This window comes from Amphiprion ocellaris, chromosome 8 (assembly GCF_022539595.1).
Source record: "Amphiprion ocellaris isolate individual 3 ecotype Okinawa chromosome 8, ASM2253959v1, whole genome shotgun sequence".
In the NCBI taxonomy this organism is placed as follows: Eukaryota; Metazoa; Chordata; class Actinopteri; family Pomacentridae; genus Amphiprion; species Amphiprion ocellaris.
In genome coordinates this window covers 12,021,044-12,093,132 of record NC_072773.1, presented here as the reverse complement: position 1 = coordinate 12,093,132, position 72,089 = coordinate 12,021,044, and the positions used below count along the sequence as shown (strand labels likewise).

The 72,089-nt window shown below is 39.8% G+C and overlaps 1 protein-coding gene across 1 annotated transcript; it reads left to right on the top strand.

Annotated features, from left to right (window-relative positions):
* Positions 1-14,064: 14,064 nt before the first annotated feature.
* tafa5l (TAFA chemokine like family member 5, like) lies at positions 14,065-62,519 on the top strand. Its single transcript, XM_023268431.3, has 5 exons — positions 14,065-15,283; positions 29,571-29,720; positions 43,392-43,519; positions 58,313-58,352; positions 61,186-62,519. The coding sequence occupies exons 1-4, from the start codon at positions 15,187-15,189 to the stop codon at positions 58,334-58,336; spliced, it is 399 nt and encodes a 132-aa protein (XP_023124199.1). The 5' UTR covers positions 14,065-15,186; the 3' UTR covers positions 58,337-58,352; positions 61,186-62,519.
* Positions 62,520-72,089: the final 9,570 nt, after the last annotated feature.

The following is a 72,089-nucleotide window of genomic DNA, read 5'->3' as shown; positions in this document are numbered from 1 at the left end:
ATTTTATTTACAAAAACAAAGCAGCACAGAATGAGAACTACGATTAGAGTTTAAGGACTACAACAGGAAGTGCCCTGAGGGACACAGAACAGGAAGCCAACAAAACCAACTCCAAACGCAAAACCCTCTAGAGGGCAGGTGGAATTACAGCTATCAGAGTCTATGCACAAAATATACAAAGAGTAAAAACTAACCTGCGTAAGGCGAAGCCCAGGCAGAGCGGTGAACTACTGAAACCAGAATCCTAAAACGTAGCCTGTACAAGAATACTGCAAGGCTAAACTTAACAATAAACAAACAGGTAAACAATACTAAGACTGGCTCAGAGATTAAATGAGGAACTTAACTGACACTGAAAGCAGAGAGGGGGGGTACAGGAGGCAGTGGCAGGAGTGGTGGCTGTGGCATGTGGCTGGGCATGGAGGGCAGGGGCTGCAGCTGTAGGCTCAATCCAGCGTCGGGGATGATTCCGACAGACGAAGGAGGTGAGTGCAGGTGGATCTGGAGTCCAGACTGAAAGGCAAGGCATACAGGATTAACACAGAGCTGAAAGCAGAGGAGCTAGACAGAACAGAGAATCGAGACTGACTGTGACCGTTCGACGGTCCAGTATCGAATAGTCAGTCAAGTCTATCTTTACGGGAGAAGAGGTAGTTGGCTTGATTACTCCTACCTGCTCGCTCGCCAATTTCTGCTAATGGGACTGGCCGTACCTGCCTGCCAGCTCCACGCACATACGCCAACCTGAGGATGGAGAGGAAGGGAGGGGGAAGGGAGAAACCTGTCACTATCTGGAGCCAGAAGTGGAGGGCGTGACACAGTTTAAAGGCATGCAAACATTTTCAGATATTTAGATTTGCTTCAAAATACTCATTCAGTGCTCTTTCAATACTCAGTCCATGCAAATGTTCCACCAAAACAGTTCCACTGTCACTATTTTGAGTTACCAACATTGGTTCATCCTGGTCTTCGCTTTACCCAAGATGATTGTAATTGATTAAAAGAAATAGAAACACAACAGAGCTTATGTTTTCACTACAGCATACAGATGACGAGGTACAACCCGGACCACTCTATACGGTATTGTGGTGATATATACGGTAAAGCTTAATTAACAGAATTAAACAAAATCTACTGAATGTGAGTAAATATCGAGCCTCTGACGCCTCCAGGATACACAATGCAAGCACTGCAATGCACTGACAATGTAAAAGGAGTGCACCTTGCTTGCTAAAAGGAGGCAGGCTGGACTTCCGTTACAGTTTGGGTGTATGGGCAATCATCAAACACACTGTAACTCCATCTGATGAAACTGTAGGAAAGTTAAACCTGTAATCACATACTCCACTGAGTCTACCAGAGTTGGTTTTTGGTATATACCCACTAGTGTCACCAGCTGCCAAGAGAAAAGAGGAATATTTTGTAACTGCTGTTGTCTGATCTATTCTCTAAGGTCTGTCAGTGATGTCCAATGCATCCCTTACACTGTTTAGAAAACACTGCTCACGCAGCACGAAACTTACTAAGAGGAAACGACAGACTGCTGTGAAATGCTCTGATTCATGAATGGCACAAATTCGTTTGGAGAGCTGTTACCTTCAGAACCATCCAATATATATGAAAAATGCTGCTTAGCATGTATGAAGCTGTGGCATCATTATATGACTGTGACAACACTGGACTGACACACTTCTGTGTTACTGAGGCATTGAGGCATTGCAACAGTGAGACAACACTGCTAACATGCAGTCTAACTGGAAAATGCAACACTGCCCTGCAACATTTTACAAACCGTACACATATATACACTCTTTAGATAAGAACATTTGATAAACATCATTTAAAAAAAAAATTTTTTTACAGTTAGACACAGAACAAAAAAAAGCAATAGTTTAACTGAAAAAAAAAGCATCACACAGGGTTGAAGGTTGAGTCAGCTGTAATCTCCACTAATAATTGAGATGAAGTAGCAGACTGTGGCCGACTGTTTTTACTGAGTCTGACAATCAGGAATTAAAATGACAGATATTAGCAACGTCATTTTGACAAGTCGAATTACACTGTGAAAAGTCACAACTTTTTTTCAAGATACACTACCGTTCAAAAGTTCGGGGTCACCCAGAGAATTTCATGTTTTCCATGAAAACTCACACTTTTATTCATGTGCTCTGCTTCATAACTGCACAAGGGTTCTCTAATCATCAATTAGCCTTTCAACACTATTAGCGAACACAATGTAGCATTAGAACACAATGTAGCATTAGAACACATCTTTCTTCCTGCTTGAGCCATGATTCTGAGATTCCAGATTAGCAGCGTGTACCCAAGATTTTACCAGATCGAGTTTAGGTAACAAACTACGGATATTGACATGTTAAAAGCCCAAGGATTTGCGTTTACAGAAATCAGTAAATGCCAAATTAGAAGCAATAGGACGAGCATCACCATTAGCAGGTCCTGGGTTTGGATGAACATTGCGAGATATAAACAACATGAGGATTATTAACATTCGTCGGAAAACAGTGCCAAAATATTGTAGATGTTTATCATTCACAGAGGGCTTTATCAAAGTTAAAGAGAAAGAATCAGTGAACTGCTGCAGTAGCATGTAAGACAACGATGGAATAAGACATAATTCACAAGTGGGGAGGCCAATAGTCATTGTAATCCAGAAAGATAAGACGTCCCTGGGTGGTAAACTGAAGCTTAATGTACTGCCATAGCAAATACAAGGCATGAGTGTTGTATCATGTGAGGGTGAATGTCTTGAGATTGTACTCAGGATTCAAGGCAGATAAAAAGAAAAACAAGGTAATGAGAAGAAGCACCATCTTTACCAGAGGTCCAGTTTGTAGCAGGTGGGAGTCTAGGCCAGGCCAGGCCAGGCCAGGCCAGGCCAGGCCAGGTTGAAGCTAGCCGAGGACCAGACTGCAGCAGGTGGAGGGCCAGTGCCCCCAAACTTTTGAACAGTAGTGCATCTATAACCATTCTGTCTGGTTAGCACTGTTGCTTCACAGAAGTCTCAGCGCTCCAATCTGCTGCTATGCATGTTCTTCCTGTACCTGCATTGATATTCTTAAATTGTTCCGGCTTCCTCTCACAGTAGAAAGACATGTATGGCAGATTATTTGGTGAGTCTAATTTTGATTCTAAATTGGACGTGCATGGCTGTTTGTCTCCCTGTGTTAGTGATGAACTGACGATGTGTCCAGGGGGAACCCTGCCACTCATCCAATGCCAGCTGGGACAGGCTCCAGAACCATGTGACGCTCAGCTGGTATATCTGATGCATGGTTCTGAAGAGCTCTGAAACGTCATTATTTATTGCCTGATTTGTTGTGCATGACACTGCCTATGTGAGCTTCCCATTGGATAGCAAAGTGCTGAACAGTGTTAGCAAAAGCAAATGTTCTGAAATACAAAGAGCTTATCAGCAAGAAGGTGACAGCAGAAGGCTGCTGTGACATGGTAGGAAAACAGCAGTCATATGCAGTTACAGTGGCTGTGCCATAAGATGTTTGAAAAGCATGCTGACGCCATCTCCACATATCTATATATCTATAGTATCCATAGATATCTGGAATGTCAATTGACTGAGTAAGAACTTTAACTAAAGATACCTGTTAAAACATTTTGACTAGTCATAATTCCAGTTCAAGATTTTTACAATGTCATTCTGACAAGGTCAGACTTAATTTAAGAAAGACAATGTAGATATTTTGAATTGAGGAAAACTAAAGATAGTGTGAGTTACAATTATGACTAGCCAGTATTAAACTTTAAATATTTAAAAGGGGAATTAGTACTAGTTATAATTCGGTAGCATATATCCAGTGCATATTGTAGATATCTGTAAGGACAAACCTCGAACACATGAATGGTAAAAGTGACATTATTTGTGTTGGAAGAATGACATTGTAGATATCTGAAATGTTCTTTTTGATTGAGAAGATGTGAATAACAGATAGTTTTAAAGCATATCCATTCTAGCTATTGAGTGTTAGAACAGCTAGTTATCTGTGGTGAAAAGGTAGTCAGTAACTAAACTCCCCTCCAAATGTATTGGAATAGTGTGGCAAATTCCTGCAGACTGAAAACATTTAGGTTTGACATCTAACAATGAATATGAGACAAGAGATCAACATTTCATCTTTCATTTAGAACATTTATATAGAACACAAATTTCTGTTCAAATTACATACTGTATTAACTTGGTGTAATTATGTCAGTGCAACTTATCAAAACAATATTTGGAACTTTAAATATTTATCTGAAAAGTAAGTCAGATTTTTTTTATCTTGCATTTATTTAAGTGGTGGCAAGTCCCCTGAATCACTGTTCAGAGTGCAGAGCATTTAGTTATTACTAGTTTGTTCAGTATGCAATGACTAACCTTATGACTATCCTGTCATTAAAATGACTCCATGGACTAATGGCACTTTCACACCTATAGTGTGAACCTTGGTTGGAAAGCATCAAATGTAAAAAGAAAAAGCAAAAACAAAACAGAAAAACAAACAAAAAGTGTATTGTCTCCTTTTAAGTCTGTATCAGTTTCTGATCCCATTAACTTGAAACATGAAGCCCTGTGAACTGACAGGTTTGGTGAATGTCAGGCTACATCATCAACTCTACTTTAGGCTTTACTGCACCTAGGAATTTCATATTTCTAACCTTTTTTTTGCAGTGATATGTTACATTAATGACTAGCATCACACAGAAATCTAAACAAAAAAACTCATAAATATATAGAAATAATAGCATAATATGGAAACAGCACGGCCATGGCTAGAAGTAGACAGAACTCAGAAATGTCTTATGTGCAGCAACAACAAGCACAGGACTGAGAGTTGAACTGGTTGGCACAACATGCCCAGCGGCTTCAGAGACAGAAAATACATCTGGACAACAAGGCTAATTGTCTCCTTTCCCAGGAAGAGTGGATGTGGGAGAACAAAGAAATAAGGCAGTTTTACTGTTAATAAGAAGTGATATTAGCTCTTGTCACGTACACAGTTTGGATGATGTACTTTTGTTGCTCTTTTCTCAAATAATACACGTTAAAGTGTATCTTGCAGAATATTACACAACATAATTACACATTTGGAATGGGAAGGAAAAGCTATGCTTTTGGGGGTATCACATTACATGAAGAGGTTGAACGATTTAAAACACACTGACTGTCATCAAAGCACAATCTATCTATCTATCTATCTATCTATCTATCTATCTATCTATCTATCTATCTATCTATCTATCTATCTATCTATCTATCTATCTATCTATCTATCTATCTATCTATCTATCTATCTATCTATCTACAGTGGTGGAAAAAAGTTTCTGGACACCCTTAAAATTTTACACAATTTCAAATATTATGAAATATCTGTGGAAAAATCTTTTTTGTGTTTCAAAAGGTGTAGCTACTTTAGACAGACACAAATACAAATGATTTTTTTTGTTTATTGTTTACAAGAAAAACTAACAAAACTAAATTCTTAACAGTTTCAGTATGTCAGTTCTAAACACCGTCGATATCAAAATCAACAGATAACAGATCATGTGTTCAAAACTCAACAAAAAATAAATAAACCATGACATCATCAAATTAATATTTAGTAGTCCTGTCATTAGCACACAGTGGAGCTCTAATCCTGGCTGGCATGTTCCCCATGAGCCTTTCACACTGTTGAGGGATAATCTTGTTCCTTTCTTCTTTAATTGCTGCTTTTAATTCTTTTAAATTCTTTGGTTTACGCTTTGAAACAGACCTTTTGATAATCCACCACAGATTTTCTGTGGTGCCATCACAGACAGTGAGATGACCAACATCAGCAGCACTCATGCATCCCCAAACCATGATACTGCCTCCACTATGCTTGACAGTAGGTGCTGTACATGTAGGAGGTAATGCTTTGCCTGGTCTTCTGCGTACCCTCACATTAGCAGGAGCAAGATGAAGCTGGAAATTGGACTCATCTGACCACAGAATCTTCTTCCAATTCCTGGCTGTCCAGTTCTTGTGTGTTTGGGCCCAACAATGCCAGGCTAACCTCTGTCTCTCACTGATAAGGGGCTTCTTGACAGCCTTGTAGGACCTTAAGTCATAATCTAAAAGTCTGCCATGTACAGTGTGGGTGGAACACTGGACACCAGTTTGGTTTGACCACTGCTGCTGAAGCTCCTGTGTCACTTGGCGAGTTTCCCTGCACATGTGGATCAGGATGCGATCATTTCTTGCTGAAGAAACCCTTGGATGCCCAGATGTTGGTTTGTCTTCCAAGCTGTTGGTTCGTCTGTACTAAGAGGCACACATAAACCAGATGAACAGGATCTGCAGATGGAAAGGCAAAGAAGGAGCAGAAAAACACAGATCTTTTAAAAAGAGCATGCACAGAAAAATTGAGATGAAGACTTACCTTTTACTTGGAGAAGGAGAGCATGGAAAAAGAAAGGAAGGCTTTTAGAAGTAAAGCGAATGCATTTAACATAAAAAAAGAGGGTTGATAACCATTATTAAAAATAAACAGAACTCTTCAAGAAGTCATGGCATAGGAAATAAAGAGGAAGGCCTGTCATGGTGAAACTGATGCCAACAATCCTCCAATATTGGAAACAAAGAGTTGGCAGAAGATGAGAGAAGCTTTCTAGTTGGAGAAGCAGAACACAGAAAATGAAAGAAAAGCCTTTGCCAAAGAACTTAAGGCTGATTGTAAGAGGAGGACTGCCTTCAACACCAAGAAAGATGCTATATGAGAGAAAAGGAAGGCGATTAAGGCAGAAAAGGAAGAGATGAAAGATGGAAGCTGATGTTCAAGAGGAAACCCAGATCTCTGTCTCCTTTTCTAAACAAAGAGGCAAACATGATGACGAATGAATGAATCAAGACAGATCAAATAATACCACTGGTAACTAGGAGAACTACCAAAATGACTGCACTGTGAATGCAAACAACATTTTATGTCAGTCAGGAAGGAAGGAGAAACTGGAAAATGTTGCCAGAAGAGGGATGTCTACAATGACCTGCTTCACCTGCTGCCAGCATGACTGACCCTGGACAGACACATGAAAACTGATGGATGAGAAAAACACATCTTGATCGAAATCTGACAAAAGATCACGGAAACTACATGTCAGTAAGTGGAAGCGGTGACATGTTTGTGTGAGCAAAGACTAAGAAGTCAGTGAGTTTGGTTCACCTTCATTGTATCAGTGTGGTGTGAAATGGGGCAGTTCAACTAAAAACCTCCACTGTAGCCCACCTATGTGCTGGTCAACAAAGCAGCGATGTTGCTGGTCATTTTAGTCAGTACAGTGCAATTTTTATTGTGTTTTCTGACTTTGTTAATTCAAAATGGGTCACTAGTGGAAATTTCAGGCATCTACAGATTTCCTGTCTCTCATTTAACATTTTACATAACAGCAAGATTAGGTAACAGCGAAAGAACAAGGTTTTGTTTGAGTCAGCAGTGAAATTGAAACTGCTGTGAATCTAAGCAGAAAACAGCAGCCGTACTCCACAAATGAGCAAGCTGCAAACTTTCAGAGCCTCTTTTCCAGCCTACTGCTGGTGAAAGCTTGCAACTCAAAAGGTATATTTTCTGTGGAACATTACTTTAAGTTCCTGGTGCAAAAACAAAGACAAAAATTTTAAAATGTCAAGTTTTGAATTCTCCTGATGACTACACAGTATGTACAGCTGAGGAAAGGTCCATTTGAACAGATGCTTTGAGGCACCATATGCTCCTCTCTGGCATGGAAGCAGAGCCGGTGAACAGCCGGTGGCTGCAAAACAAGGATTGAAAATATGAGTTCACATAGCTGTGGCCTGTCTTGGTTTGATACGAGCTAACAAATCACATCCTTGAGATGCTTGCATTTCCCGGTGTTCAGGCTCATAAATTCAGGGGTTCTTTTCTCCCCCAGTGATTCAACAAATGTTGCAAATTAGCTGTTGCGAATTCTCCACCTGTTCCAGTAAAACCCTGTTTATGTAAAAATTTGTGAACAGGCAAAATTAACAAATTAGCTGCAATACGCAAAGTTATCATATGAACAAAAACTGTACTTTAGTTTCTATGTTCTGAGTGTTTGGTTCACACAACCATGTCCTTGCTTCAGAGTTCTTGAGCAAAGCACTGAATCCCACCAGAACTGTAGTTGCTTTTTTTGTGGCCGAGGCAGACATCTGATCTGCCTCTTGAGAATCTGTCAATTTATATTTGAACTGGAATCTCACACAGACCAACACTGTCCACAACGCAAATAAGTCAGCTTACCTGTCAGATGTGCGTAAAATAGGTACGCCATGTTATGTAATGCGCAGTAATGCATGACCTCTTACAGGAGCAGTTGAATATGCTCTTTTCTCACTATCTCTTTTCTCTATCCATCCTTCAAACTCCCCATCTTTCTCTCCAAAAAATAAAAAAAAGTAATTTCAAAGGTATCTTGATCTACTGGATTTTACTAATTTGTACATCACAGTGGCATGAATAAATGCAATTAGACTGCAGAAACACTTGGTCCATCACTCATTTGTACCTGTTGAAACAGTTTATCTCTTTAAAGGTCTTCAGTCTGATGTTGTGTTGAGCGAGGGCTCCTCCTCTGATGTCAGCACACTTCACTTTTACTGTTCCAGCTAGAAGCACTGCAGCCTGATTCTCTGCCTCGCTTTGCTGCATTTCCTCAGCAGTTCTCTGTCTGTTTACATTTACAGTTTGTTATACAAATCTAGATTATGTTGCCTGCAAGTAAACAAAATATATACAACATACTTGGATAAATAATGCTATTTACCAACATTTAAAACCACACAAAGAAATCAATAGGCCATCTATGGTTGTGACAGATGTTAAAACTGCTGCAAAAAGCCCCTTTCAAATCAGACATCTTCTCTTGTGATAATTGGTGTTACCAATAACATTAACACTGACACCGTTCTATTCAAGTGTCCCAGAAAGCAGTGACCCAGCATGGACCCTGAACCTGAAGCAGCCATCATTAATTCTATTATGTCCACCTGTACTTTTCCTGTGATAACATGTCAGGTGTCCTTGTGTAACTAAACTGCATTACAGTCAGAACTGCCCCCACCTCATGTTGATTTGCAGAACTGTAACCATGCAATCACACAATCATGCACGCACAAAGCTGCAATCCAAGAACACAGGATGCTATCTGCTTTCAATACCTGAGCTTTAAACTGCTCCAAATTTTTAAAAATGCACTGAAACTTGAGCAAGCTGTGAAGTACTATTAGTATTATTAGTCTTTGACACAACAAACTTGTTAGCTGCCTATTGTGTCCAACAGATGGACAGCGGTTCATTTATATAAATCCATGTTTCTGGCCACCTGATGAATATACAGTATACAACAGAGGTGAGTGCACCCCTGTTCAATATCACTTAAATATCAAATGATTCTAAATAGTATCACCTCCTAATAAATGTAATACTTCTAAGTTTGGTCAGTAAGCTATATTTGTTCTTATGTAAAATTCTGAATTAACAGTTTAGATGCATTACATTCATAGTCATCATTACATAGCTACATTATAAACTAGAAAAGCACTCAGAAAGCACAGTACTCCGCCAAGGCTGTTCATTCCCCCATCTGGTATTGTCAGAAATGCTGCATTTAATTTTTTGGGGGGAAATGTAGCATTTGTTTATTAGTTATGGATGATCAAAAATCACGGCAACATAGGCTGTGGCCATTTAATATAGTTATACCCACAAACAAAATGACCTTGTGCTCACCAGGCATGTGTTATACATGTGTACGTTGTGTACGGATACCGAATCGCGTGATCTAAATATGTAGCGGGTGGTGGGAATTGATGGGACTCGGAAACACCAACACAATTCAATCAATTGTTCCTTGTATCATTTCTGACAGATAAGTCCGCCAAATCCGCAGTGGTCAGTTTGTAGTAGGACCGCAATCATGTGATCGTCAGCAGGCAGCTGACGTAGTGTTCACTTGTTGTCATAGTTACAGTGACACCGTGCTGCTATCTTGCAATGATACAGAAATCTTTAACAAATCCATGGATCCAGACTATAAGCTGCATCACTGCCAAAATGTAATGAAGTGGTCCTTGTGTCATTTCTGACCTTCCCTGAAAGTTTCATCCGAATCCGGTAGTCTGCTTTTGAGTAATGTTGTGAACAAACAGAAAGACAGACAGACAGACAGACAGACAGACAAACCAAGGCTGATCATCACATACCTCCACCGTGTTCCTTGACAGAGTAATAAAACCTTTCAGTAGTGCAACAAAAGTCAGTGCACCTTTCATTTTCGAGATTACATTTTGAAGTATTTTTGAAGAACATTTCTTGTGAGGTATTCTTATATTTGTCTGGGGATATTTTTTTCATTTATTTATTTTTTCAGTGAGAAGTCGTTTGTTGTCTTTGTCTTTAAAATCTGTTGGAGTCATGTCAGGTCACATACTTGTCTGGGTAAAAGTTTTCGATATCTTCCTCTATTGATTTTGGCACTGTGCTTTGGATTGTCATCAAGCTTTTGTACTTTTGCAGCCCCATATCATCACACTCCCACCTCAGTGCTTCACTGTCAGGACTATGTTTTCACTGTGGCAGTCCTGACCAGGTTCCTAGCAAACATTCCATCTTAGTCGAGCAAATCTTGAGTATTATACTGAAGGACGTGCTTCTAAGTTCTTTGGTAATTTTGTAGTTTTTTGCTAAAGAGCAAGTATGTTTTATTTTTCCTTTTACAGCATCCTTAAAGGCTGACATTAGGAACTGTTCTTCACTCTGTCTGGGCAATCACAGAAACTCTGATTTCCACTGATAATTCTGATTCCCCTGGGCCAAGTGTAAAGCATTGCTCTTCTGTTTTTCACAGCTACATTTTGCAAACAGCACACTGTCTGTAATGTCATTTTAAGAGGACAACCACTGCAGCTCTGATTACTGGTACAATCGTTTGCTCTGTATCTCCTGATTACTGCTGCAACTGTGTTTCTACTGATTTTCAGCTTGTCGCTGACCTTCCTGTACACTTTCATCTCGATAAAGTTTCACTATCAGATCTGAATATTCCTGTGACAATTCTTTCCCATGTGGAGCCATGATGCAGACATGCAGAAAAACACACCCTTTAGTTCCAAAACTGAGAAAATTCAGCAGTTCAGAGGTCATTTAACCATGTTTGTGCAGTTATGCTATTCTGAAGCTCTGTTTGCTTTTATTGCATTGAGTTTCTACTTTGGGGTCTATATTTAGTTTTTCTAAAATATTTGTTTTTAATTGTTCATAAGACTAAACACTATACCTGTCAACTTAGAGATAACGAAAATATTGAGAGGTGATACAATTTGGAATCATTTGGCATTTAAGTGATATTACACAGGAGTGCATCATTTTTGTTGTATACAGGTATTTATTCTCTTTTTAGTTCTGCTTTGATCTTTAACCAACAATGAATCTTGAAAAGCTTTTGGTTGGAAACAGCTGCTCACTATAGCCAAAAATGAGCCTTTAAAAGCTAATCCACAATAGGACTTTGACAGGTTGGAAAATAGTGAGCTAGAAGATGATTTAAAGCATAACAGCTAGACAACTGTGCAATCATTCTCTGTGAGTTCATCACTGCATGTGGCTGCATTCACACACTGTGACTGGTTGTTCATGTTGACATATTGATAATAGTGGCTTCAAGTAGCAGTACACAGGTAATAGCAGGAAAAAGAGCAAAATACATCATAATGGATCCTAAAAATGTCTTTTCTATGATCTCGTTCTGTATATTGTTTAAATTCAGTTACTAATTAAAATGGTATTTTGAGATGGAGCAAGATTTAAAGACACCATATACTGCTGGGTAGTGTCCTCTCTAGTCACATTTTCTCATCAGGAAGCTAGCTTTTGTACTGTATTTAAACTTAGTATTCAATGTAACTACTTGCTAAAACTGGCAGATAAATGCTTAAAGAAGTTAAGTAGAAGCTTGACATAGAATATAATGAAAAAACTCAAATTCAAGTATAGGTTCAAGCATCCAGCATGCATACATCCATTTTAATTTTAAAAAAAATGTTTCCTAAGCACAACTTTTTACTTCTTTTTTTTAATGTTTTACATAGCTTAATGTAAACTGCTTACCTCACAGGTCCAGTGAAGCCAAACTTACTTCAACCACAACTTTTTTAAAGCACCTAACGACTAAAGACTGCAGCGCACAGTACGGACTGCAGAAAACATCATTGGGGCCCCCATGGCCTCAGTCCAGGAACTGTACTCCACTAGAACCAGGAAGAGGGCAGGGAACGTCATCAGAGACCCCACTTACCCTGGACTTAAACTGTTCTCCCCCCTCCACTCCAGCAGGCACTATAGAGCCACGTACACTAAAACCACCAGACACGAGAACAGCTTCTTCCCCACTGCCATCATCCTGAGCTGAGCCATTCCTCCACACACATATAATATACCAATGTACAGAGTGTCCCTAAAGTCTGGACACATAGGATATCTCATTGACTATATCTTTTTTCCTCCACAGATTAAAAATGCCTTTGTCGAAAGAAGAAAGAATTGGACTGGTACTTCTCAGTCGACGTGAAGGATGGACATATCGAACTTACGTTAGGGTTCAGGAAGTAATTATTTGGGGCGAGCATGAATTTTAGCTATTGACCAATTCTTTAGTTTTGGCTGATACATTTGGTCGTCTAGAACAGGGTTTGTCCATGACACTGCTCGTTACTTTAAACTTTTTAACCACCTTCCTCCATGGAAGATGTGCATTCAATTCATCTGCTATCTTTTCATATGTCCATCCTTCACGTCTGCTAAGAATATCAGTTCAACTTTCTTCTTTCAACAAAGCCATATTTAATCTGTGGAGATGTAAAAATTATAGTCACTGAGCTTTCCTATGTACCCAGACTTCAGGGACACCCTGTTTATGTACATTATTTTTGCACCAAGAACAGCGTTCTCTGCTTTTTGCACTGTATTGTCAGTCTGCAATTGTCATTTTTCACTGCTGTGTACATATATTCTTTTCTACATGTGTAAACAATATACATACATGCATATATATGTATGTGTGTGTACATGTCTATATATAAATTTTCTTTTATTTTTTCCCTTCTATTGTTATTTTATTATTCTCTTTTCCTCTTTTTCTTATTCCTAGAGTGACACCAACAGCTGACACCAAATTTCTTGTATGTTGTGTACGTACTTGGCCATGCAAGCTGATTCTGATTCTGAAGTAGTATACCACTTGCATTGCATTAGAATCCACATGTGCCCAAATGCAGTTAAAAACAAATCTGTATATTACTGGTAAACATAAAAATGAATATGATGGGTAAAAATAAACTGGCAGAATTTTCACAGCCTTGTCAGTCACAGTGATGGATTGCTATTAATTCCATGCAGCCCCTGCTGAGACGTCACTCAGACAGACTGAAACGTGGTTCTAACTCTGATAGCTGGCTGAGCCGAGCTGCAGACGAGAACAGAAAACAAACCTCATCTCAGCAGCCCAACTCTCCCTGTAGTTCTTTAACCATCGGCCAAGAGAAGTAAGCTGCTGCAGCTGGTTTCAGTAATACAGAGAACATCAGGGTCAGAGAGAGAGATTTGGTCTCAAGACAAGAAAATTTACACAACTGCATGTTTTAGTATTTTGTACAGGAATTATTTGAATTTTCATGGGACATGAAATGTCCTCCAACTCTGGAATGACCCATAAGCAGCTTTAAAGACAGTAAAAAATCGGGGGGGAAAGTAGCAGTATAAAAGTATCCCTTTAATACTCAACAAATGCATAGCCTTTGCAGCGTGAGACTCGGTAATTTTTCATGTTACAGATCTGGCAGGCCTCCGCCCGGTACAATAAGTCATCATAAAAGCCACTGAGTAAAAGGCTGATGGCAGAGCAGCACTCAGGGAGGACTTCTCCATCTGCTGCTGCTCTGCGTCTCCCTTTGGGTTCGGATGGAACTTCTCCATGTGCTTAAATTAACCTCATCTACAGCTCGGGATTTACAGTCCGGAAGCTCAAAGTTTCTCCTCAGTTTGAAGAAGGAATCAGGACAACAGTGTTTGTGTGTGAGAGGAGAGAGAGAGGGAGCGTATGGAATCACTGTAACTCAAGGCAAGTGAGGGTGCAGCCGCAGCAACATTTGCTGCCATGGACTGAAGGGGGAAACCCTCCTCGGCGCCACCTGCATGCACATGGAGCGGAGCGGCACAGAAAAACAGCTTTAACGCACTCAGCCTTAAGCGACACTTGACTTTGCATAGAGAGCTGCGTTTCCTCGAGCCCAAGGAGCAAGGCATCAGCACTGGGGATTATCCAGAGCTTCTACAAAGGCTCATACAGGTGCCAAGTGTGGCCAACTTCACCGCACCGCCTGCACTGACGTGCTCAGCGCGTTTAGAGTGAAGGCAGTGCGCTGCGTTGTTTTTGACGTGACATGTCGCTGCGCCGCTGTGCACGTGTGGCCACATATGACGCATTTGCGCCTTTAACTGTTTGTCAAGCGTCGCTGCGAGCGCCGGAGTGTCGCCTTTTCGGTCAACTTTCCGTGCTGATTGGTACGTTCGTCGCGTCCGCCTGGCTTAACTCGCGCGTTTCTGTGTAGAGCCTCCCAGAGCCCGGCTCGGTGCAGAAGTTAGTTGGGAATAACAGGCTAATATTATTAGTGCGCAGCGCAGAGGACGGAGAAAAGAAGTGACAGCGACGTTCAGGCGGCTGAATTTACCGCCAGTATCATCAGCATCTCTACTGCTGCTGCTCACACTTTCGGTTTTTTATATTTATTTATTTATTTATTTATTTATTTATTTTGATGCAGAAGCCTGTTCGTGAACCCAGGTCCTGAAACCACAGCTGCGTAAACTTGGCCAGATCTGGTGACGTGTGTGTGTGTGCGCGCGTGTGTGTATGTGAGTGTGTGCGTGCGCGCCCGCGTGCTGAGCAGACTGGACGGATATGCGGCTCACCGAGGGAATTTGAAAAGCAAGGGGGGGATTACTATCAGTCCCTCTCCTATTATAACCTCAAAATGGATGCCGACGGCAGGCTTTGGAGACGCCACTGGATTAGCTACTGTCCCGTTGATCTGCTTGACGTCTGAGCGGTACAAGGGTTCAAAGTTTGGATAATCTGAAAGGCTGAAGGTGTAGGATGCAGTCCGGAGTGAAGACGCTCTCCGCAGGTGGAGGTGCGTCACTCTGTTGCCTACTGCTCCTCTGGCTCATCTACTCCCATCTGCTCAGAGAAGGTAAGGACAGTTAGAGCTCTTTAATACGTTTCCAGCAGCAGCTTTGTCTCTGACGGTTTCTTTAGGGGATGCAGCTGCACATGATGTGGTCAGATCCCGTGATCCTGAGGGGGAAAAAAAATCCCCATTCTGTCCAATTAAACAGTCCTGCAGGGAGCGGTAATGCATCCATGTCATCACTGGTCAGTTTATGGTGACCTTGTTGTACCTAATGGCATTTCTTTAATCTGATTTGGCATCTTTAGAACAATATTCTCACCCAGTGCATAATGACACATATCTTCTACACTTTATGAAGTTTAATTTGTGTAGGGATCTTCCTACCCTCATTTTTTCCTATTCTGATGCAGCAACATAAATCAGGCTCTTTGCTGCCTTGGGAAATCATAATTTGGTAATTCCATAACTGCAGATGAAAAGCAACATTGTTTGCTTTAACTCCTGGGGCAGACAGAAAAAGACCTGGAATTTACCCCTCATAGCTTTGGAATTTAACTCAGGCTGAGGTTATATCCATTCATGCCAGGTTTTCTTCTTGAATAATACGTACACTGGTGAAATTACACCTTTATCCTGACAAAGAATAGAAAGCAAAAGAATGTTTTCGTGCACTTCATTGGCTGCTGTCCATGACAAAAACATTTTGGAAACCAGTGCCATCAAAGACACAGAACAAGCTCATAGTACTGGAACTTGTTGGGAGATGTTGAACAATAAGTTTGCAGATTAGATCTTTTAATCAAGCACTGGCCAGCGGCATAATTACCACTGTGGAGGAGGCATAGTGCCTACATCAATGTCTTTGGCAGCTTGCCACGAACAAAAGTAGACACTGATGTGAAAAATGAACTGCCTGTGCATTGAAATGTGCTCCCCTTGCCTCTAATTTGCAGTGTTTTCTCCCAAAACGCTGCTGTCACCAGCCTCTTATTGCCGTCTCTGAACTGCCTCTCAAGCCACTGCATATTATCTGAGGAGCCACAGTAACCCTCCCTTTCCCCTCAGCCATTTATTATCGACTTGTTTTCACCTGAAAATGATCTCATTAGTGCACTATTGTACAAATCATATCAATCTCTTGTGAATTTACTACTCTTGATATATTCCCGGAGTAAATGGAATCTCCCGTGTCTATTCTGATTGTTTAAACCTCTGAATATGGTTTGACGGTTCACATGTTTTGTATGTTGTATGTCACTCCCCTTCCAGCTCTGGGCTGAATTTTAAGAATGAAGCTGGTAGTCATTTTTAAAAAATCCCTTCTTGTAATCTTCAAATCCTACTAAAATCCTCCTTTGGACCCTGTCAGTGCTGTGACCACCATTGCCTGTTATAAGACTCAGTTTACAGTATATCTTTTAGTATTTATTACCGCACACTACTGATGGAGTCAAAGCACTCATGACCAGCTCTCTAGCACTTCCACCTGTATGGCCCCTGAGGGCCCGAAACCCACATGGAGTGTTAGTAAACTGGTGGGCAGAGAGGTGAGGGCTTGTGGTGGTGAGAGACTGTGCTGCCTCCACCATCTCCATAGCTCATCTGTCATGGCGACCAGGACAGGAAATCAAAGCACAGCAGCCCTGTCCGTGCACACCATTGGGCCAGCACAAGTCACAATGAATGGCCTGTCAGCTGCTCTCAACGTTGCCAGTTTATTCAACGATAAATTTGGAAATGTCTGGATTTCCTTACTGGACCACATACCGGTTCAGTGGTGCAGTCAGACAGCAGCAGCAACTCCTCTCTGCTTTGTTGACCACAAATGTTTGGGTTGGTGTGAATGGGAGGGGGGTGTTTTTACCCACATTTGTAAGTTGAATGAAAACAGATGAAAGGCATTTTCTCTAAGTAAGCTTATACAGAATAAATGATCACTTAAATGTGTAACATGTAAAATGGTTTGTAAAAAAAAAAGGTGTGGTACCTTTCTCTGGAAGGGTCGCTGTGGTATCTGCTAAGAGGCCCTGAGATACTGTAGCCACTGTCCCATGATGTGCTCTGCTAGGATGTACACATATTTGTGCTTTACTACTGACTCAAAGTCTACTTAAGTAAGTGTAGAAGTAAAGTAAAGGAATTACGTATAAATTATGTAGTAATGTAATTATTTTTATATTACTCCGCCAAGGGATGCAGCGGAGTTATGTGACCATCTATGTTGGTTTGTCTGTTTGTCTGTCTGTGCGCAACATTACTCAAAAATGGACTAATTGATTTGGATGAAATTTTCAGGGAAGGTCAGAAATGACACAAGGACCAAGTGATTAGATTGTGACAGTGATGCGGCGTATAGTCTGGATCCATGAATTTGTTAAAGATTTCTGTATCATTGCGAGATAGCAGCACGGTGTCACTGTAACTATGACAACAAGTGAACACTACATCAGCTGCCTGCTGACGATCACATGATTGTGATCCTACTACAAATCGACCGCTGCGGACTTATCAGGACTTATTCATTGGAAATGATACAAGAAACAATTGATTAAATTGTTGGGGGTGTTTCTGAGTCCCATCACATCCCACCGCCCGCTACATATGTCAGTAAGGCGATTCAGTATCCGTACATAACATACACATACATAACACATGCTTGTGCTCAGCGCACGATCATTTTGTTTATGGGTACATCTATATTAAATGATTTCTGATCATCAGTAACTAAAAAACAAATGCTGCATTTCTAAAAAAATATGCTGCGGTTCTGACAATACCATATGGGGGAATGAACAGCCTTGGTGGAGTACCGCAGTCTCTGAGTGCTTTTCTTGTTTTGTGATATGTAGGAGAGCCATGAACTGCACCATTGATTCACTGGTGGATCTATACAATCTAACTTTACAATCACCAGCTGTTAAAAAAGCTTTTCATTAAATAATAGCAGAGCAAAAATATGTAAAATTGGTAGTGCTGCACTAGTGCATTGTGGCTACTAATAATTAGTATTGTCGATAAAAACTGATGACCAAATTAGTTGTGATTGAATAAATGTAATTGCCAGTTAGTTGGTGATCAGCAATTGTTATGTTTACTGTTTCGCTCTTTGACTCCTGCTTAGAAAGAGAATTAGATTAGAAACATAGAGTGTATTTTTAAAAAAGGGCTTTCTGGGTTGTTACTTCTTTATCCTCTCATGTTAGGACAGACTGGACACTACAAGGATTCACTGTCACTCTTGACGTACAAAGTAGTATTTCGAGATGGGACTTCATATTCTGTTCTTAATTTAATTTTATTTTGAATTGTTTTAAACAAAAAAAAATTGCACATTGTACCTTAAAAGTGGAAATGGAGCTGCTGCGATTGTTGTATGCTGATAATCAGGTATAATGATACTGAAAATGGTTTAGCATTAATATTTTTACCTGCCACGTCTTTCTTTATTGCAATTCATCATAACATGTTTTCCTTTATTAGCGCTATGTGATTGGTCAGCGCTACAGTGTCTGACAATGGTGGCGACAGCGGAGTCAGATTCAGTTCAGTTCAGTGTTTCCAAAGTTTCCACAGACCAAAGGCTTCTGGGAGTCTGGGAGCACCAACACCCCAAGTGAAAACAAACAGGAACTACTCCATGCATAGACACTTTACATCTGTTAGCTTTTCTCCTGCTCTCTGTACTCATATATACTGAAATTTGATACTGCTGAACTCCCAATAATCACTACAGTCCCATCCATCTATCCATCATCTATACACCACTTAATCCTCATAAGGGCCACGGGGTGGCTGGAGTCTATCCCAGCTGACTTAGGGTGAAGGCAGGGGACACCCTAGACAGGTCACCAGTCTATCACAGGGCTACATATGGAGACAAACAATCACACTCACATTCACACCTATGGACAATTTAGTTACCAGTTAACCTCAGATAAAGAAATTATGTGACAGGGTTATTGTGACTAACCAATTACTATATATCAGTTCATTTCACCTGAGTTCTTTAGCCTCTTTTCCAGCACGGTTTTGATGTTCAAGCCTACAAACGTTTCTTGCATTAGTCTCATCTGAAGCAGTGATAAGTAAATGTTTTCAATATTAAAGCTCTGATCAAACCACTGAATGATACATGCTCAGCTCCAAATGGCAGATAGACTAAATTAGCTACTAGTCGGTGAAGAAAGTTGAACATCTCTTCCAAAATGATATTCATGATTATTTTATCAATCATTATTCATCACATTTATTCAGTTATTTTAGATACAAAATTTCTTTATGCCATTTATGACACATTTAAATAAACACAGCGCAGCTTTAACTTCCTTGTTGTGCTACATTCCTGCTAATGTACAAATCTGCATCAAGATGAAACTGAAAATAATCTGAATTCAGAGCACAGCATAGAGGTAAAATATGTTTTTATTTTGTTTGTTTTTTTTACCCAATTGACTCACTGGCTGATTGCTAATTGATAGACAATGCAATTTACTGATGTTTTCTAAAGCCTCACATTCAGGTTACAGTAGAGGCCAACTGGGCAGTTGTGCACATAGAAGCCTCTAGTCTTCATTCAATTATTGCAGCACAGCAGCTCAGACAGATGTGAGACCAATTACTTTAAAAAGACTGAAATGAAATGTTCTAATGTCAGATTTTCCCAAGTTGAAACAAAAAGAATTTTAACCTCATCGGCTGATTTTAAAGAGAGAAGTATTTTAAACATCAATGTAACAGTCAATCATGTATACTCAATTCTAGGAAGCCAAAATGGGGATCATGATTATTATTTCATTAATTAACAGCCCTACAACTGAAATTGTGTTTCTTTTTTTGCAACGATATCTTTGTTTTCAGCTTTTATCTCCAGGTTTTCGCTCATTCTGCTGTGCACATGCGGAGTCTGCAGGTCAACAAACTGTCTTGTCACTAAAGTAAAATAACTGTTGTGTATCCAAGATCCCTTCCTAATCTGCAATGTGACAGTTGTGCACATTGCAGTGTTGACGCACATGCAGCCATACAACAAAGCTGTTTCTGGAGGTTGCACTCTTTTGTTTGCCTTTTCACTTGTTAGGCAGACTACCTAACAATGTCTCTGTTTTTTTTTCCAGATAATCTAGAAATGTTAAACATTACATTCAGTTTAGGAAAACAGACTTCTGTTTACAGCATGGGAAACATGATTAATGTAACGAGCGATGGCTAAACCAAATGGATTGAAGTCATCTAAGGAGCTAAACTCTGTGTTATATCAGTGCAACAGCAGTAACCCTTGTCTTTACAGCACACGTCACGTCATAATTAATGTATCACTTTGATTTGTTGGACTAATCCAGTCAGTGCAGCGATCTACCCTGTCACCCTGCTTTGCAGTACAAGCTGCACATGGGAACGACAGCGCTTATTTTATGAGCTATGTCTACTTTGCTGTGTCACGAAATTTTGTAGTGACTCACTGTGGCTTTGCAGTTCGTACGGAGATCCATTGACGGCAGACTGATACAGTCAAAATGTCTTTCACAAACCAGACAGATTTCATCCTGGTAAATTATTCCGGATGCTATCATGGTGACTTTTTCCATTTTTAACACCTCAACTTCAGTGTGGGAGGCAGCAGCCCTTTGTGGGGCAACAGAATGATGAATTTAAAAATCTTTGGTTAATATTCTCTTTTAACTCAGGGAGCAGGGCCTATCCATCCAAGCATTAAACTAATCAGAGTACCAGAGAATTACAGACTTTTTGAAGTGAAAAGGTTGATTTCCATTTCAGTCTTCTTCAAGGCAGCATTAAGCATGTAAAGGGAGACCCGCTTTGATTATGACCTTGGCTGTAAATTGTAAGCAAATCATCGAATCCTGCTCCTATAGGCGGTGGAGCTTTAAAAGTATGAGCATCTTTATGGAACAAAATGGAAAGAATTTTTACCCCTAAATCAATTTGGCAGCACACAAAGCTCACATTTCATAGCTCCTTGAATATGAATTCTTTCTAGCTGTCAGCTTTGACCTCCCTTGTGAATGAGTATAGTGCACTGCTCAGTGTATTTCTGCATTGTTATTTTCTCAGGGCTTGAAACTGCTCCATCAGTGGTGGAGTGGTGTAAATTATTTCAGTTATGTTCCTTCAGTCTTGTGTCCTGTTTGATTTTCTGCCTGATGCCATGATTATATTTTCTTAGAGGGCTGTGCTTGAATGTTAAAGCCACCGTCCACACAGTCATGCATTGCTGTGCAGTACTTAATGGGGGCGTAATAGTCTTCTCATGTTCACCATTGTGTGTTTGCGTTAAACAAGGGGCACATCTGGAAGGCTGTCTGCACAAAGTTTGAAGTGAGTCATTGTGGCTTTACAGTCACTATGCCTCAAGCTTAAACTCATCCACAGCCAATTGTCTGAATGTACTCTGCTTTGTAAAATCTCTGCAACTGTGCTGCAGCGCTGCAACGGAAATCTTTCTGAATCCACCTCTGTCATGTGTAGTGTACCACAGAATAGGCCTGACTTGCACCGTCAGTCCTAGCAGGGGATCCGTGTAAGGGGAATATTTTCTATTTTAAAGCTGCCCTTGGCAATGTCACACAATAGTTACCTACAAGCTGTACAAAAAACTGAGCTACAAGGATTTAGAAGTCCCATAAAATGATGTTATACAGCATGCTCTTGCTTTCCAGTGAGAAAGGAAACAATCTAAAGCTGTTGAGTCCCACTTTGTCCCACGGGAGCTCCATCCTACTGCTGCTACGAGAAGTTTCAATTTGTCATTCCCTGTGGGTGGAGTAGTGTACACACCTGACATGAGAATTAAATTTGGGCAAATAGAGCACATCTCTGGTGTCTCAGCAGTTGGAGGTGCAGTGCTTTTCTCTCTTTCTCTGCAGCCCCACTGGGTGCTTGTGGTTGCATAAAAATTGTGCTTGATGCAGCTTTAAGAATTTTCCCATTTCAATGAAATACTCGTTCAAATATGATCAGATTTTTTAGAACAGAAGCTCCAATCTGTTTTGTGATCACAGTGTGAGAGTTGTAACTGCTCCTCAGAACAATAAATGGACTGAACTCAGGGCCAGCGCAATGCAGATAGATAATCTTCACCCTGTAATAGCAAAAAATATATACATATATACCCCTCATCTCCAGACGTCACCCCAGCTGCTTCTAGCCAGCCTTCCCTTTACCATTGTTCTTTATTCATTTCTGACTACTTTAGTTTAAATTGCACACTCAGGTGCTATTACAGGCCCTCTGACATCAGCAGAGGGTTTTCACTTGCATAAATATTGATCGGACTGCTGTAGAGTATTCAAATAGCATGTGAAATCAAGTGGTGCTATTCCCTTTAAAGCAAGCACATTAATATAAAACACATGTTTCGCTTCACTGCTCCACTGCCCTACTTGTTTAGCAGCAGAAGATCACGGCGGTTTCAGGAAGCATATAGCACAGGGTCAGTCAAACATCTGCCTCTCTCACCTGGTGTCCTGTTACATGGTACCTACTGCTCTGCACGCGTCAACTGATGTTAAGGTAATGAGATGCACTTGGCTGCGACTGCCTTGACTAGCATATGCTCAGTCAAATAAGGTTGCTGTTTGATGTCATCCTGAGTTGTTTATATCAGACAGAGCTGTGAAATCAGAATGGACATGAAGGGACATTCAGGACTTAGCAGTGCAGTCAAAATCAGGAGGGTGAATCCAGATAAAGTCACTGAGATTACCTTTGGTAATTGGTTGGACTGAGTTTATTAGCCTCCTTTTCAGCAGCATCATGACAGAGGTAAACTTATGTACACCATAAGTAGTGTTGGAATAATTGCTCAAGCAAGTTTTTGGTTGATAAATAGAAAATGAACGCTAAATCATTTGGAAAAAGCAATAACAATGGCCCCTTATAAAAGAATGTTTTCATCTTCCTTGAACTCTGGCCCCCTTTTCCACATTTCACATCAATTCACTAAACCCTCACCCCATTGCTCTCTCAACCTAATGATTTCCATCTGTAATGAGTGGGTACATATTTGTGAAATTCTTTCATTGGCATATTTAACATCTAGTAATTGCTATATGAGCTTCATTGTTCCACTCAATCTGGGAGCTGTCAGACATCTGCAGATGAAAATGTACAAGTTTAGTAGTGACTGTCGTCATTTTAGTAGATCAGAAAACAGGAGAGAATATTATTACGCTGTAGCTGTGAGTATTGTCTTATTGCAATTCTGTGCTGTGATAGGAGTAATGGATTGATTAACATGAGGTTATTTTCTAACCCTTCAGTGAGTTGCATCCATTAAAACATTGTTAAACCTGTTCTTTAACTTGACATGATAAACATCATACCAGTATGCTGAGAGAAATATTAAATTTCTGTAGATTTGATCGCTTTGTTAGGTGGATTTAATAACATTTTTAAACTCTTGTGAAATTCAACCATACCAAAGTGACAATTTATGGTGGAAATCACTTTATTTATATAAAGGAAAACACAAAATCCAGTCACCATGTGGCTAATTAAAATGTATTGGAGTATAGTGCCATAATGCTGTCGGGCTTCTGTATTATGGAATATTAATTCTCCTGTAGATCATTATCCCTGAAGAATTAACACACATATTACCATGATTTACTCTTTAGTCCTCTGTTGTGTCTTTGCTTTGGTAGTTAACTTCTGTAAATGTGTATGTGGCACCTTTTCACTTCAGTGGTCTATTAAGATTACAGATCATCTGTGTTTAAGTCAGATTTAGTCTGCTCATTTTTAAAACCTTCAGCAGATCAAAGATGTACCTCACATATCTATGTCTAATGTGCTGAGAAAAAAGATCTGCCTCTGTTGATGACATTGTTGCATCTACAAGGAAATGTTATAGACATGGGGGAGCAAATCCACATGTTCTAAAGACTGTGTTCTTCCTTAAATCTACACCTGTGGATTAATTTGGCACATTGTTGTAACTTCCTTGTGCTTCTTATAAGCAAATCTTCTTATGGTTCTTGTATGAGGCCTGTTTTCCAGTCCTAGCCTTTTAGATGTGAAGATTTGCTGCCTTTGTCATTGCAGATTGGATATTTTTGAGCTCAGGATTGACGGAAAACCAATTTTTACCATCCTGTGACTGTGGCTCAGGTGGAAGGTTGTCCAGTAATTGCACTGTTGATGGTCTGATACTGTTTCCTTCTGTCCAAATGTTGATGCATCCTCAGGAAACATGCTGAACTTCAAATTTCACCTCACCACTACGACTGATATGTCAGCATGTCTTTGTGTGGTTGAATGAGAGCCTTTGCAAAGCATTTTATAAAAGCAGTTCATTTAAAACGTTTAATTAATCCATTACCAAAAAAAAAAATCATTAGCTGCAGCCCTAAACATCAGGTGTTCAAAGAAAAAAGCATATATCTGCTGTCAGCAGTGTGAGATATTTGGCTGGACTTAGGATCCCTGCTGTAGGGCGCTTTAGCCACTTCTAATTGCATTTTAAAATTTGATAACTACAGCCACTGCAAATCAATTTTGACTGATTGCCTGCACCAGTAATTTTTAAAATGTCACATGCAATGTTTTAAGTCATCCCTAAAAGATCTGTTGAGTTCTTATCTGATTTGATACATGTTGATATGATTGTCATGCTCTCTAAACTGCTGCTTTGTTGGCAGCCCCATTTTCATCCTTGAGAATGGCACTTCTGTCACAAAAGGAACATACAATGGAATGAAAATCATCACTGAGGCTTATTATTGTATGTCAGTGTAATGATTAGAGTCTGATTAGAAAACTGGTGAGAATTAATTCCAGGGTGTACAAGCCAAGCCAGCACAGAAGGGCTCCACGCTATAGCTGGGCCTTTATGAGGAATTATTTCAAATACAATGCCTATTGTAATGAATAAATAACTGCACTAGCTTTATAAGAAGTGGGATTTTTAATAAATATGGTTCGAAACTGTAGTTTGCAAAAGCGCTCTTTGCAGTAAAACATTGTAAAACCTCACTTCCATCTTTAGCAGACCGCAAGTAATTACAATCTATAAAGGAAGATTGTTTTAATATGGAAATGGAATCCTTGTCATAATTCATTCAGTGCAGCCTGTCATATAATTTTATGGCAAATTCCCTGAGGAGAAGCAGAGGCTTTCACACAAGCTCCCAATCTGGCTTCGGTTGTGGGAGCAGTGCAGAGCTGTGTCTCGTGTGATTGCCTGTTAAATCTGATAAAGTTATTTTATCAGTTTGGACTAACTACTCATATATCTGCACAGTCTTAATTAAAGGGACATACAAGAAAAAAGATAAGCCAGAGCATTCGGAGTGTTTCATTGGTTAGTACAACTGTTGAAATGAAAACAGTAAATTGTTGTAATAGATTGCAATGTTGCCAGGGGTGATGATCATTGGTGCTTTTTTTGTATTCACTGTCTGCTACTGGGGTCAGCTAGTGTAGTGTATCGAGAGTTTAATAACCTTATCATGCCCACCAGTCCTCAGTCCTGCAGTGACGCACACTGAATCAGGGGAACATTGTGAAAGCCAGTGTGAACTCCTGGCAGCCTGTTCGAGGCAGAGATATTAAGATATTTGGGCGTCTGTACTTTGGTGATTTGCAGTGTGCCTGATCAGAGCACTGATATGCAGAACACAAACTCATGTCTTTGCTCTAAGCTGTGTGTTTAAACCCTTGTGTGTCTATGTGCTTCCACTTTGCACTTGTATAGTGTTGTGATTCAGTGATAAGGTCATCAGGCTGCCAGTCAGAGCTGAGAGCCAGTTTCTGTGCCCCATATCAGCTTCTTGTTGTCCTCTGTATGTCGTCTTTGACAGGATCCAGAACCCGGTCAACAACCATCGCCATCCTTCACTCTCGGCACACTCCTTGCTGCCGCAGCCATATGTGTATTTCATCATGTGAAATAGAGATGAGGCCAAGTGTCTTCACACTGCTGAGTGACAGAAACCCCCTGTCACTTGAATTAGCTCCTGTATGTATGATGGAGTGCTGGCCATGGCTAAGGGCACTTTGCAAAGCAGCTCCTCTACCCACACACTGCACAACTCACCACTTCGACTCCCCCTCTGCCTTACTACTCTCCTCCTTCGGGCTTATTGCATGAAGCCCATTCATCTGTTCAGTGTTGAAACATAGCAGAGAGCAGTGATATCTGATGGCACCTCTGTCCTACTAGCACCCACCAACTACAGAGGGGCTCGCCTCAGCAGAAAGAGAGGGTGGCCTGAATGGTAGCAGGGGGTGAGCGATGAAGGGTAGGCGACATGGCTGATGAAATGAAATGTGCATTGCAGTTCTTTGTAGAGGTGATTGTGTTTTATGACTCTTAAGACTGCTTGAGGTAATAATTTTATGTACAAGTGCCCCAGTCTTGTCAGGCTACATCACAAGGTGTGGGCACCACTGAGTACTGCAACTAGTCCACTAATCCGTTAACTCAGATACAGATTTGTCCTGTTAGGCCGTATGGTGGCTAAAATAGGGGAAAAAGTCTTAAGAGGGAAGCTAACTGAGTGTTGAAAATGGGTTCATCTTCTGGGGAGTGTGGAGCTGTTTGATAAATCTCACACCATTCTGATTATTTGATGTGATAATTCTGGTGTGCAACTGCAAAAACTGATTGAGCAGCAACGTAAGAATCCTTTCTCTTGTGGACCATGAACATCTATCAAGAAGCTCAGGGACACTGACCCAGGAGTTGACCTGATGATAAGGCTAAATCGAAGGTCACTGACCAGGATCTGTCTTCTGGAGACTGTGAATATTAGCAGTAAAGGTTGAATTTCAACCATCTGCTTTTGAGACCAATGTGCCAGGTTTGTAGTTTCTGAAACTTGGATGCCTCGGCATCTGCTCAGGTAATTTTATGTGTCCTTTGTGTTGATCAACAACCCTTTCAACCTTTGCCATTACTGCACCCATTTCATGCTATAGAGCAGTTAGCGTCTCACTTAACAAACGTTTGAGGGTGTTGTGAAGCTACTAGTGGCAGCAGTGTGAAGGAATGATGGTTTGTGAATGTCAGAGACTGACCTTACAGACTCTTCTCTAAGCTACCTTCCCTGAGCTGATTATATTGCTCTGTCAGTCGCAGCTTTTCACTTGATATTTAAAAAAAGAGGTTAGATATGCTGTTACTTTTTCCAGATCATTACAAAGGTGAGTTTCTGGTGCTTTTTCTGAGCGTTCCTGTCCAACCTAGAAAAGTAACTGTATTTATGTTGCATTTAGTAGAAAAGGGATAAGTTTAATCTGAGTCAGATTAGTTTTTCTCACACATTAATATTGTTCAACAGCAATTTTGCTCTTCAATTATCATTTGGGGCTCCAACAAAACTGCCTTTGATTTAAAAGTGATACTGGAATTATGTCAACCACAAGCAACAAAACATTTGTTCTTCCAAATGTGTTTTTGAAAGCAGCAGATGCCCTGGAGCACAAATGGAACTGCTGCCTCAGTAAATATTCAGTGAAACTAATGGAGAGGGTTCATTTGATAAATCTTAACATTAAAAACATTGTTGATGCAGTTTTATTTTTTTATTTGGCTGTGGCTTTTGGAAAGTTTTCAATGCTTCTCTTCAGAAGTAATCATCAGAACCAGACATGAGCAACAGCTGCAGTTCTGGGCACAAAGCTCATCTCTTCACCTTGACACTAGTTTGATGCAGGTGTTCATTTGAGCGGCTCTCGCTGCTAGAAATCCATCTCTTTCTGTTAAAGAGTCTGAAAGAAATGCATTTACTCATTCAATATTTCAAATGAACATGATTCAGATTAGGATCATGCATGTTTAGTTTTCCAAGAAAAAAAGAGTGGAAAGTTTAAAAAGTGTTCTATCAACTTTTAACTCCCCTAAATTAAAAAGTCAAGAAGATGACTGCCATTTACTCTTAGATGCTTTTAAGACTGATATTTTTTTAAGCAGACCTTTCCCCTCATGTCTCTTCACGGTAGTCCATTTGTAGCTGAAATAGCCTTGCAAAATGCAGGTTTCTCCAATTTGTGTAATTAATTTAAGGATAACATTCTGACAAACTCCAAAAGCCTGCTTAAACACATGCCCATGGCCAGAAAGTTATCCATCAATTTGTAATGCCTGAAGAGCTTCAAAGTAATTCTCTGCGCTTGGATAGAAGTATAAGAATAGCATGCGCGTACCACAGAGATTTGTGAGCAAGGTAATCATCGCTTTCAGACATTCTGTCCATTTGCTGTCTCAGTAGAGTTCAGTTTGGCTTGAAAGTTGTTCTGTCTGTTGTAGGAGCGTAGTGCCTGGCAGCCTCTCCCACGTCAGTCAAGTCACATTTTATTTCTTGTATCAGTCTGTGTTTCATTAACTCATTTTGGTAGTCAAATAAACTCAACTCCACAAAGCCACAAGATCAACTCCTAATATTTCAAAATATAATTTTGTGCTGCCCTAAGGGGAAATGTAAAATTGATATTCTTAACACATACTTATCTCCGTTTCAGTATTACCAGTGAAATGTAAGTCCAGGCATGGCTCTCCTTTGCCTGTATAATCCACAACTTCCTTTCCAGGAGATTGAGCTGTAACACTGTCCGGCCTCTTTCACATCTACTCCGACAGACAATTCACCCACAAACCACAGGTGCTACATAACACAAGCTGCTTCAACAAATGCGCATTGCAGTCAGTGTTACAGTGAGGACAGTGTTGACATCTAACGTAATGCTTTGAAATTCGTTGGGCACATCAGAATAACTCTCTAGATTTGACCCCTAAAGCAAAACATTCAGTATGTTCTTCCTTCTTCATATAATAATAATAATAATGATAATACATTTTATTTATAGGCGCCATTCAGAACACTCAGGGTCACAGAGGAAACAAAGTTAAAACACATTCAAATATACAGTATAAAATGTAAAAATTTGAAAATTTAAAAAAAAAAGATTAAAAAAAAAAAAAAAAATGTCACCTTCATATCTTGGGGCTTCTAACTTGTTGGTTTGTTAACCTGAACTTATAACTAGCAAGATGAAAAATGCCCTTTGAACAGACTGGAGGGATGTTTGTGTCCCACAGGATCATTATAAGACACTTTCATTCGCCATCTTGTATTGAAACTTCAGAGGCATTCTGTCCTTCTGCTCTGAAAACACAGAAATCAGTTTCTCATTTTTCTTCTTGAGATTTTGAATTAGAGTATTAGACTGCTCAGTGCTACGCAAACCAGGAAAGAAAGCATCTGCACAAACAACAGACTGCCGGTTGTTTTTACCTTCCCACACCAGTTGCTCCTCTGTAATATGTTCATTACACTCTCATTATGCTAATGTGATGTACTTTGTTCCTCGCTGCTGTGTTTGGCAGGCCAGTTGGCGGTGGGAACCTGTGAGATAGTGATGCTCAACAGAGACAGCAGTGTTCCCAGACGGACCATTGCCAGGCAGACGGCCCGCTGCGCCTGCCGGAGAGGCCAGATCGCCGGCACCACCAGGGCAAGGCCGGCCTGCGTAGATGGTGAGTTGAATGAGTTCTGTGGTAGGTTGAGATTTTAGCTGGACTGAGTCAACACAACAAGCCACCAAACTGAGACGATGCCCCCTCAAAAAGTGAATGTTTTTGCTTCTTTTTATACTGCTGCAGTTGCCTTAAATCAAGAAACCAGAACAGAACGTTCTGTTAATAAGTGTATGCTAAAGTAATAAAATCAGTTCCTCACCTGGTCCCAAGGAACATTAGAAACTGTCTAACTTAACACTAATGAAATTCACTAGAAATTATACACCTGTCAAAAGTACAACCTTTGCGATTTCAGCACAATGTTAGTTATCCCCAAAAAAAAATGAAGTAAATTATAAATCTTAATTAAATCCATATCACCAACTCCTCCACACTGGATGAAAAGTCAGGCTTCAACATCAACAGAGTGCAACGTTTCCCCAAGAAGTCCAATAGAAGTAAATGTGAGGGCTTCTGTCGCTCTCCATTAAAAGTAAGTGCCGATGTAATTTGGATGTTTAACCAGCCAATCGATAATCACTTTGCATGTGTCCTTTTTTGATGCCTTCTGGAGTGTTTGACTCCAGACTGTGTGACTGGTTGTCTGCTCCAGTCAGCTGCTATGACATCAGCTAATTAGTAATTGCTTTGTAGATAAGATGTTATGCTTTTAAGGACTCTGTGTTATTGGACAGCATCTAGAGAAGGATGATAAGAAAGATGAGAAGATTGGAGGGGAGATCTGATTGGATCTCACAATATCACAATCACATGCATCTGATACACCATTAGTTTCCATGACTCCATGTTGGCCTTAATCTAATAGCCCTGGGACAAGACCACAGTCACCTCCTCTCCCTCCCCACGCTGCTTTTAAGCACCTCTCCCTCTCTGCAGACATCTCTCCATAACACTCTACAGATGCTAATTAATTTACGAGGAGCTATGATTACAGCAGCAGGAAATTGATTATTACTGGCTTCCTGCTGCACCACACCCCAGGCTCCATTAATAGCCGGTGCATTAAAGATAGAACCTGTTGCTTGCAGGGTCATATTAAGATTTTCTGCTGACAAATAAACTGGTGTCCAGCATCACTTGGGTTTTCTGCATGTTGCATGAGAATCCAATTGCTCTAATGCTGCTGCTGCTGTTCCTCTCTGACCTTTAGTTCAGAGCAGTTACTTTTATTTTTGATGACAATTCCCATAAATGCCCCCCTGCACCTCCAAGCACGTAAACATTTCACTGACTTATAAACATGTTTATTCATTTGCATTGCTCACTGAGGCTGTGGAATACTGTAGCTGTTGTTGTTACCACAGCAAGGACTCACTGTCATTCGGCTGTATTTAATATGAAATGGCTATTTCACAGCTGCAGCAGGAGTGGATCAGTGGTTTTCTGTGATCTTTTGAGTGAATAGTGACCTTTAATGAAAATGGAATCATCACTGACAGCTGGAAGTAAATAAAGCCGAGGAAGGATGCCCTGATATAGTGTGTTTATTGTAAGGCCACCATATGTAATTTCAGCATCAACTACTGCAGTATGCCCATGTGCAATAGTCAATTTTAGTGTGATATTGAAGGCAAAGAAACTTAAACCCACCATGCCCCAACCACACAGTTCTCATTTTCCATGATAAATCTGCAAGAGAAGTCTGATAAAACATCATTTACTCCAATTTATGAGTTCTTCTTCCTTTATTTGATACACAGCCTTATTTTGAGTCTTATTTTGATGCAGATTTGTATATTAACTGGAAAGTAACACAGCATGGCAGCAAAGGCAGTGCTCTGTGACAAAAGTGTCAGAAGACTCTCTAAAATCAGTGAACAATTTTATGATAAATAATCACGATCCATCAAAATAGTGGTGATTATCATTTTGGCCATAATCATGCAGCTCAAGTCAGCTGTGTGGAAACATTTCAACTACATGAAGGATGATGGTGATCAAAAAACAGATTCTGTGGCAGCAGTGTCTTGCACTTGTTGCCACCACAGGAGAGAAACATAATTGATTTGTTTGACCATTTAAATCAGCACCACAAAGCTCTGTTTGAAGAGTAGAAAGTCAGGTCTAAATGCCATCCAAAACTAAAAACTATTTCAGTGAAAGCCTCCCGACAGCCTACACTCAAAGAAGAAGTATTCATTTTTTCAGTTACTTTTTATTTTCTATGCAGATGCTGTCCCCTACAAAATCTACCCCTATCATTAGATTCATCCTCTACCAATATCTTTGTTAAAGTTAGCTGCTAAGAATTCCTGTATTTTTCATATCACTATATATACTACAGTTCAAAAGTTTGGGGTCACCCAGACAATTTCATGTTTTCCATGAAAATTCACACTTTTATTCACGTGCTAACATAATTGCACAAGGGTTTTCTAATCATTAATTAGCCTTTCAGCACCATTAGCTAACACAATGTAGCATCAGAACACAGGAGTGATGGTTGCTGGAAATGTTCCTCTGTACCCCTATGTAGATATTCCATTTAAAATCAACTGTTTCCAGCTAGAATAGTCATTTACTACATTAATAATGTCTAGACTGTATTTCTGATTCATTTAATGATGAAAAAAAAGACAACTAAACTGATGTCTAGTTTAGTTGTCATTGAAAAAAAAAAGGTTTTCATTCAAAAATAAGGACATTTCTAAGTGACCCCAAACCTTGGAAAGGTAGTCTATATTGCAGAAAATATCACAATGTCAGTTTTTCCAATATCACGTAGCTCAGGTTTACAGCCATGTCTAATTTTAGAAAAATGCTTTTCCTTTCAAGTTAATCTATCACTAATCACTTATTCCTCTTCTGTGAGTTGCTAAGTGATGAGTATGTCACTTAATTCTAATTCTAGGTATAAGCTGCTCTGGACCAAGTCTCTGCAGTGGCAAAATGGCAGTATTTATATCATTTAGAAGAGATGTAGAAAACTTCACACCTGAAAGTACAACACAATGTACCTGAACACCGGTGTACTGAATGTTCCACTATCAGGACAAAAGGACATAAAGTCAGATGAATAGAAAGGTAGTTCTGTACAGAATTCTTTATGGACTGTTTTGCAAAGTAGTAGAAAGATCAAGTTAATAGCAACAATTATGTGTGAGTTCAACATGAACCATTATGGTACAAATGAAGATGAAAATGTTTTGACTAAAGCTGATGACAGAAACACTGAGCAGCATCCTGACTGCCTTTTGTCTACCAAATACCCACAACATCCCTGGTATGTCTTAACCCTCTTTAGCTCCCGTTTCCTGGCTGGATCTGCACTGTTAATATCTAAAAACAAGTGCAAATGTACACTAATCTTGGGAAGTAAAGTTGTCGGACAGGCTCTTGGGTGTTTTGGCAATAAAGAATCATTTTTCTAAAGTTGTGATTCACAGGTGAAACAATGCCAGAGACAATAAAAACTTCACAATCTGTTCTCCACAGTCCATCTTTGTTTGCAGTAGCGCCATAAAGGCTGGTAATGTCGTCAGATCTTTTTATGGATGAACGTCAGACAAACTGCAATGGTGCTAAACAGGATCCAAGTGGTGACGACATACATAAATGTTACTTTTGCTTTTAAAACTTGATAAAGTTTTTGCACCAGTAATGACACAAATAAGACTTCCTAAAGAAATCCATAAATAACTAAACATGCTGCAGTGTGATTGTTTGTCTCTATGTGTAGCTCTGTGATAGACTGGTGACATGTCCAGGGTATCCCCTGCCTTTACCCTCAGTTATCTGGGACAGACTCCAGCCCTCTGTGACTGTAATGAGGATTAAGCGGTGTATAGATGATAGATGGATGGTTTGATAAACATGATGCAGTTATTAAGCAACTGAATTTATAACAACTAACTCACGTTCTTAAAGAGGCACAACTGACTGAACAAAGGCTGCTTGGATACTTTAAAAACTCTCAGAGTCGGCAACCAGGATGTGCTTTGATAAAATATCGACTTGAACAATAAAATTATAGTGATGTGTTCCAGTGATAGACCCATAGCCGTGGAAACACATGATGAAAATGCAAAGTTCGATAACATGAATGAACCTCAAGTGTGCTAACTCCTTGGCTAATAATCATCTGGGCTTAATTTTTTTTTGTGTGTGCTTTTATTGTTGTGTTACTATTAACATTCTTACCTGTGTACCTTAATGAATAGGCTTCAGTGGTTAAAATTCAAATCAATCCTTTATTTACTCCCAGTCTTCATAAAAATAGGTCACTAAAACTGACCAGTAATTATTGATGTTAACTAAGTTGAGAAACTTAGTGACTAACTAAATTTTATTGTGATAAATGTGCAGCTACGCTACCATTCAAAAGTTTGAGGTCACACAGGCATTTTCATGTTTTCCATGAAAACTCACACTTTTATTCATGTGCTAACATAATTGCACAAGGGTTTTCTAGTCACCAACTAGCCTTTGAACACCATTAGCTAACACAATGTAGCATTAGAACACAGGAGTGATGGTTGCTGGAAATGTTCCTCTGTACCTCTATGGAGATATTCCATTAAAAATCAGTCGTTTCCAGCTAGAATAGTCATTTACCACATTAACAATGTCTTAATTTACTGTTATCCTCATTGAAAAAAAGCTTTTCTTTCCAAAATAAGGGCATAAGTAATCCCAAACTTCTAAACGGTAGTGTATGTCCCTGATATGTATTGGCTAATCAGTCATGGCAGCCTACTGGTCATCACTAGCTGGACTGTAGCATTCTGGCACAGATGGTGAAGAACACCCAACACACCCCAACTAGGATCAGCACCATGGACAGCGGTCGAGGCAGCTTCACTGAGTGAATTCATTTTGTTGGAAAGACTTTAGATGTCTCCCAGTTCCACATTACATACTGCTGCAGAATTCTAACTTGGTTTTCGTATGTTTTGGGTTCAGTCTGGAAAAGTTAAATATGCTCATAGTCAAGATACAAATATGCAGCATGTGCATGAATTGAGGAAGAATGTCTTACTCTGTATTACTCCGTCGCATTCCTTGACGGAGTTACGGGATGATTGTCGTACGTCTGTCTGTCTGTCTGTCTGTCTGTCTGTCTGTCTGTCTGTGTGCAACATTACTCAAAAACAGACTAACAGATTTGGATGAAATTTTCAGGGGAGGTCAGCACCAAGTGATTAGATTTTCGCAGTGATGCTTACAGTCTCGATCCACGGATTTGTTAAAGATTTCTGTATTGCGAGATTGCGGCACGGCATCACTGTAACTATGACCAGTGAACGCTACGTCAGCTGCCTGCTCATGATGATATGATTGCAATCCTATTACAAATCGACCGCTGCAGACTTATCATGACTTATCTGTCGGAAATCATTCAAGGACTGAGCAGCCTTGGAGGAGTACTGCGCTCTCTGAGTGCTTTTCTTGTTTCTTATTAGTTTTTATGGGAGGGAGAGGATTGACCTAGTTATCATCAGATGTTGTAAACTCAATGATCACTATCAGACTTGATTTTTTTATGAAAACGTTTGTCCTGTCAGTTGTAGTAACTAGCATGTTGATGGTTGGGTTTGATAGGCCTGGTTCTGTGTGAGATTTTATTTTTTGGTTCTTCCCAGTAAAGTGGAGTATTTTTCACTAAAGGGGAGTATTTTTAGTTCCTTCCCACTGTTACCAAGGGAGCTGTGGATATGTTGGGTTCTCCGTTTAAAATGTGTAATAAGTGCTGACATATGTTGTCAATTGGTGCATACAATAAATTGAAAATGAACGTCTTCTGCTCAGAAAGTTTGACTAATGTGGACATAAACGCACATCCATTGCTATTCTTTCATTACAAACATATTGTTTATTTTGTTGGATTTTCTATGATTTTGCATTGCAGTTTGGCAGTAAAGAACAGAGGTTTGAGATCTTCCGCTTTGACTTGAACAGAATTGTGACAGTGTGACTTTTCAGTGTTTGATGTTTGACCATGTTAGCAGTTTGCCTGTACACAACTTTATACAGTGAGCTCAGATTGCACAGTTGTAACTGGCATCAAAAGCTCATGGTGCCTTTTCTGTTTCCTGAAATAGATGTAAACTAAAATCCAAGGTTTATGTCTGATGTAGCTCTAGGACATTTTCAAAGTTACAACAAGCTGCAGCTGGTGGCTTAAAGGAGACAACTGGACAAATATTTTTGCTCCCCTTGCCATCCTTACTTACATAATCACATACCAACCTGCCTCCCTAAGCCTTGACGTGGATAAAATTTGTTATATGCAAGTTACCTAAGAATTTATTGGCTGATTGGCCCAGATGGCAACAGCATCGATTGCGTAGTATGACATGTTTACCATGTTATTCCTTGTTTGTGTTAACTCACTGAACAATTCCTCACATCTCGGCAAGTGCCTCCTTTTGTTTGTCTTTTTTCAGGACATATTTCAAGCTTTTTTACCCTCTTTCTGTGCTGCTGCATGTCACTGTTGTGCAGGTTTAGTCTGCACACTGTACACAGGAGGATTATGTGCTATTCCTTCCTTGTCTCCCTGCTCTCACTCTAATCTGCTCCCTGAGTCTCTCCCACTCCCTTTCTCTGTTGGGCCATTGTTGCCATGCCACCCATCACACTGTAATCGTATGACGCTTGGTGGCTACCATGATAAGAATCTGCAGGGACACCGTTTATATGCCGGAAGCTTCTGTTTTCACACACAGTGAAATGATTATTGACTATAAATGAGAACAGTGATGTTGGAAAGGGATTAAACAAGAGGACAGATCTTTTTCAGATTTATTTTGACACATAACTGAGATTAGTAGTGCTCACTACAGTTAGGTCACTAAGCATTGGACATTGACACAATTTTCAGCATTTTGACTCTGTATACCACTGCAGTGGATTTGAAATGAAACAGTTAAGTTGCGCTTTAAGTGCAGACTTTCAGCTTTAATTTGAGGGTATTTACATCCAAATCACGTGAACAATGGAGGAATTACAACATATTTTATATGTGTCCTCCATCTTTTTAAGGGACCAAAAGTAATTGGACAAACTAACATAATCATAAATCAAATTGTCACTTTTAATATTTGGTTTCAAATCCTTTGCAGTCAATGACAGCCTGAAGTCTGGAACCCATAGACATCAGCAGATGCTGGGTTTGGTCCCTGGTGATGCTCTGCCAGTCTTCACTTCCTGATTGTTCTTGGGGCATTTTCCATTCAGTTTTGTCTTCAACAAGTGAAATGCATGCTCAACTGGATTCAGGTCAGAAGATTTGGTCACTGCAGAACATTCCACTTCTCTGGCAGTGTAAAAACTTAAACCACAAATATTTGTTCCATTTCTATTTATCTGCATTTTTCATCTGTCTACTATATTCACAGATAACTGCAAACTGAAAATGCAATTATAGCGATTATATTCAACATTTTACGAGTTTTTGTAAACTAAAGCACTTTCAGTGTCTTCTAAAGAGGTCTATTATGGGATGGCTACACCGTTAACCGTTAGCAGGACTGTTGTAGCTAACATTAGCTCTGGTGCTAACAGCAATATGTTTTATATTAAGGTGATGCCGTCGGCTTGAAGTGCTGCAGTGATCAGAAAACTCTTTGTTGCACAATTTGCACAATTTTTAAAAGAAAACTTTCTGCCCAACAAGCTCAATGTGTTCTCGTCTTCCTTCACTGTTCACCAAACCTGCTTGTGCACTGACATCTGTCCTGTGTATCTTCTTCACGGCTGCAGACCATAGACCGTATGCTGCAGACATACTTTAGGCTCATTACGGCCACCTACTGGGCTGGAGTGTTCATCAGTGTTACTGGTGTGCCACAAATTAGGGAACTGAGAAAGGTGCAATTAAACGCGTTAATTTATTTAACGCGTTATTTGCCCTGTAATTAATTAATCGAAATTAACGTGTTAAAGTCCCAGCCCTAATATTTTGCTTATGGGTGAATTTCTCTCCTCAAATACTCAACAGTATCTCTTCTCCTGGGCTGTTTTGAAGGTTTGCCACCCTAATGATCAAAGTGTTAACTGTGCCTTTATTACTCCGCCAAGGAACGTGGTGGAGTTATGTGATGATCGGGGTACATTTATCTGTCTGTCTGTCTGTCTGTTCGCAACATTACTCAAAAACAGACTAATGGATTTGGATGAAATTTTCAGGGAAGGTCGGATATGACACAAGTACTAACTGATTTTGGCAGTGATGCAGCTTACAGTCTGGATCCACGGATTTGTTAAAGATTTCTGCATCATTGCAAGATATCGGCACGGCATCACTGTAACTATGACAAGTGAACACTACAGCTGCCTGCTGATGATCATGTGATTGTGATCTTACTACAAATCGACCACTGTTGACTTATAGGGACTTACCCATCGGAAATGATACAAGGAACAATTGATTAAATTGTGGGGTTTTTTCTGAGTCCCATCAATTCCCGCCGCCCATTACATACTTAGATCACGTAATTCAGTATCCGTACATAACGTACACATGCATAATACATGGCTGTGCTTAGTGCAAATGTCACTTTGTTTGTGGGTACATCTATATTAAATGGACACATCCTATGTTGCCGTGATTTCTGATCATTAATAACTAATAGACAAATGCTGCATTTCTAAAAAAAAATGCTGCATTTCTGACGATGCCATATGGGGGAATGAGCAGCCTTGGTGGAGTACTGCGCTCTCTGAGTGCTTTTCTAGTTTGTTTATGCACATCAGATAATTAGTGAGAAAAATAGGAAACCAAAATACTATACCTGAGTTTCATATTGACATAGGCTCCATACTACAACAGCATTATAGAATTTCTGATATTAAATTATAGCTTTTGGTTCTTGTGTGCCACACCAAGATTTTCAGCATCCCCAACTTGCCACTCTTACGAGGAATTTCACCACAGGCACCAGGCACAGACACCACTATAGAAAAATTACAGCTTGCACAATAAGCACACATTTTATGATGAATGTGGATACATTTGAGGCTTGGTCGATGCCTGTGTCTAATGTTGGACTTCTCTGTTGTCATAATTAGAAGTGAAAGACTGTCGGACGTCTGGTAACAGGCAGGAGGACAGAGGGCTGAAAATCTGACCGCTGCAAGTTGATCTATGATTGAAGCTGAATCAACACCAGCCACAAAGCCTGTAAAAAACAGTGTTACAGTGTTTCTGGTGGCCAGCTAAGCTAGTTAGCTAATCTTGTTTGGTGCTTACTGTCGCAAAAGAAGCATCAGTATTAGCATCATTATTAAATTATGAATAGAGACATAATTAATTGTTGTAATTCATTTTCGACTTTATACAATGAATGCAGTGAATCTTTTGGTGTCTTCTTAGTGTGACGCTGACTGTAAAACTGTTTTTTGTTGTTGTTGCACCTCATCTAAATACATTTTAGATGAGCTGCCTGTGGCTTTAGTAAAAATTTGATGTTATTTTTACTCTACTGCAGTGGCAGAATTTTCTCAGATTAAGAATGTGTCTAGTTTACAAGGCACTGTTATGCCTCCTACCCTGCTCTGAGTCTCGTCTGGCAGTGCTGTGTTGTGCTGGGCAGGGCTTGGCACTACGCACAGGGGGACAGATGGTCTTACGTGTGATCTAGTTGGAGGTCCAGGGCAGCATCCCAGCAGGGACCCTGGCAACTGACAGGCCTGGCCCGACGTCCGCGGTCCCAAGGTGGGACTGCAACATTGACGGCAACAGGATGGGCCACCCAGGTGTCAGCCAGACAGAGAGAGACTCTCTCTCTCTCTTCCAAGCACCACAGCCAGCTGTTTCACTGCCACTACTGCTGCACACTGCCACCATCACAAACAGGCAAAAATTACACAACAGGCCTGAAATCATGTTCAAACACAACACAAAGCAGATACTTCCCATAATCGGACCATAATGCCAGGATAGGCCACATATTTCCAAGCCATTTACACCAATTGAGAGCTCCAACAGGCCAAGTTTATTATAACAGCAGCATGAAAAACATACTGTGGGGTGACATATAGCAGCAGATAGATAGTTCAGACAGCTTCTGCTCAGAAGCATAAAGTCTCCTCTGGATGCTATTGATGTGTGTGCATGGTTGTACTGTGTAAGCTTTTTAATGTGCCTACAATTGTGTGTGCCAGCATTTTGGAGAGATAGGTTTGATGGATGGAGACAGGCTGAAGCCAAACTGCAATGGTGCTGTATTGTTGCTGCTCATGTTATTCATGATGTCGTTGATGAGGTTATCACAGCAACACTCTCATCCCAACCACTGCTGTGGGACCATTCTATAGCTTTCGGCACAAGGAGTTTCATCAAGTCATCATAGATCAAGTCACACTGTCAGGGATGGCATTGGAAAAGTCACAAGGGCAAGTAATTGAAAGCCTGGATTCTGTAGCAGCAGCTGAAAGACGCATTTATTTTGGCCAACCTCCGCGACGCTGGGCTGGCTGGGCTGATGCAGTCCACGGTTAGTCAGCACTCCCGTCACTTTGCCAGCTCAGCTTTTATTCCATGCCCTGGAAATTGAGTTTCGCTGGCCTTGTAATGTACTCAAAACTACATCTGCAACTGACTGATAAATCTACGCTTTGTTGTGCCTGACGGATGGCTATGAAAATGAAAATTCGCCATGGCATGTTGCTGTGTCAGGAGGAGGAAGGTCACTTTAGGTTTCCTCCTTCTCTGCTCAGGGTGAAGCCACACTGACCATTTTGTCTCAGAATCTAGTTAACATTTTCTTAAGCTTGTTCTGTTCAGTGAGTTGACAGATTGTCTCGTTCCACCAGCTTCACGGCTGCATTGTGAGAGCAGACTAAAAAAAGTACAGCTCTTCTTCTCATGTCAACAATATCTACTATTTGCTGAGGGAGAATGGCTTTATATTTACAGAGCAGTAATTGTGTGTTTGTGTGTGTGCGCGCGCGTGTGTGTGTGTGTGTGGTTACATACAAGAGGGTGCTGTTCGGCCAGCTTGATAAATACCACAAGATGACAGATCTTTAATGCAGAGAAGCAGCAGGGGTCTGACACTCCAAAGACCAACCTCAGACTGTTAACAAGGCCTGGACCAGGAATACCTCTCAGCAAAATGTCACAAGGTCTTCCTTTCCACACCTCTTTATTCTTCCCCTTCTCCTGCTCGCTCTCCGTTCCGCCTTCAGCTCTCCTGTGGACATTCAACGAATTGTAGTTCCTCTCTTTCAATTTCCCAACCGTGTTACCTCGTTCCACAATGTGCTGCCCTGGGGGATCGTGGGTAGGCAAGAGCAGCAGCCCTGGCCAGGTCCGCAGAGAGCTGATAACCTTTCAGTGTTGCTTTAGCACGCTGTGTAAAGAACAATCAGCGCTTATCAGCCTCGACTGCAGGCGGATGCTAATTCAATGTCATGCAGTAAGACTGCAGTGGGAGAATGAGAGCATCACTTTCTTACACTCTGACAGCTTGACGTCTGCTGCCGACAAATAACTTTAAGAAGACTGCAGAAAGGCTTTTTATTGCCTTTCTGCTCTGTAATCCTCTCTCTCTAATCTATGTATTGAATTTTTACTGAAAATGTATTTCAGGTTTACAGAACCCTGCAGCCGTCATGATGTAGTATCACAACCGTATGAAGTACACAGTATAATTAATTCATCTTAAAAGAGCTTAACAGTAATGATATGAAAGAAAAAATTCTATATTTGCTATCTCCAAACACAAACACAAACTGCTAGCCTGCTGCTGGCACTCAGAGCATTCCTTACTAAATAAGCAGATCTCTGGTTTTACACATTACAGTGTGTTTACAGGTGCTGAGAATACAACTGCATATGTAAGAAGACTGTATATCATCTTTTGTTGCTTTAGCTGCGTGAAATTTGCTAAATGTCCTCAAGTAATGTCAGCTGAGTCATTGTCAGTTGAGGCTGAAGACAAGTTTAAAAGGAAAGAATGAAATCTGGAGTGTGCAGGAAGTGAGCTTAACAGATCGCTGGAACCCACTCGTCATCTGTGGTTGAGACTAGGGGCTACATACAGTTGTGTTTCAAATAATAGTATGTTTTTAAAAAATGAGTAAAGCTTAAAATCCTCATAAAAGCTTTTATTTCCACATACGCAAATGCATTGAGACCACTGCACATTCCATTCCAAATCAAAACATGAAGAAAACTTAATCAAATTTGTTATTACGTTACAGAAAGTGAAGAAAAAGGAATATTTGGCTGTTCAAAAAAATAGCAATGTCTGCATTTTTTTTTTTACAAACTGATTTACTGTATAAACTGAAAAAATCTTGAAGATTTGGCTTTCCTGCGAACCACTGATCTAATATTTAGCTGTATAACCACTGTTTCTGAGAACTGCTTCACATCTGTGTTGCATGGAGTCGTCCAACTTCTGGCACGTGTGAACAGGTGTTCCAGCCCAGGCTGGACTGCATTCCACAGTTCCTCTGCACTTCTTGGTTTTGCCTCAGAAGCAGCATTTTTGATGTCACCCTACAAGTTTTCTATTGAATTAAGGTCCGGGGATGGGGCTGGCCACTCTATAACGTTAATCTTGTTGGTCTGGAACCAAGATGCTGCTCGGTTATTGGCGTGTTTGGGGTTGTTGTTTTGTTGAGATGCCCATTTCAAGGGCATTTCCTCTTCGGCATAAGGCAATATGACCTCAAGTATTTTGATGTATTCAAACTAATCCATGATCACTGGTATGCGATAAATAGGCCTGACACCATAGTATGAGAAACAACCCCATATCAGTGATTTGTAGTGGGATCATGTGATCGTCAGCAGGCAGTTGACGTAGAATTTACTTGTTGTCATAGTTACAGTGACGCCGTGCCACTATCTTGCAGTGATACAGAAATCTTTAGTAAGTCCCTGGATCCAGACTATAAGCTGCATCAATGCCAAAATCTAATCAGTTATTCCTTGTGTCATTTCTGACCTTCCCTGAAAATTTCATCCAAATATGTTGGTCCATTTTTGAGTAATGTTGCTAACATACAGACAGACAGACAGACCATTTATTACTCCACCACATTCCGTGGCGGAGTAATAAAATGTGACATAAGCAGAAAACACAGAAATTGTTTTGGGTTCAGAGGGTCAACATGAATGAGGGGTATACCACCACAATTAAAAAAAACAAAAAAACAACAACAACAGCAAAAATATGCATACTGAAAAAAGCAGAATTAATGCCAGAGTTGTTGTACTGGATTGCACTAAATGCACAGGTGTTCCTAATAAAGCGCTTGTGTGTATTTGGTACATTGCCCATGGCAGCAGTTTAGCTTAAAGAAATGAAATCCATCAACATTATGGTGTAAAATTAGTTTTTAGTTATAATTGCCTTGGAAACCCTTTCAGGAGTACTAATTGGGACAAAATGTCAAAGGAAAAAGACATCTTTCTGTGCAGTTGCAGTGAAAGCTTGCATGAGCAAGTGAGTAATTTATGGTCCGCCAGCTGGTCTGTAAAGGTTACTACCACAGGCAATTCAGACATGCTAGTTCAACAAGAACCTCATTAAAACACTACAGGCTTTTAGACACTTCAGCACATGAGAATGCTTTCCTCTCTGGTGAGCATAAAAAGGACAGTTTTGCTTGTTCCAGGAACCCTCAACATTTTGAAGTCTTTCTCTGGCTTTGTGAATATGCGTGTTTCTCTAATTTGCTTCTTTGCCCTCACGTCTTTCCCCCTCGCAGCGCGAATCGTACGGAGCCGGCAGTGGTGTGAGATGGCTCCCTGCCTAGAGGGGGAGATCTGCAGCCTCCTGTTCAACCGATCCGGCTGGACCTGCACCAGGGGCAGTGGTCGCATCAAGACTGTCACGGTAATTCACAAGACATGACATTAACATATGCCATATGTACTTAACAGCATCACGCCTACATTTTCAGCAAGAGTGAATCCCACCAGCTGACAGTGTCTTGTGAAGCCGCAGCCCCGCAGCACATTTCAGTCAAACAGCAGGTCAGCATCCAGGTTTACAGGGCTTTCTCAATGCAGAATGGTGTATTTCTTTAGGTTGGTCAGGACATCTTATCTAATTAAACTATTTAAAATTATAGGTAAACATCTGCTTTGGAATATGCTTGCAATTGTTAACCAATATGGGACAGCTTAACAGCATATTTGTCTAACTCTGAAAAAAGAAGGAATTTGTTCAAACAAAACATGTTAAATATTTTTGGGAACAGATTTTTAAAATATCACTGTAGTGCTGGAAAAAATAGAACAGTCTATGACCTCCCCCTGACTTTGTTAAAGATGTAAATGAACACAAAACATGTTGAATATTTAAAACCCCCAATATGGTGTCATCTGGTCCTTTGTAGGTTCCTCTCACAGTGCAACTTGCATCCAATGCCCCAGAGCTGCCAGTGCAGCAGTGCTGACTGAGCACTGATTCATTCTCATTTGATTCAGCAGTGAAACAAACAATACACAGGAAGCTCAAAGCGTTCATACTTTCCCTTGTCAGTGTGGATGAAGGTTAACTTGATCTTTTAGTTTTATAGTAGCATAAAAGAAAAACACATTATAAATGTGCCATAAGTAAAAAGAAAACAAAAGAACTCATAGGAAAAAACAGCAATCACTCTTGAGGCACTACTGCTTACCTCAAGAGCAGCTGAGTCGCCATGGATACAGGTCTCACTGTTTGCTGTGTGCTTCACACTTGGAAACTTCACACCATGCAACTCTATGCTCAGTGGAAATGGAGCAGTTCTCTATTCTTCTATACCATCCAGTCTAGGTTTCTCACCAGGTGACCATCGCCTCCCAGTTATTTTTGGTGGTAGAGTGTTGATAGATAATCCATGTCCAAGAAGCACAGTTATACTCCCTCCACAGCTCCACCTAAATTGGAAAGTATTCCTAGCTAAATATCTCCATAGGGGTACAGAGGAACATTTCCAGCAACCATCACTCCTGTGTTCTAATGCTACATTGTGTTAGCTAATCATGTTGAAAGGCTAATTAATGATTAGAAAACCCTTGTGCAATTATGTTAGCACATGAATAAAAGTGTGAGTTTTCATGGAAAACATCAAATTTCCTGGGTGACCCCAAACTTTTGAACGGTAGTGTATGTGGTTTTGTTTTAGATGCCCAGGTGTGAGATGACCTGGAAGTACAGGACCGGTCAAAAGTTTAGACACACCTTCTCATTCAATGGTTTTTAATTACTTTCTACATTGTAGACTAATCCTGAAGACATCAAAACTATGAAAGAACACATATAGAATTATGTTTGTAAACCAAAAAGTGTTAAACAAAACAGAGTATGTTTTATATTTTAGATTCCTGAAAGTAGCCCCCTTTTGCTTTGATGACAGCTTGACACACTCTTGGCATTCTCTCAATCAGCCTTATTATTGGGAGATTGAGAGAGTTTCATGACAGCTAAAGTGACAATTGGCTCGCTGTATTTGTCACATACTTATTCAATTACATACATATTGAATGATAAGGTAGAACACAAGCATTTCAGAAGATGTATTGTACATTTGCTGGAGCCTCTTACTGTTTAATGAGATTGAAGGCTACAGCTTGTTTGCTGTATTTAATACTGTAGCGGGCAGAGGAGGCGGTCTCTCAGACTAGGCCACTTCTGAAATGTTAATGTTGAAAGCCTAATTGGTAAATGAGTAGTTTTGTGATTGTTATTTCATTTGTGTTTGAATTGTGATTATTGTGGATGGGCGAAGTTTTCTGTGTGTGTTTTCTGGGTTTTGCTAGCAATGGGCCACCATGAAAGAGACTTATGTAGCAGTTAATCAGTTAATGTCTTCTGGTCGGCATGTTTTTGTAGAAAGTCTAAGTCTACCTAGATCAGTATTTCAATAGCCAAGTAACCAATGTAATCATACACAGCAAACTTAACAGTCCATGGTTTTAAATGGCTTGACCAGCTCACAGAAAAATTATCACTGTGCTTATTTTTCTTTAGCAATAAATTGTTTACAGATTAAATGTGGCTCATTATCAGTTAAGAAAATTATTACAAAAATGGATCCCCACAGATTTTTTTTGTTGGTGATACATTACCTTATTGCCTGTACTATTGTTGTCTTTCCCGCCCAGCAAAATTGACATGGGACTTTTGTAATGTAGAGAATATATGTCCTCACAGACACTAGATTTTAAGATAGATACCAAAATGTTTTTAAATAACCTTTTCCGCCCTAACATAATATTAGCTGATATATCAGTCTGGCTGATTCACAGACCAGAGGATCGTTTTTAACGTAACGTACCTCGGTGTCAATAAAGTGAATAAGGTTGTTCACATAGCTGCAGACACACTGATATCTGCCTCAGGTATGAAGGTGTCAAAACAAGAAGGAAGACAAAAGAAAGAAGCAGAGTGAAGTAACTTACATAGACAGCACGAGTGAAGCAGCACAATACAGAATGAGGATGTCAGCAAGAGATGACAAGATGGACAGAGCAGGAGGGACCGCTGTCCTCGCCGTGAGGTACACAAAGCCAAAGGTCAACCTCCGACTGGGTCTGCTGATTTTCACTCTCTCTTATGTTTCTCACTTGATGTCTCTTCGTCTCTCCTCTGCCTCCCCCGTCCAGCAGCCCTGGGCAGCTGTGGCAGATTTCATGCACGCATTCCCACGATGGCGTGATGCATCCTGACAGCACATTTATAGTGTTTTGCTTTTATACATTTGCAGAAATGCACATTATGCATCCCACTGCATGTTCTTAATTAGCTGTTGCTGAGCAGATTTTATTCCAGAAGTTATTCTTAAATGAAGCTGGTGTTTTTTGTTTTTTGTTTTGTTTGTTTGTGTGTTTATTTTTGAGGGGTCAGGGATAGGGAGCATTTGGCAGTAGAAGAAAGAAGGTATCCACAAGTATTTGTTGTAAGACCTGAAAAATCTGGGTGGAAAGCACTTTCTGGAAGATAAATGAAAATGAGAAATCCACAAGGAGGATTGATCAGGCTGGTGCGTGGAGGGAAGGATGGGGAGAGAGAGGGAACAGGATGGGGGTCTTGGCTGCCGCTCGGCCACTGGCCAAACTCCGTCTGTCCACATCAGTGTGCAAGTATCAGTGAGAAGATCAGTGCAGAGAGGGGGTTTTAACTGCGAGAAAATCTGTTCTCAAATGACTATAAGCATATGACATACTGGCATTCAGCAAGACTGTGCAGGTTTCTGGAATCTAATTATGCCTGTGCTCGTTATTTATGCTGTGGTGCACAGGTTTAATGTAGGTGGAGTTAGCAGATAAGATAAAGTGAAAAATGTATCTGATAGCAGCATATTATGCAGAAAATCTTGTGTCTAACAAAACAGAATGTACTATTAATATCAATTTTATATCAGAGTGTAATAGCAATTTGTCACACCAAATCCAGTATCAAAACACATATCTGTAGTCCTTTCTAGTGAGCTTATCAAGTCTGTATAAATTCATTTTTTGTGAGGTAGCTACAGTTAAAAATACATTATTTAGCAGGTAATTCAGAATGATTAAGTGTTTATGCTTAAAACATTAATGCAATTTGACATGTTTAAAAATGTACCTGATACATACTTATGTATCTGTTTCCAGGGACTGGTCTCTGTTGTCATTGTCAATCTGAGTTGGTCATCCAAGCACACACGATATTTTATATTGAATTAATAAAAGCTGACTTACTGATAATATTGCCCAGGATTGAGCTCTTACAATGGAGATGTCAACCCGGACAGAAAGACATCGCAGTGAATATCGGACAGTAATTTGGTTTGTTCACTTTTTTCATGCTGCAGCACTGGGCAATAATAAAATCATGTCGCAGAGTTTCCATTCGTTTTTCTGTGATTTTTCAGGGCCCTTTTAGGATAACTTCTGTTTGGTTTTGAAGTCTCTGATTATCAGTACAAATTTTATCTAATTTTTATCAAATTTATAGAAATGTTATCATTTAAAGGCAGACTGCTAAGTGAAGGTTTCCTCCTCAGAAGAGGAAACTTTTTGCATGCTGGACACGAGCCACCCTCAGGCCAAAACACAAACTTTGCATATCAGAAATCCTCTAATCAAAAAGGCAGGTTACTGTTGATCTATTACAACACGGTCATGCTCCCATTAGGATCATTTCCTTTGGTTCTAACAGCCCCGTGGCCTTTCCTCTAGTGCCCTATTCATGACAACCTTGACACTATGAGGCCAGCAAGGTATAAGAATAGCAACATTAACAATATGTTTAATCATTTTCTCAATGCTTGATTAATATAAACTAGTAATGAAGAGAATATTTATAATTTTCAAACTTTCACCACTGACTGCTCTACTAGCTGAACATTACAAGTATGTGCAGCTTTCACAGACTGCTAGTTAAGGAAAAAATACACATTTAATCAATGTATAATTGCTACTGATTAAAAAGGAATCCACGGGTGACTTCTGTAATATGAACTCATCAAGTATTGTCTGGATACAGTCTCCAGCCATCTAGTGTTTTGACTGTCGTTTTGATGTCGTCACCTCTTTATTGTAATGCCAGACTCTTCTGTCTGCTTACCTTTGGTCACTGCTTAGCTCCAACATACAGACCAATCACTGACCGCTACTCTATTTACATACTGTCTCCTGCCTGCCTTATGACCATCTGCGTAAAATATTGTAGCCTGCCAACGTTCTGTGTCGACTTAGATTCCCAGACCCACTGTACACCAGAATACAAATGAAACAACCACCACAGCAATCTTTGTAACAAGACACTAAGTAATTTATTCAACATAGTACAATTAAAATATACATGGATATGAAAATGTAATATGTGTATAGATTCCTCAAGCTCAAGAGTGCCATTGTAAAATAATCCAGGCGTAATGTACAGCAGGTTTTACAAACAAAACTTCAAAGACAGTCATACAATGAAATGGTAACACCTAACTTTACCTCCTGTTTAGAATTGATAAGCACTTTATAAAAATATAATAAATGTTTTACAACACACTGCTGTAGTTATGTACACAGAAGGCTATTTTCAGTTATCAATGTCAAGTATTCAACAAGAAATCTAACTTCTTGTCAGATGCTTCTTGTTATTTTCTCCATAGCAAAATGCTAATACAATTAGTAACAAATGTATGCGAGAATCTCTCAATAAAAATTAAATTTTCTACTTCAGTCATATGACAAACCTGAAAACCCTGCCACAGAACTTTCAGTATCATTATTCTTCTTCAGAATCAGCTTAGAGTTCAAACATATATGGCTGTATTACTCCAATATTGTCTTCCTGAGAATTGTTTTACAGTGTTTGAACAGAGTCGTAGGTGAGCTGGCATGCGTGAGTTGCAGTGGCTTGCAGAGAGGTGGTTGGAGAAAGAAATGGTGACTTCTTAGCTCTGCATCTAAGACATTTTACTACAGGAAGAGATTATTTCATAGAAAACCTTTTAAAAATCTAATATAAATGGATTTTCAGGGGTTTAATCAATGACCAGAAACTTGAATGTTTTTATCTACTCACACCTAGGTTGTTGTCTGTGCATCTTTATACACATATTATTTATTTTAAAAATAGGATCACTAGCATATGAAAACCTTTAAAAGCTCGAATGAAACAGAAAATCTAACCCAAGTACAAATTTATGTGGAAGACTGTTCAGATTAGGGGCCATTATCAGCAGGGTGACGTCCGGGGGATTCGGAGGTACAGGTCTGTTCAAGAGCTCTTCAAAGTGCTCTGCCCATGTATGCAGTTGTCGCTCTGTTCCCAGGATGGTGTTTCCTTCCTTGTCCTTGACTGGTCACTCAGGCCTGCTGTACTTCCCTGACAGTTTCTTGGTGGTGTCGTACAGCTGTTTCCTGAAAATCTTGGTATTTCAGCTAAAAAATGGGCAGATACCAGTTTCAGATGCCAAAGATCATTCCTGGAAAGTTTCGACAGATTCTGAGATGGTCAAGCAACCACCTTTACTGAGTTGACATGGAATGACCCTTATGTAAGACCAATCAATCTGACACTGATGTCTTAACAAAACAGAAACTTTATATGTTGATTAAGTGATATACCAGCCTAAACTCATCACGCCCATATTAGACACATTTCCCTGCACCTGCAACTCTTTGTGAGCACAGCCTCCTGCCCCCCGCCTACCCTCCTGAGTGGGCAGCTCACGGTGGCACTGCCAGGTCACACACTTCAGCCTAACCTGCTAATGGAGTTTGCATATGCAGCCCGCTCCTCAATGCCAGCTAGCCATTAATATGAATCACTCTCTGGAGCCCCTCCACCCCCTTCCAAACAAGCTGGCAATTTGTCTTCACTAGCGAGCCGCTGAATGGTCTACATATGATATGCTCCGAGGTGGAGAGTGTAATTCAGGGGGGCTGGGGCAGGGCGGTACGAGGTTGGTTTCATAGACTTGACAAGGGTGTGTGTGTGTGTGTGAGTTTCTAGTTTCCACAAAAGCACAGTTGTGTGTTTGATGTGTGAACTTACGAAGGATGGAAATAGTCATCATGCGGAAAATTGACAAGACATACAGGCAGAATTTAGGACAGTAAAATGATTTTTCTCCTTTCAAGCAAGCAAGAGGGTTGTGAGATTGCATCACTTGCTCTCTGCTCACTCAGAGTGCTGTTAAAAGCATTTGAGCTCTAATATCAGCCCTTGCTAATGCCTTTCCTCTGCAAAATCATGGCCTCAAATTGAAACTATACATATCAGAAGCTCCTCTTCAATGCAGCTCAGGATCAGATTATTTTCCTAAATATTATGTTACAGGATTGAGGGAGCTAAAATTATGAAATGTAAGTACTTGAAACCCTGATTTGATTTTATTCAGACCGCGGTTTCAAATGCATTTCATCCCACAGACAATACTTGACAGTAGCTGGGAAAAAAATCTTCCTACACCCACACAACAAATGCCACTGTTCAGCTAGTGTGTAGCCTGGAGAGAAACAGAGCTGTTCTAGTTGGGCATTTTTTTTGCAAAACGAAGGAGAGTTGCAAAATGGGAAGCACTGACATACACACACTATATGACCCAGTAGGTCACAGAGGCTTGCATCATGTTTTTAGTGTTGTCTTTTTTCTGCTCTGGTGGCCTTCCTCCAGCTATGTGCTCTTTGTTCCAGCGTCAGCCAGGGCAAAAAGCTAGTGGAATGTGTGCAGTCCTGCCAGGGTTGCTGTAAACATGAAGACATCATAGCCAGTTAACACTGCAGGCTTTTTGAAAGGCTGCCATATGACAGATGTCTGGGTTTGTACAGGGGGAAAAAAGTAGAAGGTGTACCTCTATAGGAAATAAACTGAAAACAGGTGTTTGAATAAAACATTTATGATGAGAAAACTGCATTTATAAATGCAAATGTTCCTGTCCGGTAATGAAGGAGTTATGAATTTCTCACCTCTTTCATAAGAAGTGAGAAATTTCATGGACAGATGATGTAGTTCCACAGTGCCATTATGTAACACTTGCTAACACCTCAGTTATAAAGGCCTCAGTGTCTGCGACAAATGACCAGGCAGCCAAGTCATGTGTCGCCATGGTCACTGCTGTGCTGGAAGCCCATCTGACAAGAGACAGACTCCTAATGAGCTTACTTCAAAAGGCAGCGCAACAAACTCCCAAGCTCTGTCAGCAACACAACTGTTTGTCTGTGGCTTCTTGAAATGAATTGTTGATGAGTTGGTGAGGTTGGAGAGCTGTGGAGATGACAGAGCTCTGGTTGGCTTGATATCATTAGTGTAAAAGGATAAAGAAGGATATTGGTCATTTAAGAATTGGAGGACATCTGGGCTTCAAAATTTTTGAAAAATAAACCGTTTCTTTTACAATTTTCTGCTACATATTCATCAATAATAGGTAATAAACTGTCAAAGGCTTGATTGGCCCAGCTTACACATCAATGGTACCATTTTTATTCCATGTCTTATTTGTTGTTATCTGTGCTAACCCTACTCTAATCACAGAAACAGGGTTGCTAATCCATGCTAATGTTAGCTTTTTCTCAGGTGCAGAAGCTAGATATTTAGCTAACTGTTACTGCTGACCAAGAGGACAAACTTACTGATGGAAAAAAGTCAAAAGAATCTGTCTTGTCTTGATAATATGAGACAGAGTGAGTTTTACTTTTCCATCAACTGCAGCTCAACTTCTGTTGAGTGAGTTATTTCAAACTGTAGAAAAAGCATGTGGAATTTTTGCCCTACAGGCAACATCTTACACATGATAAATCTCATGATGAAGACCACCAGCAATGAGTTTATCCTGATGCATTTCATTCCTCTGAGCCATAGAGTTCCACTGTGATCCAAAAACTGTCACAAAACCTTTATTGAGCTGCAATTTTACACTGGCTGGCATATTCTTTTAATACTATGAATGCAGATACTGTACAGTGGCTCAATATCCTCACTAGATCACCAAAATTAAAGATAGTGCCCAAAATATGCACTGAGATGGGATTGCTAAACACTGCAACCAGCTACAGCTTGTGGCCAGGTGCCACCGGCAGGGTAAGGAAGTCAGAGAGTACTGAGAGATGGACTAACATTGGTGGTTTTCCATGATTTTTTAATTTATTTTTTTTTTAAACAATTTGGAAAATATAATGTAATGCAGGCTTTGTTAATTAAGAAAACATAAATATTTAAGACAATATATGTATTCTTGGTATTACTGTTATTCTTATTGTTGCATTATTCTTTCTATTAATTATGACAGAAATAACAACAACAATAATGATAATTATTATAACAATGTTGCTGCGACAGAAAGAAGTCTCTGTCTGTTCTTTGCGTATCTCAACAAATCAAATGGATGCACAGTGCCCTTTCTCATTGTCCTGAGCCTGTCCTTTGGCTGTCTGTGGTTGGGGCCTAAGTTGCCCATGTTGCTAGGCAACATCATCCAAAGCAAATGTATGATTTCACATTCTGATAAAAGTCAAACAAACTTTGGCAGAACAAGAAATAATAATAATAATAATGAGATGTTTCAATTATAGATTTTTTTAATATCCTTCTTCAATGAAACAGATGTCAGCAGTCACACAGTTCTCTTACCCGTTGCCCAAATGTAACATTGCCTTTGGGAACAAAAAGAATTGCATGTCGTATTTAAGCTTCTAAATTGCTAGTAATGATTTGTGTGCATCAAGCACAGAGTACTGTACTACAAGTGTTAGAAACAACGATAATACTGCTAAAAATGTTTTCAAAAGACAAGCAAATGCTAAAGCATGAATGCCGATGGCAGTGGCTCATGTTATCAGCCAATCTTTTATCTGTGAATGTGATTCCATTTTAAACGACACCTTTTCTCTTGATTCTACCAGATCTTTATCTAAACAGCTTATCCTGCTGAGAAAAAAATCTCTTGTTCAAAAAGTCTTTTAGTGCTCTTTTGGCTTTCACTTTTATTTGCAATTTCATTAGCATGTATGTAGCTTTGCACTTTAAGCCTTTTGCATAATTAGAGTGTATTTTTTAGGTTAAAATCATGTTTTTTGCTCTTTTGCAGCTGTTGTATTTCTTGCCTTTAGAATCTTTTGCACACTTGTTTGTATTTCCTGTGGGTTGCCATCTTTAGATAAAGGTGGTCTATGATGAAGAGACACCTTTCATTAAGTGCTACAGCGCTGTGACCAGCAGCATTAATTTAGCCAAAATAAATTGCATAATAAGAGAAGCAAAGTAGGTGGTTTCCTGAATAGTAACTCCTTGTGCCGAAGGCTCTGAAGGATATGCAGAGTAAAAATATGACCCGAGTAAGAGGATATGTGCTAAATGGTCTTGTTGCTATTACAGCAGAAAAACATTAACAAGAAAACTGGGACTTGAGGTCATTAGAGACATTTTTGCATCTTGAAAATACATTGAAAAACCAGGCCAGAACATTTTCAAATATTAGATATGCATGCAGTGCACCATGTCGTTCAATGCTCTGCTGGCTTTCAGTCTCATTCGAAGTTGAAATGATTAAATTCAGTTCACCAGCAAGTAAATTCCAACAACTGGGCGTAATTATTAAAATCTATTTCAGTAGTGTGTGATTGAAGGAAGCAGAGTTTTACATTCACTGAAGTTTTGTTTTTTGTAGCTGCCAAGATGAAGGCAAATCTGTAATTAACAGAAACTAATCTTTTAGTTTGCTGATAGTGGGATGAATTGAATGCACTATCATCCTTTCTTGGATAGATGCATCAGACTAAAGAGCAGGGGTTCAGTTTTTATGTTTTACTGGCCCACCGCCAGGCTTTCATACACATTCCAGTGTATGAACTGACAGTTCTCCCATCATTTTGTCTGACAGCCCCTCTCTGGATCCTCAGGGATAACACACTGTAGTCAGGCTGCTTTGCCTTTGGATGTACATTTATAAAATGAGGAATGTTTAAGCACATGCATGCACATGCACATAGTACACAGAGGTTACACTTGATAAGCAAATATTTCAGTATCATTTGCAGATGTTCTATTTATCAAGCAGAAAAGAAAAATGCTCTTCTTTGGGTTCTCCTCATCTGTTTGTCGGCTGCTGCGACAATGATCATCAGTCTTCAGGAGGTCTCGTGTGGAGTGATGCAGAAAATATATTAAAATAGGTTAGACTGATCGAGATGTTCAGAAAGACAAGAATCAGCTAATGCAGGCCCACCACTGCATTTCCCGGTTTCTCTTTCATAGGTGTGTGATTGTGCAAACGTACTGCATGGTGACATTTCAGCTCTGATGTTTCCTTTGGTATTCATTCACACGGTGTAAAAAAGCAGCACATTGTTTGTTGTTTTTGTTTCCTCTGGTACATGCCATTATCTATTAAAACAGTTCTTTTGTCAGTTTGACCTTGTCAGATGTATGTAGCCTCCCTCTCTGTGCAGTCTGAGACCCACAGTGAATGTGGTCCCTTTTGCTGTCACTTTCAGCACACTGTTCCCCGCTCTGCTATTTGAAGTTCTGTCATTGCCAGGCTTTGAACTGCCATTCGTGTCTTACCCTGCATGCTGGTTGTCTCCAGAGTTTTGTCTGGTGTGAAATTGTCAAAGCCAAAGGCCACATTTCAACACAGTTTTTGTAATAAGTAATGTAGAAAGCTTTCTATGCACTGGACACATTCAAGAATGTTCAGCAGCATCCTCTTTCGAAATTATGATGCTCCTGAACCCTTTGGATCTTTTGTCTTCGTATTTTTAATAAATTGTTCAGTGCTGCTGCCCCATAATACACCCAGCTACAAGCCAACATAGCTGTCCAATTAAAGGTGCTGCAATCATCCTAATAACGTAACCGCAGACCTGGTTCTGGTCCAGAAAGCAAATACATCCAACTGTTTGAATGTTGCTAATACTACAAACTATCAACTAGAAGTATTTTGTTGTTGCATCATAATATACCAGCAGTTATTTTTACAGCACGAGTTTTATTTGACAGCTCTAGTTAACAGTTACATTTCTTTTAGCTTAGCATTTTAGTTTCTTTACCTTCTGTTTGCATACTATTGTGTTTTAAAAATGTAAATGTTTGCCATTTCAAGCATCTTATGGCCCCCATTAATCAATGCACTCTTGAAACTTGTTTAATTTGTGTTATCCATCATGACAATTTATGCAGGCTTGATGTTCACTGCCATAATTGCATACCTGAAACCAGTTTCAAGACCCTCTTTGGCAGATTTTCATAGCATTAAAAAAAGAATTGTTTTAGACAGTGGTGGAAGAAGTACTCAGATCTTAATTAAAAGCAGCAATTTCTAAATGCTTAGTTATCTGTAAAAGTCCTACACCTTACATAAGTATGAAAGCATTATCCATAAAACACTTAAAGTATAAAAGCACATTTTTTCACTACATACCAAAATGGACTCTGCTCGACCTTGTTACACTGTTAGATTATTATTACTGAGGCTGATGTGATTTATTTACTGTATAACAATGTATTGTACGTTATATCATTTAATATATCATAATAGGTTTAGGATATGTGCTGTAAAGTAACTAGTAAGTAGAGTAGTCAGATAAATGTGGGGAAGTAAAAAGTGCAGTATTTCAAACTGAAATATAGTGGAGTATGTGTCAAAAGTAGCAGTAATTTGAAATACATACTAAGATGCTCAGGTAAAGTATAAAAGTCTACACCACTGCTTTTGGAACTAACAAAATCTGAAAAGTCAGTAAAGATGTGAAGTTTTCATGATCTCAAGTTAGAGCTGCACAGCAGTAACAGTTTTCCATCTCCACCTCTCATCTAATGAGCCCGGCTGCTCATCGTGACAGACCCACAGAGTTAGCAGTTCCCTCCAGATACGAGCATTTTGGAAAACTGTGTAGGTTTATTATTCAGTGCCGTGACTCAGGAACAGAGGGGGAGATTGTGACCATATTTCACATTCAGTCAGATATTGAACTGGTGACACTAATCTTGGGTACCCACCTTGAAACTTGGCTGATTGTATAGATCTTCTGTGCTGCCAGGTTGAAGATGCGTGTGATGCATCTATGATTTGGAAGTTGCAGCAGGCTCATACTCTGAGAATGATGCATCAGGGTCTTCACTAAGCTATAGTTTTGCTTGATAACGTAAAAGCAACAGCAGCTCCGGTGGCTGGTAATTACCGGGACTCCTTCGAGGCTCCACTAGATGAAACCCACTAAGTCCTGTGCAGAAGTCCACTTGTTAGGAGAGACACCTGGGGAAAGATTCTTAGTTACTGCAGTGATTGCACAGCTCCTGTCTCTGTAATGGCAGGGTGGGCTGCCAATGACAATTTTGCAGCTTGAAGTGCCACCAAATACGCAGTCTGTGCTTTGTTTCCCCTTGAGCGCTGAGCAAACGGGGTGTCTGCTGTACCTGCCGTGGCATTTCCTCTCACCTGAGGATTTTATTTCTGTAATTTGATGCATACTGTATCTGAAATATACTTTGATCCTGAAATATGCTGTGTTGATGATAAGGAAGGAAGTTAATTGAATCCCTTAATATTTTTGCCAGTCTTTATTGGCATGCTCTCAAAGATCCATGCTGTGCACCTCATTTGAACTGTGTAACTTTATCGTTTATGCACAGTGCTCAATGTTTACAAGTGAAGAAACGAGGCCACCCCAAGCTCAGAGACAGTCCAAATGTTTCAGTTTCATCGCAACGCACGCAATTAGCGGCTTGTCTATGTGATTTCTCTCTCTCTGTCTCCCTCCTTATCTGTGAATCTCCCTCATCTCTTGTGCCAGCAGGGGATGAATATATCTTCGATGTCCTTGGATTCCCGTCTTGTAAACACCATAGGCGGTGAGCACTGTTTACCGGTGTGCATGGCAGGCAAACAGCCGGCTCCATCCCTCGCACAATTCGTCCCGTGGGGCCAAACTCACCTTGTTACCCTTTTAATTAGTAGCAGCAGTTAATAGTGCTGGTCGCTCCTGCCGTCTCAGCACTCTGCTCCGACTTCAAGAATTGCTCCAATCAATAGCTAAGACTTGGACTGAGACAGAGAGACAAGGGAGAGGGAGTGAGTCTTATTGTGGGAGCAGCACAGGTACATTTATGAAGATCTGAGGAGTGAAATCAAACAACAAACTATTTTCTTTCAAAGAACCTTTGGGGTGGGCGTAACAGTAGCTATAGCTTCTCTTTTTTCATTGTATATTTGTAGGGATAACAAGATCCCTGGGTTTCTCATTCCCATCACTCAGTTCTTGTCTCCCTCGAAAATGAATGTAATCAAAAAGGTAAGGGTTTGCATGGCAGATTCTATTGTGCCCTTATAAGCTTTTATCCTTTGCAACTGCTCTCCACCGTGCTCATTTCTTTTCTTGTTTTGATTTAAAGATGCAGTGGAAGTACTTAGCATTTAGATGACATACTGCTGGGGAGGTGTGATGGATCAGCGCCTCTTCAGAGGACTGAATTTCTTCGACAGTGCCAGGGCCAGTCGGCCAGTCGGACAGACAGAACGACACGTCGTAGAACGACAGGCCGGGCGGACAGTGGAATACCAAGTCTGCCTTGCTGCTGCAGAAGACGCTGGCGCAGCCGAGAGGAGAGCAGCGGCTGCTGGGAATGCCAATTTGCTGCCCAGACCGCCGTCTCGCCTTGGCTCCTCTCATTGGCTAAACACATCATTAGCTTTCTGATTATGATTAGCCGAGTCATTATCTACACAAAAGTGGCTCATTCACCAATATTAAGAAGGCAAGGAAGCTGTTTTCCTCCTCTGGTCAAGGAGAAAACAGCATGCTGTTGTATCCTCCCTAAGATGAATGTGGGAGGCAAGAAGTGGCGTCGTCAAAGAAACAAAGTGGAACACTGTTTATCACCTTGCGAATGTGGTAAAATGTTCTGTGTGATGCTACTGATGCAAGCAAAGAGAGGTCTCTCACTTGTTAATGCAAATGATGGGGTGGCTATTACTCATTTTTTCTGGTCGAGGCGACAAGTGGCGTCCTCAGAGGTCATAAAAACTGGTAGAGAGCAAAATAACCTTCAGCTTCCTTTGTCTTGCCTTAGACATTATTGGAAGATGTGCCATATGTGCCTTTAAACTGACATATGCTGCTCTGCGTCCAAGACCGGTACGCTGAGGGATGGTTGAATACAATGTTAGAGAAGCCTGGCCTTCTGTTGCTTCAGTGCTGACCTTCTACTTTTCTTTTCCAGCCTTTGCCCAAGGAGCCATCGTAGGATGCAGAGGGAAACGGCAAGTACAGTTTTTTTTTTAATGATGTGTTTTTTTCTGCAGATTTGCATGCAGAATCCTGGTTCATTTCTCTTCAACATGCAACCAGAGATACTTTCATTGATGGATCTTGTAAAATGCAGACATAACTTTTTAAGGAAACAGCAAACAAAAAAAAAGCCATGGTTTAAACTTTGAGTTGTCTGAAGGTTTAGTGTAGCTCAGACCTGGAATAAATCATTCATTAGTGTCAGGAATTAAATTGGAAGTTTTCAAATGTAGAGCAATGGAGGCAGAGGCTACTTCATGTTTCCGGGTTTTCATTTAGGACAAGATAGAAAATGTATGAGAAGAGAAGAGATAACAAAAAAGTCTTTATAATACCCTGATAACAGTCAAGATGTTTGGTTGCCACCCATAAATTTCTCCAAGTATCCACTTAGTCAAAGCCAAAAGCAAATGTCTGAGTTTCCTGCCAGGTTAACTTCACCTCCCTAAACATTTTTCTTTTCTCTAAAATACAAGGAAATGTACTGAAGATTGAACTGGATTTCTCTCCCGAGAACATTGACTGAGTATCTGAGAAGCTTTTATATTCTGCAAAACCACAGGCATTTGGAATCTGCATGCTTTATGTCTCCTAGCCAATATTCTAAGATTGATTTTACCTCTTCCACCGAGAAAACAAAATGAATCACGCACAATTACCAAGGACAGGGAGAAAAGGGGAATTGAGGGCGTCATAAATATTTATTTGCCAGCGCTGGGAATTTGTGCAATTCTGTGTGGATTTGCCAACTCATATTTAAGTGTCTGAATGATTTATATGGGCAGTCCTGGGGTGTCACATTTGTCCACTGTCACCCTGAATCATTTATGTAATAGCATTTATGGATTTATCCATATAACATATTCATGGCAGAATTCTATTATCATTCAAATGGTTTTCCCGATCAAATGATTGGCTAAATTAAGTCATTAACTGCAGAATTTCACTGGAGGTGAAATGTATTCCATATGGAAGGGGAGAGCTTAGTGTGTGCATTTATAGAGCATGCCTTTACAGAACTCCTCGTTGAATTATTTTTTTGCCTTTCAGACAACAAATACATAACAATGTTGAAGTCACCCCTTTTTGTCAATCTGACAATGCTAAACAAACGGTAGCAATTGTGTTGCTTAGAACAGCGGTGATTTTTTTTAAAAAGTAATTATACTCAGGCAGAAAGGTGTTTCCTGTTCTGTCACAGGCTTCAATAGTAATGGATTTCAAAACATATTCTGCTCAAATTAGTGACCTGTGAATCCACTAATACATTTCTCGTCAGTCTCATTATTTTTGAGGTAGAATTAACAATGCAAAAGGTGAAATGTGCCGAAAGCAGAATCCTGCTGCTTGTTTTATAATGTCAGCCTGAGCACAAGCAAGCATAGAATGACAAGACATTCATCTGGGTCTCTCATTTACTTCTTAATTTGCTCACATCCTGTATAGAAAGTGTTCTGCTGGAGCTGGCATGGATGAAAATTGCAAATACAGTGGAGGAGGGCAGAGCTGCTGGTCTGAATATTGCTGTTGCTATAATTTTTGATTTTTGTTTTTCTTGCTCTGTGCCATAAGGGGTAAATAAGAAGAATGTCCTCATTTGAACTGGTACATTTAATGTCTTTTGGTTTAGTAAAGTGGTTTAATTTCTGATTTATAAAGTCAGTGAGGAATCACTGGTTGGATCTGACACAAAGGCTGATGCTGTTGATACTCAGGTAGACAATAATTTCCCACAAAAAAAGGAAAAAGAAAAAAATTCCCTTTCAAACGTCAGGGGACACAGCTTCACTAATTTACTGAAGTGAAAGGGCCTTTTATTACAGCCACTGTATGATAGAAAAGAAGACTATTCTTAACAGTGACCTCTAACCCTATCCTCTGCATTCTCTTCTCTCACACCAACTAACTTCATGTCGTCTTTCACTACATCCATAAACCTCCTCTTTGGTCTTCCTCTAGGTCTCCAGCCTGGCAGTTCAAACCTCAGCATCCTTCTACCGATATATTCGCTGTCCCTCCTCTGTACATGTCCAAACCAGTCAGGCCTCTCTGGCTTTATCTCCAAAACATCTAACATGCGTTGTCCCTCTGATGTACTCATTACTCCTGATCCTATCCATCCTGGTCACTCCCAAAGAGAATCTCAACATTTTAAGCTCTCTTAAAAGGAATGCTAACTTTAAAAGCATCTACAAAACAACACCATGTATCAGAGATGAATCAGAAATTCTACCAACGTAAAGAAGATGGTCCTTGAGCTACTCATCTGTTACATGACATTCTGTAGGAAAGCTTAACCAAATCTGAGCTTTAAATTGTGATATTTCATCAAAGACCACTTCAATCTAGATATCTCATTAAAAAATTCCCCCCAAATAAGCCAGATTCTGTAAAAACTGACAGTTCTGCTCTCCTCTGCACAACTACGAAACTACGAGTGACTCAGCTGTGACCAACATGTCACGTGGCAAAAATTCAGGGACTTTTCACCTGAACTGCAGGCTGCAGACAAGTATGGAAACAAATTAAAAATGTAAATAGTAAAGTATTCATATTATGTAAAGCTACCATTTTTCCAGTATTAGTAGCACCTGTAGGCACAAGGACAAATGTGCAGTGAAAAATGAGCCGACAGTGATCAAAAATGTGTCAAGCACAAAAAATGGATAGCAACTGCTTGGTCATCAGAGGGTTTAAGCATTAGGCAACATGTAAAATTGTCACATTTCTGCAATAATGTGTATGGCTAAAAGTGGCTTAACTCAATTTGAATCTTACCTTTGTTTTTTCTCTCCTCTAATGCAGGTTTATTGACACCCATGTTACAAAACGAACTGAGGCAAATCACTTCTCCCATACATTGTGTCCATTCACCAACAAGACTATCAAACTTCACACCAGGCCAGACTTTCAAATTTAAAAAATATCCAGAGATTCTTCATTTACTGCAACAAGAGACCGTTGGCAGGTACTTCTGAAAACTTTGAGAAGCTTCAAGGGAGCAGCATGGAACACCATCAGCACTGAACTTTGACCACAGCCAAATTCATCAACATATCACAGAACAAGATCTCTGTGAGGAACAGTCACCAACAGAGCAGGCAGTGGAATATTCATCCAAGGACTTGACCTTTAGTATTTTTGATTTTTCTTCTCCACTGCCCAGTCTGCAGGGGATAGCTCCTTGAAGATTTTTTTTGTACCTTTGTGGCTTGATTTGGACTTGTCAGAACGTCTTTCAGAAGTCATCCCCTTCATCTTCTTGACTATCACCGCTATGAGGCCATCCAAGGTTATATCCCAGCCAAGTTTCTGTAATGAAAGTTTGCTGCTGAAGAATTGTGACTTTACTGAGGCTGAGCCAGGCCATATTGTCCATTGGGTTCTAGCCTTTACTACGTTTCTCTCATTTGGCTGGGTGAAACTTTACAGGGCTGTAGCTGCCAAAATCTCTGCATATACATGAAGGACACACTAGAGATTGCATGAAAGTCACAGAAGAGATGACAGAGATGAGTTGACTGTCTTTAACCAGTGAATGAACATTGTGTTGGTGAAATGTGGACATTTTGGATGACTTAGCTTATATATTATCTTTTTTATGTGGTGCCAACATAGACTAGAGGAGTAGTTTTTGTCAATGAACCTCACACATCTTGTACACACCACTGGGAGCATTTAGTAGATGTGGACCTCCGACTCATTTTACTGTTTTTTTGTTCAGTGTGTGTGCACGTGCGTGTGTGTGTGTGTGTGTGTGTGTGTGTGTGTGTGTGTGTGTGTGTGTGTGTGTGCATCTCTCCATGTGTGAATGTGTGCGTAGGCTTTTTCCGTATGTCCGAGTGTCTGTGCACATCCAGAGATACACTGTGAAATAAGTCATATCCAGTGCATTATTCATACTCTTGTATGTTTTTGGGACATGTCCAAACCAGATATTGCAATCTGGCGAAAAGAAACATTTGGGATTTTACAGATGTTGGATCTCATTTGAATCCTGGGTTTATCTTTACTTTCTTGTCTTTTCTTTAGTACATAGAGATATTTATATGGGGAAAATATGATGAAAACTGGGGAGACGTGATATAAGTTAAATTCTGTAAGTAAAATCAATTCATGTGATTAAATGTATTTCAGAATTGTTGTCTAAATTGACTATATTTTGATATGAAATGTTTTGGCCAGCTAGCTAAATATATATATATATATATATATATATATATATATATATATATATATATATATATATATATATATATATATATATATATATGTATATATATATATATATATAATATACAACATTGTATATGTATATGTAAACTGTGCTTAACAAATTTATTAGACCACTAACCAATTTGCCACCGCTGCCCTAAATTAATAGCATTGCCAATTATCAAAATATTTTTTTCATTTTTCTGTAATGGTTAATCAACCAGTATGTGCAAGCTCTTTAATCAAAATGACATCTTTAATGTTAAAATATAATTATTGTTGTTATCTATACATTTTCAAATTTACTGCTTTATAAAAACAAAGCGGAAAAAATAGGACAGCATACTATTGTTTTTTGTTTGAGATGCTAAATTACAGTTGTTTACTTGCATTTCTGAACAGAAAAAAATGTTTTAGTGGTTATATGTTATTATTGATTATTTTCTCAGAGAATTCCATTGTGTTGGCTCAAATTTGGGTATAAAAATGTGAATTCAGTTTGAAATTCATCACTCCTGTTCAAAATGGTGAAGCATACTGAACAATTTGAGAAAGACAGAGTCTGAATTAAAGCACTTCATGATGCTGGATGGTCTTTGAGACAAATAGGGCAAGACACAAAGTGGTCTAACACTGTGGTCAAGTACCCCTTGGACTGGATTGTAGAGGCTGGTACTTACAAAATGCACCAAAGAAGAGGCCAAAAATGAAAGCTAAAAGAAGCAGATGTCAGGCACCTCAAGATTTGAAGTACTAGAAACAGAAGGAAGACCACTGCTGATCTTCAGGTGGAGATTAATGCTTCTAGATGAGAATCTGAGAAAGTCTCTAGAATGACCATAAGCAGACGACTGAAGGAACAAGACTTACAGGGAAGAATAACTGCTAAGAAGCCATTATTGAGGCCTGCAAACTTCCAAAAACACCTAAAGTTTGCCAGGGAGCACAAACACTGGACTGTAGCAGACTGGAAGAAGGTACTCTGGATGGACAAGTCAGCATCGCTGTGTTTGCAGAAAATCTGGAGAATATTTTGACGCTAGATGCATTGCACCCACAGTGAAACATAGTGAACATTCTTTTATGGTATGGGGTTCCATTTGTGGAAATGGCATGGGCAAATTAGGTAAAACGAATGGTATCATGAACAGGAAGGTCTACCACAACATTTTAGTGCATCACGGAATCCCTTCTGGATTGAACCTGATTGGCCATGGGTTCATATACCAAGAAGACAATGATCCCAAGCCGACTTCAAAGCTGTGCAGAGACTACTGGACCAAGAAAAAGTAATCTGATGTACTGGAACTGATGAACTGGCCAAGTCCAGATTTGAATCCTGTTGAACAGATCTGAGATTCATTAAATTCAAAAACAAATTGCACCAAAGTTTCATCCAAAGCAAGTCTCTGGGAACAGCTAAAAACTAAAGACAGTCCAAAAGTCCATAAAAACAATGGAAGCAAAGATGTAAGCTATTATCAGTGCCAAAGGAGGTCATATAAAATATTAAGATTTTGGTTAGTATATGTGAGTAAGGACTATTTAGTTGTTCCAGATTGTTATTTGCCTAATAAAAAACAACACAGTTTTTTGTTTGAAACAAGTTTATGACAGATTTCAAAAATATTTATGTTTTGTTGTTTATGACAGGTGGTCTAATGAATTTGTTAAGCACTGTATATACACCAATCAGGCATAACATTATGACCACCTGCCTAATCTTGTGTCGGTCCCCCTTTTGCTGCCAAAACAGCCCTGACCTGTCAAGGCATGGACTCCACTAGACCCCTGAACGTGCTGTGGTATCTGGCACCAAGATGTTAGCAACAGATCCTTTAAGTCCTGGAAATTGCAAAGTGGGGTCTATGGATCCGACTTGTTTGTCCAGCACATCCCAAAGATGCTTGATTAGATTGAGATTTGCTGAATTTGAAGGCCAAGTCACCACCTCAAACTTGTTGTTGTGCTCCTGAAACCATTCCTGAATCATTTTTGCGAGGTGGTACGGTGTATTATCTTGCTGAAAGAAGCCACAGCCATCAGGGAAAACCGTTTCCATGAAAGGATGTACATGGTCTGCAACAATGCGTAGGTAGGTGGTACATGTCAAAGTAACATCCACATGGATGGCAAGACCCAAGGTTTCCCATCAGAACACTGTCAAAAGTGTCACACTGCCTCCACTGGCTTGTTTAGGTGGTGCACAGGTTTCAGCATGGACACCCTGAGCGGTTTGTGGCTATGCAGCCCCATGCGCAACAAACTGTGATGCACTGTGTATTTTGACACCTTTCTATCAGATCCAGCGTTAACTTCTTCACTGATTTGAGCAACAGTAGCTCCTCTGTTGGATCGGACCACACAGTCCTGCCTTCCCTCCCCCCATCAATGAGCCTTGGCCGCCCATGACCCTGTCACCGGTTCACCACTGTTTCTTCTTTGGACCACTTTTGATAGATACTGACCCCTGCAGACCAGGAACACCCCACAAGAGCTACAATTTTGGAGATGCTCTGACCCAGTCGTTTAGCCATCACAATCTGGCCCTTGTCAAACTCGCTCAAATCCTTACGTGCCCATTTTTGCTGCTTCTAACACATCAACTTTGAGGACAAAATGTTCACTTGCTGCCTAATATATCTAACCAACTAACAGGTACCATGATGAAGAGATAGTGAGTGTTATTAGCTTCACCTGTTAGTGGTCATGATTTTATGCCTGATCCGTGTATGCAAGCTTGTGGGCACAATATCATGAACACCAGTAGGATTTTTCAAACACTAAGAATAAAATAAAACAACATCCAAACTCCATAACATAACAAGCTATGGTCTGCAAGATGAATTACGTCTTTGATGTAGTCTCACAAGATAAGTTGTACTTCATGCAGGGCAATTGCAATGAATTGCATTTCAATGGACAGGCGTTCCTGTTAATGTGCCTACTCCTTTTTTTTCTTTTCTTTGTACTAAAATAAATCCTGTACATTTCCATCTTAATGTATGCATTTGAGGATATAAAGACAGTGTTGCTGGGAGCTGTGGAGTGTGTGTGTGTGTGTGTGTGTGTGTGTGTGTGTGTGTGTGTGTGTGTGTGTGTGTGTGTGTGTGTGTGTGTGTGTGTGTGTGTGTGTGTGTGTGCGCGTGTGTGTGTTTTCCAGGTCAACTGTGGCCTGTGCAGTGTGAAAATACCACTTTCCACCTGATTCCATATCTTTGATTTCATGCTGCCTTTATTTATCACTTCTTTGGTTTGCACTCACCATAAATAAATTGTTCCTTTGCTTTGATGCATGATCAGAGCAGAAGCTGCATTCGCACTCAGAAGACCAGCAGAGCTGGATTATAGTCAAATTTAGAAACAAATGACTGGACTTCCTCCTCTACTTGTTAAATGGTTAGTATCTTTAAAAACCTTCAAACCTGGTAATATTCATACCAGTACATACAGTATACATCAGAAGTGGGTCCACCCCTGTGCAAGATTGCTTAAATATCAAAAATGTCAAAGCATCTGAAAAACCTGAATGTGAGATCTCACAAAGATGGAATAAAATTGGTGACCAACTAAAAATCAGCAGCGCAGTTGTACTTACTATTGTTGTATACTGTATCATGAAACCCAAGTCCTGTAAGTTTTACTACTGAGCCTGAGCCATTCGTTTTGAGGCTTGTGAATGCATTTAGTTGTCCTGAAAAGTCTACATAGAAATATTTTATACTTTTTTTTCCCAATTGTCCTTTTTTTGAAATAAGTTATGGTTGAAAAAAACCTACAAGTCAATTATTCCCCAAGCATGTAATGGCAACAATGTCTGAGACAAACTGGAACAATGAAAAAGGGCAAAGTTTTCTTGTGAAGACTAAAATTAAACTGGGTATCATTTGTTATAAAGCCATAGGATATAATGGACTAATTTGATCACTGCGTCACTTCAAGCCGACAGTAGCTCCTCAATGTAAAACATGTTGCTGTTAGCACCAGAGCTAACGTTAACTACCAGTCATGCTAACGGCTAACGGTGTAGCCATCCCATAATAGACCACTTTTCTAGACAGTGCTTGAGTTTACAGAAAGTCTTAAAATGATGAATAAAATCGCTATAATTGCACTTAGATTTGCAGTAATCTGTGAATGTAGCAGACAGATGAAAAATGCAGATAAATAGAAATGAAACATTTTTGTGGTTTAAGTTTTTTACTCCATCGAGGCTCTGCCTCCTTGGAGGAGGAATAACCTAAACAACAAAAATATCTCTTTCAATAACTTAATTATAAAATTTTTGTTTATAAAAAAAATTACATAAATAAAAATTAATATTCCTCTAAAAAGAACCATCAAATTACACTATTTATCAGACCCAGAAAAGATGAAAACAGAATGAATCTCTGGATTTTCAACTTTCTGAAGCTCCTTGAACTACTTATGCTGATTTTATGTGCCATACAGTGGAAAAAACAAGTAAATTCAGGCTTTAAGTCATCAAAATCACTTTTTTCTATATGTCCCATTTTCCTTTTTTTAAAATAAATTTTAAATTATAAACACGTATATGTCTATTCATTGATTCAACTGTCAACCACAATTTTATTTGAATTGAAAAACTTCACTTATTGTGTCAAATATTGCTATTTGACAAAACTGCAATTAATTGCGATTACTATTAATTACAAAGCCTGTAATTAATTAGATTAAATTTTTTTTAATCGCGTCCCACCACTAATATAGTGTGTGGTCTTTTAAAAACACAAAGTGTGGTTATTGAAATATTATGCACATCATGGAGTGCACACTCAGTCACACACACAGTTTAAGAGACTGCAAATTTTTACAAATTTCTTGAGGCTTTCAGCAAAATTTTCCTGTACAGGTTAGTAAATAATTCCAATGTCATGATTTTTTTTTTTTTTTTATACAAAAAATGTATTGAAGTAAAACACAGGTTACCCTAAATACCTGCAAAGTTAACATGACTGAATCTTTCTGTCATAGCATGGTAGGTCAGGTGAACATACAAAAAAATACTACAAAACACCATACATTTCAGTATATTGTATACGGAGAGCACAGTTTAAATCCGTCAGCTCTTCAAAGATCCTTCTTTACTTCTTTACTTCTTTACTGCTCACTGCTGCTACGCTCAGCACTACTAATTCAGCTCTAATAAGAGTCTCTGAGGCTCCGCTATATTCTTTCCAGAAAACCTTACGGAAATGTTAAAACAGGGGACTCATAAAATGCTTTCTCTAGTTGTTCTTGATGGACTGACCTTACCTCTGCTCTAGAGTGTTTAGACATAATGGCAAATAGTTTTGCAGTAAGAGAGGTTAAAATTCAGTATAATGAAGAATATTTCAGTTGGCTGTAAAAACTCAGACGTGTGGTTTCTGCGGTTGCTGCTGAGCCAGTATTCCCACTCAACTCCCACTCAGAGATGTTCTTTCAGTGAGACCCTGCTGCTGCTGCTGCTTCCTTCCATTTTAAATGTCTGTCTTGCTGTCTCAGGGTTTTGGATGTGGGCTGCTGTCAGGATAAACAAATGATGTGATGCTGGTATTCTTCCTCCTGCCATCCATGGTACAGAATAATATGTGTGCTGGGTATCAGAAAACCCTCATCACCAGACAATGAGCTGTCTGACAAAGCTGCTCGGACAAACTATAGCTGACTATTGCTGACAATAAATATAAATACCATAACTGATTTCAGGAAGTGCCACGGTGTTCATTAGACCTTATAGTTCAGTTAAAAAAAGGTGAGTAAATATGAACAACTGTGTTGTTTGACACAATTATGATGCTCATTCTAGTACTGGCATCTGACTTTTGCTTGAAGTGGACAATATGTGTTATAAAAGCTTGCAGAACATTATACAGTAAGATGGATGTGTCAAAATATGAAGTTCTGGAAATATGATTAAACTCGCTAGTTACCACTGAGAATGTGCTCACTGATCGATGAATTAAAGAGTCAGAGAGTCTATGGATAAAAGACGTAGTTAATAGTTACCAATCATGAACTAACAGCAGTGTAGGATCAGAGCAGGGGCTAACAGTCACCGTGCCTGTAAGAGAGCTTTATTTCTGAGCTATAGCTGCTCAAGTGTTATCAAGGAGCCTCAGTTCTGTCTGTGTCAGAGACGTCTGGTATCTCATATAACAACAACCATCATGCATCATAATAACACCTGACATTTGATCCGTTCTGGTCCTGCAGACAGTTTTTCTGCTCTTACAAAAGTAATTGTTACTGTAGTGGTGAGACATATTTTTCCTCTTGAATAAAACCATCAGGGGCAAGGTGGACAAGTGCTTCAGCACTGCAGGCCTTCTTCATTGTATCTCTGTTTTGCCGCTGAGTCCTCCCCATCCACAATAGATCCCTGGCCGAGCCTAATGAGACACAAGCACACCCCCGAGGCTCACACTGACTCGCTAAACACAGCATCGTTGAACAGCGCCGCAGTGTAGCGAATTAGCATTTATGCCCACATAAAAATCCATTTACTGATCCATTAGCTTAGCATAGTGCTAATGAGTTGCCAGTGATGACTCGCAAGGGACTTTGGTTAGCAAGCAAATCGTCATTAAAGGTAGACTTAGAAGGCAACAGTTTTACACATGTAAAGAGCACACTGCTGCAAAGTATTACAACTTAGTATGTGCCTTACTTTTAATGTGTATGGTTGAATTTTAATAATAGAACAAATCATTTTTTTTCTTTACATCTTTTCTCAAATGCTGCTCAAAAAATCTACATGTTTGGCTTGTGGGAGATTGGAATGTCACTGTCACATGAAATCTGTTGAACCATCCCTCAAACTAACAACAGAGAGGTGGTTGCACTTAACAGCTACAGAAAACTGCAGAAAACCTTTCATTCACGGTAAGTGAAAAGTAGATTACAATCAAAGGTATGAGTGGAATGAGCCCTAAGCAATTTATATCGACCAAGAGATTTCTGAGGCGATTTCTGACTTGTATTTTTTTTTTTTTTGCCCTTGCTCTTTATTCTAACAATAGACACTTCAATGTCAAATTCCACCTGCTTGAGTGAGGTGAATGTGCAGTGCAGCACCATGCTATATCCACTTGACACGATGCATGTGAAAAGAAGACAGGCAGCTGAAGTAAATGTCATTTAGCCTGCAGACTGATTTCCTATAAGGAGAGAAGCAGGTAAAATGATAACAGCATCATCTGAAAACATTTCCTCACTACCAGATCCTCTCAGTCCAGGGCCCACTGCTGTGCTTCCACACTGAAGGAGAGTCAGCTCCGGGGAAGAAGATGAAGGTATAAAATGGTCGTTTTGCAAGAGCAACACAAGCTAATTTATCATTCTCCAGGGGTCAGGCGACGCTCCCTTGGTTATGAATTTTAATGTTGTTTTTTATGGGTCTTAATAAACTCTATTTTGCTGCGAGCGTTTATGCAGAAGAGCACAACATCCTTCACTCGGCTCATTTAGTGAGTCAAGGAGAGAAGGGCCGGAGCCAAATTTAACCAATTGAGTCATCAGTTTCTTAAACTAATAAGAACCAGTGAGGTGAAATATTGATGGTATTGGGAAAGTTATGGAAATCATTAACTTTTTCTGAAAATCTATGCTGCACTTTTAGAATTTGCATCCCAGATACCTCAGAAGAGTAAATGTAATGATATTACTTGACTAGGAGCTTAATCATTATACAAACATTAAACAGCTTAATTTCACTTTTTCCCCTTGAAATTCAGTGTTGTTGTATTTTGCCTGGTAGCTGCAAGGCACTATGGATGGCAGTGTGGGCCAGTTGGTGAGTACCACTGGTCCAAGCAAAATATCTCAATAAACAATGGATGTAAAGCAAAGAAATGCTGGACTGACCTTCATGGTTTCCAGAAGGATGACTCTAAATTACATTGGTAATTCCCTAACTTTACCACCAACTCCAATGGCAAGTTGATGGTTTGGCTTTTAGTGAACTGCCTCAACAACTATAGCCAGATTATACTAGATGTATTACTTTTGTGCATACATTCCCCCCAGGGTGAACTGTTTGTCTTTGAGTTTTCCTCTAGCACCATCATTAGGCCAAAATTTTCACTTGTTCAGTATTTTAATTTCCTTCGCCTTCAGTTATGTCTGTCAGAGCATTAAGCATTACACCTGCTAAACTTAGCATTATCATTGTTATTTAGCGCACACCTCAAGTAGCAGAAAGCTTTACTCTGTTTACAGCCTTCACAAAGCTGCTTGCATGTATGTAGCTACTAGATAATGTACTACTGTAATTCAGCACACAAGAAAACTTTTGCAATATATCCACTAAGTTGGATTGGTGTGAAAGAATGATGACTAACATAACAGCAAGAGAGGATTGGAAATTCTGTCCGATTTGTTTACATAGATTATCTAACAGTTTCTAGAAAAGTTTTTGGATCACAACGGTCAAATCTAAAAATACTATGCTTCGTAAAAATTGTGTTTGAGCTGTAGTTGAAGTAAAGCAACATTACCATTTATCTTGTCTCTCGCGTGATGACAGTTTACTTTTGTGGATTCCATCAACTTGAAATGATAGTTTGTCCTTTTAAGCTGGTATTCTAATGTTAGTCACATTGCCAAAAGTAGGTTTAGCATTTAGAATTGTGCATCTGGTATCATGATGATGTCCACATTTTGTCAAAATTCTGCTGCATCTCAACCAACTTTTGGATAAGTACAGAAAAGGAAAGCAGGGTAAGTTTCATGACAAGATCATGTTTTACATTTTACATTTGGGTAAAAGAGTGGAATAATGACATACAACGACAACAATAATGGTGAATGCTAAGTGTTCCGTCTGCTCCTTGTACTGGCTGAAAAAGGCAAGACAGGCTTTACATTTTGCTATTGACCTATTTATGCAGCAGAAAATTCACCCTGATGAGGGAATGAATCTTGATGCAGGCCTACTGACTAGTTTATCGAATTTTAAAAGGTTGAGTGACATCATTTAACACCAGGGTCAATTCATCACATGATTGCTTCCTGCCGCATCTGTCTTAGTGATTCCTAACCCTGCATCCAGACAATTAACAGGCCCACTGCTGAGGACTGGCTTGTTTGTGTGAACACTCGCCTTTGGACTCGACAGTTGCATCTCATCGCTGGAACCCACACACAGAGAACGCCCAGATGTCACAGAGGACGCTCAGTTCTTGCTCAAGGCAAAGAGCAAATGCATGTTGTATTAGCGTAACAACGGCAAAGCATAACAGCCTCACAGTCAAGTACAAAGCCTCATTAGACATAGAGAACAAAAACACAATATATCACATTCAAGGACAGCATTCAGTCAAGTATATTTATTTCTATTAAATGAAACACTGTGCGTCTATTATGAATATTATCATGATTAGGGAAAATTAGTGGCACTGGAGCTCAAGTGCGTTAGTTGTGTGATTGCATTATTCATTGAGGAAGTGTGGAGGTTAGAAGATGAATCTAGTTACATTCTATAGTTTTCA

What these genes read in the sequence shown, in the direction of transcription:
- tafa5l (XM_023268431.3), top strand. Translation starts at nt 15,187, where the DNA reads ATGCAGTCCGGAGTGAAGACGCTCTCCGCAGGTGGAGGTGCGTCACTC. An exon ending in CTCCCATCTGCTCAGAGAAG is followed by an intron (nt 15,284 to 29,570) that starts GTAAGGACAGTT and finishes TGTGTTTGGCAG; the next exon opens with GCCAGTTGGCGGTGGGAACC. An exon ending in AAGGCCGGCCTGCGTAGATG is followed by an intron (nt 29,721 to 43,391) that starts GTGAGTTGAATG and finishes TCCCCCTCGCAG; the next exon opens with CGCGAATCGTACGGAGCCGG.